The sequence below is a fragment of the Gekko japonicus genome, unplaced genomic scaffold (assembly GCF_001447785.1).
Source record: "Gekko japonicus isolate JY-2015 unplaced genomic scaffold, Gekko_japonicus_V1.1 scaffold800, whole genome shotgun sequence".
In the NCBI taxonomy this organism is placed as follows: Eukaryota; Metazoa; Chordata; class Lepidosauria; order Squamata; family Gekkonidae; genus Gekko; species Gekko japonicus.
This window is the reverse complement of record NW_015164693.1, coordinates 231491-302984: the sequence shown is the minus strand read 5'-3', so window position 1 is coordinate 302984 and position 71494 is coordinate 231491. Positions and strand designations below refer to the sequence as shown.

General features: G+C 46.2%; 1 protein-coding gene across 1 annotated transcript; it reads left to right on the top strand.

Moving 5' to 3' along the window:
- The first annotated feature begins 10923 nt into the window (after positions 1-10923).
- On the top strand, positions 10924-67852 carry ZDHHC18 (zinc finger, DHHC-type containing 18). Its single transcript, XM_015409446.1, has 8 exons — positions 10924-11328; positions 25235-25395; positions 27977-28126; positions 54096-54233; positions 61146-61194; positions 62869-62971; positions 64478-64587; positions 67028-67852. The coding sequence occupies exons 1-8, from the start codon at positions 11069-11071 to the stop codon at positions 67131-67133; spliced, it is 1077 nt and encodes a 358-aa protein (XP_015264932.1). The 5' UTR covers positions 10924-11068; the 3' UTR covers positions 67134-67852.
- Positions 67853-71494: the final 3642 nt, after the last annotated feature.

Here is a 71494-nt window from a genome sequence, read left to right as displayed (position 1 = left end):
CAACATTGGTTCTCCACTCTGCTCCACCTATCCAAGGGCTCCTTCGTTCACCTTCCCCCGACTGCAGACCTCCTCCTCGCAGAGAAGGGTCGGATTCTGCATCACGATGTGAAGCGTCTCAAGCTCACGATCTGAAGGATCCTTTTCGACCGGTCAGAGACAGAATAGATCATGTCCTATTGAACTGTCGCAGGCTGTCTACCCAAGTTTCTTATGCTGGGAAGTGGAAGAAATTCTTGTTTTCCAAGTTCAATTTCACGTAACACCATTTTCCCGAGAAAGCGAACTCTCTGGCCGATGCTTTGTCCCGCCTTCCGCAACACGACAGCAAGCGGGAGGGGGTACTTGACTCCATGTTCACGCCTACACAGTTGGGAGGGGTTGTAGTGACACACAGCTGAGCCTCGGCCCCTCCTGACTCTGACTCTACATCTGGATGGGAGGGGAAATTCACTTCCGCCCTCTCTGAGGCGGACCGTCTGGAACTGAGCAAGGAGGGGGAGACGGTGGAGCATCCAAACGGATGTTGGTACAAGGGTTCCAAATTATTCGTTCCCCTGACGCTGTGGGGGGAAATTATGTCTGTTGTTAATGACAACAAACTGGCCAGCCATTTGGGGTTTGTCAAATCCCTTCATCTCCTCCAACGACAATTTTGGTGGCCTGGAATGAGAAAAGACATCGCTTTTTCTTCAGTTATGCCAGACCTGCATTATGTGCAAAGCTCGGCCGGGTAAACCTCCGACAGATTATCTCCGACGGGGGGTCCCAATTTGTCTCCCAAGTTCTGGGGGGAGCTCATGTCCCTCATGGGGGTAAAAAGAGGCCTCAGTAGTGCCTATCACCCCGAGACTGACGGCCAGACAGAAAGGGTTATTCAAACCTTGGAACACTACCTCCGCTGTTTCACAAACTACCAGCAACACGATTTGGAGGGTCTCCTCCCTTTGACTGAATTTTGTTACAACAATACTTATCACTCATCAACTGGTGTTTCCCAGTTCATGGCTGTATATGGTTATGGGGCACTTCCCCTCCCGTTTCTGTCGGAGGGGTTTCTCCCGGCTGGGGAGGTGGGCGAATGGTGTCAGCATTTAAAAGATGCGTGGCCCCTCCTTTGCAAGACATTGGACTCGGCTAAACTAGCCTAGAAGTCCCAGGCCGATAAGAAACGGTCTGAGGCATGGGATGTGAAGCCTGGCGATTCTGTGTACATTTCCACCAAAAACATCAGGAACCTACTGTCAGGTTCCACAGCCAAACAAAGGAGTACATGCTTAACATAAGGTTCTACTTTAATGTAAGAGCTATAGAGGTAGTAACGTCGTCACTGTTAGGAATGGCTACTTTCCTACAAGCATAATGGGATATAGAGTATTCGTACGCACCCCCCCACACACACACACTCCTCGGCCAATCAGCCTGACTCCCGCACATGGGGGAATGGGGCCCCAAACCGTTAAAGCCAAAGCTGGGAATCGAAACGTATCCCACAGGTAATAGATGGGAAGACACTACACAGGCAGCTAGCTAGCAAGGTCATAGATAAGCAAGGACGAAGGAATGCGGCAGCAGTTGGTACACAGGTCAAGCAGATGCACTCTCGCCCATAAACATCATGGCAACATAGCTGACACCTACGGCCCAGCTGTAAATTGGGATGGAAGTTTATCGGACCTTTTAGGGTCCTCCGCAAGATCAATGACGTTGCTGTGGAGGTGGACTTGCCTAAAAATTTAAGGCACATGCTGTTTTCCATTTCAGCCTCCTCCGTCGTGATCCTGGGACTAATGCTTGGCGACCGCAAAATGCATGCCCACCCCCACCCCCCATTATCGTTGAAGGTGACAAACATCATGCAGTTGCTGATATTTTGGACTCTAAACTTAGGCGCAATAAACTGTACTATTTGATTGAATGGGTGGATTTCGGTTCACAACACAGGGAGTGGGTGTCAGCAGACCATGTTTCCACTCCTCACCTTGTCGAGCATTTCCATTGCCGCTTTCTGGACAAGCCGGGGGGCGGAACTTTGGAGGGGCAGAATGTCAGGTATCCCTGTCATGGTGTTGGAATGTGAGGGGGGTTATTATCTCCCTTCCCGTTCTCAGTGCTTCTCTGCCTAGGGCTCCACTATCTGCACATTGGCCTTGAAGATGCTTTTCTGTAATTCCCCAGGCCTGGGAACTGTAACTGCTTTAGACGCAAAATTGCTTGCTTGCTGGCAGGGCCCGTGCGTGTGAGAAAACTTTATTGGCTTCGCAGGTGGGGAGGGGGCTGTTTGAATATTCTATAAGTTAGTGGCCATCATATTACAAGTCATTCTTAACACAGGCTGTATACATGTACTTTAGTTCTGCGTTACCATAATAAACACCTATCTTCTGAAGAAGCCTGGGTGTGTGGATTACCTGCCTAAAGTTCCTGACAAGTTGTGTAGTGCAAGTATTTGTTAAGAATGAAGGGATTCAGTGGTTCTGCAGCTCTTGAGTCTGAGCTTCTGCCCTTCCCAAATATTTATGAAGCTTCTGCAACACTGAAAGTGTTATATAAATGCTAAAATGGGAGTGTTCTGTAACCACCAACGAATGGATGACTTGCAGTGGAAAGCATGTTCCCCGCAGTTAATCTAATTGGTTGTGATAGCCAGGTGCTTTCTCAGTTTGCCACCCCCCACCCTGTCACACATTCTAGTGCAGTGACTGAGTTTATTTTTGTTATGGTGTGGGTTGCAAGTGGTTAATACAATGTTAATAAATAATTGTGGCTGATTTCATGCTGCTATTATAGAGGAAGACTGGGAAGGTGGAATAGGAACCTGAGGTGATTTCTGCTACTTCCACTCTCCCCTTCTGGAGTGATTCACACCAACACCTCCGTTTCACAACACACATAAAAAGTGTATTGTCTCTTCTTCAGAAGGGCTTAGTGCTTAGTGGCTTGGTGGATAAGATAAAGAATGTAACCAGTTATTGGGATTTCTAGCAAGGGACAGCAGAACTCTGCTTTAAAACAATTTCACACACTGGATTGACAGGGTGTTTCTGTGACAACGAGAAAGAATGATTTCATTTGGAACTCCTCCTTAAACCCAAGAATCTCAGTTTACAGAAATAGGGTTAGCTTGTCTCTTGGGATATTCCCTCACTCCCCCCACAAGTCCCTAACCTACTATTTCTCTTAAGGTAACACAGAATATCCGCTTTATTTCTTTATTTCTGCCTCTCGATTGGCTCCTGAGTCCTCAGCTGAGCTCTGAGCAGGAGCAGGAGACAGAGGGGTGAGTGGTTTTTTTATTTGCTTTCAGCGGAGAGGATCCAGCTGAGGATTTTGGTGGGAGAACTGGTCTGGGAGTGTGGGGAAGCGCTTGGAGTTTTTGCAGATTCCTGGCTGCTTGAGAGAGGGAGAGGAAAGGGCATTGTTTGACTGTGATTGACTGCAATTGAGAGGAAAAGGAAGGGGCATTGTTTTGCATGTGATTGAGTGCCTGGGTGCATTTGAATAGCTGCTGCCAGCACTCTGCTGGGGGAGGCCTCTATTTAAGGAAGCACCTTGCCAGAGGCACGAGCCTCTGGCACGAGCCGAAGGGCGAGCTAAGGGCTCCTTGCCCGTGGCTCTTAGCCCAGGGACTCTTGGACTAGGGGCTCTGTGAGACGCCCAAGAAGAGGCAGAAAGTGAAAACCCTAGGCTCTTTGTTTTCCCCATAAAGTAATTTGACTTTGACAAGAAAAAAACACATAAATACAAAGGGATTTAAAAGGGGGATTACATTTACTTATTTTAAAAGAATTATGAAGCCAGAATGCCAGCAGGGGGTTGGGGGCTATCCAGTGTTTTGCACAGAGTGTCACATGTATGACTATCTGCCCACTGGGCAGAAGTCTTGGGTGTGTGCTCGGTGCAAGGAGCTCCTGGTTCTCAGGGAACGTGTGTGCTCCCTTGAGGCCAAGGTGGCTGACCTGGAGAAGCAGAGACAGTCAGCTAGGCGCACAGAAAAGACTCTCGGGGACTTGTTAGCTACGTCCCACTCTGGATCTGGCAGCCCCGCTGCTGTCAGGGAGCATGAGGGTCTAGGGGAAACAGGGCACCGTGCTGAGGATAAGGGGAATGTGCCCTCAGAAGGGACCTCTTCCCCAGCTGGTGAGCGGTTATCCTTTTGCACCAAGGAACCATCCCTGGGCAGGGTGGGAGGGGGGCTCTTGGTAGTGGGTGATTCGATCCTTAGGCAGGTAGACAGCTGGGTGGCGAACCCGCGTACTGACCGTATGGTGACTTGCCTGCCTGGTGCAAAGGTAGCGGACATTACGCGTGTTTTAGATAGGCTGGTAGATAGTGCTGGGGAGGAGCCAGTGGTCGTGGTGCATGTCGGCACCAACGATGTGGGGAAATGCAGTCGTGAGGTCCTGGAGGAGAAATTTAGGCTGCTGGGCAGGAAACTCAAGGCCAGGACCTCCAAGGTAGCCTTCTCAGAAGTGCTACCTGTTCCACGCGCAGGGCCGGAGAGACAGGCACAGATCAGGAGTCTCAATGCGTGGATGAGACGATGGTGTAGAGGGGAAGGGTTCAGGTTTGTTAGGCACTGGGATTCTTTTTGGAACAAGAGGGAGCTGTACAGGCGAGACGGTCTCCACTTGTCCCGAGAAGGAACCAGGCTGCTGGCGCTTAAAATCAAAAAGGTGGCAGAGCAGTTTTTAAACTGAATATTGGGGGAAAGCCGACAGGAGATGAAAAGTCTCTGGTTCGGGTTGGCTCATCTCAGAGAGATGAGGGGGTACCTGTTGCTTTTCTACAGGGAGGTGGATTGAAATTGTCCACTGAGACCATGGCTAGTGACATGGACTGCCTGACAAGGTCTCGAGATTGCAAGAGGAAGGTGGCAGGCTTAACCAGTATGGGAAATTACAGCTGTTTCTATACAAATGCTCGAAGTGTCCGAGGTAAAATCGGGGAGTTGGAGTGCTTGGTGTCAGAGGGAAAAATAGACATTGTGGGTATTTCAGAAACTTGGTGGGATGAGGAAAATCAGTGGGATACGGTGATTCCCGGTTATATATTATATCGGAAGGATAGGGGGGGAAGGGTTGGAGGTGGGGTGGCTCTGTATGTCAGAGAGGGTATAAAGTCCAGAAAGATCGAGAGGCTAAGAGAATTGGATTCGCTTCTTGAAGTTCTGTGGGTTGAAATAGGGGGGCCAAAAGGAAACTTAACACTGGGAGTTTGTTATCGCCCACCGGATCAAAAGATAGAGGAGGATTATAAAATGATGAATGAATTAAAGATAGCAGCTAGACAAAAACACTGTGTCGTAATAGGTGATTTTAACTACCCACACATTGATTGGGTCAATATGTGTTCTAGTCGAGAGAAAGAGATTGAGTTTCTAGACACTCTAAATGACTGTGCTATGGAGCAGATGGTCATGGAACCTACCAGGGGAGAGGCGATCCTTGATTTGGTCCTAAGTAACACTCAAGACCTGGTGAGAGATGTAAAAGTGATTGCACCGCTTGGGAACAGTGATCATAATGTTGTTGAGTTCAACATTTGTACAAATAGGGAATTGGCCAAAAAGACTCACACAACCACTTTTAACTTTAAAAGGGGTAATTTTTCTGATATGAGGGGACATGTGGGGAGGAAACTGAAGGGAAAAGTAGAAAGGGTCAAAACCATTGGGGAAGCTTGGAAACTGTTTAAAACTACAATTCTAGAAGCTCAAATAAAATATATTCCGCAGGTTAGGAAAGGCACAAACAGGTATAAGAAAAAGCCTACATGGTTAACAAACAAAGTAATGGAAGCTGTAAAAGGTAAAAAGGATTCCTTTAAGCGGTGGAAAGCTAGTCACAGTGAGGCTGATAAAACAGAACACAGGCTATGGCAAATAAAATGCAAGTCTGTGGTCAGGCATGCAAAAAGGGAATATGAGGAGCATATAGCAAAAAATGTAAAGACCAACAATAAAACTTTCTTCAAATACATTAGAAACAGGAAACCAGCCAGGGAGGCAGTGGGGCCCTTGGATGACCAAGGGGTAAAAGGAGTACTGAAGGATGATAGGGAAATGGCTGAGAAGCTAAATGCATTTTTTGCCTCCGTCTTCACTGTGGAAGATGAGAGGTGCTTGCCCACTCCAGAGCCGCTGAGTTCGGGAGGGGTGTTGAAAGACCTGAGTCAGATTGAGGTGACGAGAGAGGAGGTCCTAAAACTGATAAACAACTTAAAAACTGATAAATCACCAGGCCCAGATGGCATACATCCAAGAGTTCTGAAAGAACTCAATTGTGAACTTGTGGATCTCCTGACAAAAATATGTAATCTCTCCTTAAAATCAGCCTCCATTCCTGAGGACTGGAAGGTAGCTAATGTCACTCCCATCTTTAAAAAGGGTTCCAGAGGAGATCCGGGAAATTACAGGCCAGTCAGTCTGACGTCGATACCGGGTAAATTGGTGGAAACCATTATTAAGGAAAGAATTAGTAGGCACATAGATGAACAAAACCTATTGAGGCAGACTCAACATGGGTTCTGTAAGGGAAGATCTTGTCTCACTAACCTGTTAATGTTCTTTGAGGGGGTGAACAAACATGTGGACAAGGGGGATCCAATAGATATTGTTTACCTTGACTTCCAGAAAGCTTTTGATAAAGTTCCTCATCAAAGGCTCCTAAGCAAGCTCAAAAATCATGGGATAAAAGGACAAGTCCTTTTATGGATCAAAAACTGGCTAATTAATAGAAAACAGAGAGTGAGTATAAATGGGCAGTTCTCCCAGTGGAGGGGTGTAAGCAGTGGGGTACCACAGGGATCAGTACTTGGTCCACTGCTTTTTAACTTGTTCATTAATGATTTGGAGTTGGGAGTAAGCAGTGAAGTGGCTAAATTTGCGGATGATACGAAGTTGTTCAGGGTGGTGAAAACCAGTGAGGATTGTGAGGCACTCCAAAGGGATCTGTCAAAGTTGGGCGAGTGGGCGTCAACATGGCAAATGGGGTTCAATGTGGCCAAGTGCAAGGTGATGCACATTGGAGCCAAAAATCCTAACTATAAATACACGTTGATGGGGTCTGAACTGGCAGAGACAGATCAAGAGAGAGATCTTGGAGTTGTAGTAGATAACTCACTGAAAATGTCGAGACAGTGTGTGACTGCAATAAAGAAGGCCAATGCTATGCTGGGGATTATTAGGAAGGGTATTGTAAACAGATCAGCCAATATCATAATGCCGCTATATAAATCAATGGTGCGACCTCATCTGGAATACTGTGTGCAATTCTGGTCACCACACCTTAAAAAGGATATTATAGCTTTGGAAAAAGTGCAGAAAAGGGCAACTCGAATGATAAAAGGGTTGGAACACTTTCCCTATGAGGAACGGTTAAGGCGCTTAGGGCTCTTTAGCTTGGAGAAACGACGACTGAGGGGTGACATGATTGAGGTTTATAAGATTATGCATGGGAAAGAGCAGGTAGAGAAAGAGGTACTTTTCTCCCTTTCTCACAATACAAGAACCCGTGGGCACTCCATGAAATTGCTGAGCGGTCGGGTTAGAACGGATAAAAGGAAGTACTTCTTCACCCAAAGAGTGATTAACACTTGGAATTCAGTGCCACAGGAAGTGGTGGCGGCTACAAGCATGGACGGCTTCAAAAGGGAATTAGATAAGCATATGGAGCAGAGGTCCATCAGTGGCTATTAGCCACAAGGTATAGATAGGGACTCTGGGGCAAGTGATGCTCTGTCATCTTGGTGCTTGGGGGGGGGGTCAACAGTGGGAGGGCTTCTAATGTCCTGGCCCCACTGGTGGACCTCCTGATGGCACTGGTATTTCTGGCCACTGTGGGATACAGAGTGTTGGACTGGATGGGCCTTTGGCCTGATCCAACATTGGCATCTCTTATGTTCTTATGTTCTTACCTATCCTATAGATTCAGGTGGGTCGCTGTGTTGATCTGAAGCAATAGTACAAAGTTTAAGTCCAGTGGCACCATTAAGCTTTTGTGTGCATCTGATGAAGTGTGCCTACACACAAAAGCTTATACCCAGAATTAAAATTTGCTGGTCTTAAAGATGCCACTGGACTCAAACTTTGTTGTATCCTATAGATGTGTGAGTTCTTTTTTCCCACTGGGTGAAGCCTAGCTAATCTGGTAGTTTTTCTGTGTTTCTCTGCTGCTTTCCCCAACTTTCTCTCAAGTAGTGACCTTTCCCAATTTATTTTTATTTATTTTTGTATTTATACCCCACCCTCCACGCAAACAGGCTCAGGGCGGCTTACAAGAGGGCAAGATATGCCCATGCATAAAAACAGGATAAAAACAGTAAAAACCAACGAATATTACAAATAAAGTGCTCAAATTTAAACAAGATGGTCATTCATTAGAGGTAGGTGGTTTTTCATGGAGGTAGGTAGTGTCCAGTAGGTGTTAAACTGTCCAGTTTAGCGGTACCAACACAGCACTGAGGTAGGCAGTGTCCAGTAGGTGTTAAACTGTCCAGTCTAGCGGTACCAACCCAGAGCTTTCCCTCTGCTCAACTCCCCCCCCCCCAGGTTCCCCAGCATTTCATTGGCCAATGCCACTTAGTATCCACCTACTCACCCTGTAGGCAGGGATTTGCTGGGATTCCTGAAGGGCAGAATGGAAGGTTCAGTTCTTACTCAGAATGAGAAGGTCCAGTCTACAAGCAGCTCTGGTCTCCTGGCTGACAGTTGAGTGGACCAGGTTGCCTCTTCTTTCCCATCTCTAGCTGCAGTACTGTAGAGGCAGACTGCATCTCTCCGCATCTGGAGAGTGGAGCCCTTGGGAATATGTCTGCTGCACTGCCTGATTGAGATCTGGTGTGAGTTTCCCACCTTGTTAACAGTTATTTAAGCCCCTGCATGCTTAGAGCCATGAGCCAAAGGACTCTTGGCTCAGCCTGTGGCCCTGAGTGAGCCAGCCAAGTGAATCCAGGACAAGCCCAAGAATTAAAGAGTTGTACATTTTTTCTCTTTGACTCTTTGTATATACATTTTTTTCTCTTTGTCCACCACACTATGTCAGAATTCCAAAGGTGGCCAGAGGCTCAAAAAGTTTGGAGAGCCCTGGATTACAAAATATAAACATTCAAACCAGGGGTCGTTTCGTAGAGAAACAGGTGCAGGAGCTCATTAGCATAACTCATTATCATACCTTATTTGCATATGCCACACCCCCTGACATCACCGGAAGTGTGTCAGAAGGCAACACCCACCGCTCAGGCTCCACTGGACTGTTTTGGATTGCTAGCTATGGGGGGGGGGGAACGTGCAGATCTGCCCTTGCAGAGGAGGGAGAGCTTGTACCTGAATAAAACTTGGTCTTAAAGGTGCCACTGGACTGTTTTGGATTGCTAGCTTGGGGGGGAGGGACGCACAGATGCAGAGAGAGAGAGAGAAGAAGGGAGAGAGGGAAAGAAAGAGGGAGAGATGGAAATGAGGGAAACGGAAAGAAGGAGAGAAGGAAAGAAGGGGGGAAGTAAAAAAGGAGGAAAAGAAAGGAAGAAAAAGAAGGAAAGAGAAGGAAAGGAGGAAAAGAAAGAGGGAGAGAAGGTGCAGGGGATGGGTCTTGTTGCATGTGCCCGCCCCCTGGGCTCTTTACTGCCGGAGCTCCGCTCCTGTGCGCTCCTGCAGGAAATGACCCCTGATTCAAACAAACAACAAGGACTTCCATTAAGCAATTCTGTACTACAAGGATGACGGAATTAGACAAAAATACAAAAAGCTGTCTGAGGCATGACAGTATAAAATAGCTGTTGTCTGCTAGCTGTCAGAAGCTATTGCAAGTGCTGTTAAGTCATAGGTGACTTATGGCAACCCTGTGGGGTTTTTGAGACAAGAGACATTCAAGGTGATTTGTGGTTGGCTGCCTCTGCATAGCAACCCTGGACTTCTTTCGTGGTCCCCCATACAAATACTAACCAGGGCCATCGCTGCTTTGCTGGGGTGAAACGGTGTGAATCCTGTCATAAATCTTTTAAGGGTGAATTCTCTATGCAATTGGCTAAAACAGAATTAGCAGTTAGCGGGACTGAAGAGTCCTGATTTTAAAAGCCGGTGGGGGGTAGGGACGGTAACATCATGTTGGAGTAAAGCAGGGAGAGATTAAGGAATGAAGGGGTAAAAACGGTGTTGTAGCAGACTTGTTTTCATTTTTTTTAAATTTCATTTTCTGTGTTGCTTGACATGTGTCTGATACTTTTTTGCACTTTTCTAGATTTTGTAATCCTAGTCCTATTGCATTGCTTATTAGGTCTCTCATGCTATTCAATTACATTGTTTTATGCCATGTAATCCATTTTGAGACTCAAGTAGGAAACTGGTAAATAAATTATAAAGTGTAAATACATAATGATGGTCTCACCACCACTGCACTCATCCCCCTCAATAAATATTGTCTCGCTTATTGGGCCTGGGTGACCCCTATGAATTAATGACCTCCAAAACGCCCTATCATTGACAGCCTTCCTCAGGTCTTGCCAACTGAGGGCGGTGGCTGCCTTCGTTGAGGCAATCCATCTCAGGTTGGGTCTTCCTCTAGCCTTATTGCCTTTTCCTGTGAGTCTTGGTGGTCTGACGATGTGACCAAAATACGACAGCTGCTTGAACTAACTCTGCCTGCCTTCACTTCAGCAGGGACGGCATAATGAATGGGTTCTTTTCCTCCTCATATGCGTTTCCCCTTCATTCCCCTAACCCTTTGCGAGAAAGGAAAGTGCGGAGTTTAAGGAGCCGCTTTTGGAAGTTCGCGGGAGAAACGTGTTTGGTGCCCACTTTTTCTCCGAGGAGAATTTGGCGGGCGCGGCTGCAATGGGGACTCCCGGCCAGCGAGGCTGAGGGGGGCGCTGCGGTGGGAGGCCTCAGCCGGCGGCGGCGGCCGCGGTGGGAGTCGAGGGCGAGGGGGACGCGTGGCGCCGGTTCCCGTTGGCTGCCTCTCCCTCCGCCGCTGGGCCGGGGCGGGACGACGGAGCCTGGCCTGCCTGCCCGCCCGTCCTCCTCCTTGCCTGCCGGGCGGTCCTGGCGGTGCCGCTCGGTGGGGTCTGCATCGCCATGAAGGACTGCGAGTACCGGCAGATTCCACCGGGCACCCCGGCTGCGCCGCCCTCCTCGGCGGAGCCCCCCGGGGCGGCCTCAGTTGCAGTCGCCGCCGCCGCCGCCCCGGCCGACCGCCAACGCCGCAAATGGGAGGTCTTCCCCGGGCGCAACCGCTTCTATTGCGGCGGTCGCCTCATGCTGGCGCGGCACAGCGGCGTCTTCCTCCTCACGCTCGGCCTCGTCGTGGTTACCAGCGGCCTCTTCTTCGCCTTCGAGTGAGTGAGCCATGGAGCCGCCTGGGGGGCGGAGGGTGGTCTCCCCCCCGCCCCCGCCATTATTTTTTTTTGTTTTATTTTGATATTTTTTATACTCCGCTTAGATTCCCAGTAGCGGAGCTGCGGTGGCTCAAGTGGTTAAGACGCTGAACTGCAGGCTGTGGAAGGTCGGTAGTTCAGCAGTTCGAGACCCGAGTGTGCCGCATGACGGAGTGAGCTCCCGTCTCTAGTTCCAGCTCCTGCCAACCTAGCAGTTCGAAAGCAAGAAATTGCAAGTAGATAAATAGGTACCACTTCGGTGGGAAGGTAACAGCGTTCCGTGCGCCTTGGTGTTTAGTCATGCCGGCCACATGACCACGGAAACGTCTTCGGACAGCGCTGGCTCTTCGGCTTTGAAACGCTAGAGTCGGATTCGACTGGCTTTCGAGCAAGGGAACCTTTACTTTACCTAGATCCCCAGTAGGGACCCAAGATGGCTTACAACAGTCGTCTCCATTTTTATAATACAACAGCCCTGTGAGGTAGGCAAGGGTGAGAGACAAGGTGACCGGCCTCGAGCCACCCAGTGAGTGTCATAGTCAGCTGGGATTATTTATTGTTAATTAGTTAGGTTCTACTTCGACAATCTAGCCAGTGTTTGTATCCCACTTTTTAACCTCAGCGGTTCTCACAGTAATCATAGCAGTGCTGTGGGCACTGGTGCTGCTATATAAATAACGAAATAATCATCAAAAGTTGATTTGATGGTAAGAAATAGAATAAAATAATCACAGAAACAGTAGTAAGGAATTATTATGGAATACCATTAAAATGTAAAATTGATAGTAAGAATTAGAATAAAATATCATTAATGTTTTAACATCAAAGATGTAAGAAAGCAAAGCCACAGAATAATAGTGGTACTGTGGCAAGTTCTAAAATGTTCAGGTTTTGGATCAAACAGGAAAAAACATCAATTGTCATTTGAAGGACTCCGCTGTCCTCCTTTGCTTAACCAGTTGTGCCAGTCACTGTGTGTGACAAAGAATGTTACAGTAAGATTCTGGGGAATGCTAGGTTCAGATTCTAGCTTTACTATGAACCTTGGTTCAGCTATTCTCTCTCAGCCTGCCTTAGAAGGTTACTGGTGGGGAAATGAGGGAGATTGAATCTGGTATGCTTCCCATGTTGTCCTGTGTTTTTATGGGAAGAGCCATGGCTCAGTAGTAGAGCATTTGCTTTGCATCCAAAGAGGGTATCTGGTTCAGTTCCTGGCATTTCTATAGTTTAAAAGGATTGGGAAGTCAGACCCTTGAGAACTGCTGCCAGTCAGAGTAGACAAGATTGTTCTTGATAGACCAAGGGTCTGACTTGGTATAAGGCAGGTTCATGGGCTCATGTGGGTTTCTAGGTTAATTGATTCCTGTGCATGAAGGTTGATTTACAACCAAGTTTCAACTTTCCTGAGTGTTATAATGCAGGGGTGTGTCTTCAGCTTTAGATATAGCTGGAGTGCATTCTTCCAGTGTTTATCCCTGTCTTCCATCTCCCTTTATTGTCTTTTTTGTTTAAAATTTTATATTGTAGGCTCTTTGGGGGCAGGAACTTGTTTTCCTGTACTCTGTAAACTTCCATGGAATTGATGGCAGTGCTGTATAAATAGTACAAACAAAACCAATGGTACAGCATTATAGAAATTTCAAAACTGCCAGGTAAGATCAAAAGAAAAGAATAAACTAAAGAAGTTTCTACTGTCCTCTGAAAAGAAGATAAGATGTGGACCAACTTGATCTCAAAGGGGAAAGAATTCTACAGATTGTCCACCACTGAAAAGGCTCCTGGTCATATCGAGCTCTTTCCCCAGGAATGCCTGGGTTCCCTAATATTTTGTCTTGGTGATGCATCCCCAGTCTCTCAGACCCACCTTCTATTCAAAGAATGGGGAAAGGGGCAAATACTTATGATAGTAGCTGCTCAGAGTATGCTAAATGGGAACCTCCGTGTTCAGAGGCAGTATATGGATTAATAGAACATGTTGGGGTCTAACCAACATGGGAGGGGGCTGCTGTTTTCATGCTGAGCTTGTGGCCCTTGATCCAGCTCTTTGCTAGGGCTTGTCTTGCAAAACTGGACCATCAGAAAGTTAGGTCCATCAGTGGCTATTAGCCACAAGGTATAGATAGGGACTCTGGGGCAAGTGATGCTCTGTCATCTTGGTGCTTGGGGGGGGGGGTCAACAGTGGGAGGGCTTCTAATGTCCTGGCCCCACTGGTGGACCTCCTGATGGCACTGGTATTTCTGGATACTGTGTGACACAGAGTGTTGGACTAGATGGGCCTTTGGCCTGATCCAACATTGGCATCTCTTATGTTCTTATGTTCTTAAAGTTCAGCTTCATTCAGCATCTCACTTCCCCGACTTAGGGGCACATGGTCAGGAAAGATAGGCCAATAATTTCACCTTCTGCCCTCTATCTCATTCCCCCCCCCAATTTATCCTTTATTAGGCACCACTGGAGGGGAGCGTAAGACTTTGGCCACCCTTGAGTCGGTTTCTGCCCGATTAGGGCATCCACAACTAAATACTCTTTAAACGCTGCTGACAGATCAAGAAGTTATTAGCAGTGCCGACCCACCTCGATTCAGATCTCTCCAGAGATCATCCACCAGGGCAACCAACACTGTCTCCATCCCATGAGTAGGGTGAAAGCTGGACTGGAAGGGATATACAGTGGCTGTGCAGAGGTCACTTGGAACTTCCTCTGCTGTGCTAGATGCAAGCAGTGTATAATGTGCCAACTCATGGTGTGCATCAGCCTGTACTACATGGTTTTTTGGCAGCAGTAGAAGGACCAGCCACATGCCAGGCATTTTCCAGCAATCTCCATATGGTTGCCGTAACATGAGACTGTTGATTTCTATCTAGCATACATCTAAGGCTCATTTTAAGCTTTCTATACTAGATGCATTTACAATCAACCAGGTGTCTGGTCTTTTTCCAGAGAAATAAAGTTGAGAATTTTGTTTTGCTACAACAGACTAACATAGTTACGCCTTTGCAATTATCTTGGAAAGCTTTTTCCAGAAATACACCGTATTAACAGTTAAATTTTGCATTTTTGTTGTATGCATACTCTGACCAGTGGGGCTGCAGCTGCCTACTGGGATTAGCACCTCTAGGGAAGGGAACCGAGAGAGGTGATGGGGAGTACAAACTATAAGGGATGAATGTCAGAGGCTTACTGCAGGTCCTTCTCAAAGGAAACTCTGGGGACAGCAGTAGCAGATGACATTGATCTTGGTCTGATGTGGTTTTGTGGCTGGGTTTGAGAGATGCATCAGATTCCTTTAATCCTCTTGTGTGCGGATATCAGGAAATATATGGGCAGCTTGCGTGTGTGTGTGTGTCGGAGTCTTTGTGATTACCGTTGCTTATAATAGTAAAATCCTTTTGCAGAGTGGGGAGGAGGGGGTCAATGTTTGGCATTTTCCTTGTGTTAACAGCTGTTTCCTTGTGTTAACAGCTTGCCTTGTCTTTGGTGGTTTTTTAATCTTGGGCTTGTCATATTGAGGCCCTTGGGTTTAGTTCTTGCAGTTCCTGACAGTAGCTTCCCATGCAGTCATATGTTTCATCTATATTACCAGAGATTCATGGCTTTCATATTGCATGTTTAAGCAATGTATGTGACCTGAGTGGCAGGCAAGTGCAGTTACTGGTGTGGTTATGGTGCTTGTATCTGCACTGTATGTCTGGAGCGGTTCTGACCCCCAGTCACCCCCTACTGTTGATTTGCATAGTGCATGCAGTCATCTTCCTGTGGCAGGTCTGTAGTATCTGCATACACAACCAGGTGTATCACTCTGGTTGCTTGTAATCTGTATCGTTCGCACAGTACACCTCATAAATCCTTTCGGCGTAAACACTGTATTCCTTAAAAAGTTCACTTTGTTTCTGGGGACTTGTTAGCACTATTCTTAAACTGGCTTTGTTTCTGGAATCTCTTCCAGTATTGGGAGGTAGATAAAATGCTGATGCAAGATCAAATTCTTCCTTTCTGGAATAACTGAGGCTCTATCCTTTACCACTCCTGTGTAAGGGGAAGTGATAATGCAGACAGGCTTATGCAGTTGTGAAGGGCACATTGCATTTTAAGAACAGTCACTTTCTCTGCCCTTTGTTTCACAGTTTCTGATAGCGTGGATATGCAGAGCTGAGTCTCTGCATTCTCTTCCTGGTTCGAGGACAGATTGCAGAACAGTAGGCAGGGAAGGTGCTTGTGTGGTCGTTACATTGGACCTTACCTGAAGGTTCTTTCTCTTCAGTGCGGGAGAAGTCATCCAGGAAGGGGTTAGGTCACGCCTCTGCTCGCTCGGATAGGCTATGCAAAATTCTTTTGTTACATGGCTCCTATTGGAGGGACCTAGGCTGACCTCTCCAGTTATGTCCAAACCCTGTCCTGTGTATGCTCTCCTTTTTTTTTTTGTTATTTTCTTTTACTTTCTTTCTGTCTTTTTTCACATTCACTTATTTTAGTATGTGCCACCCTTGGTTTGATCTTGAGTTTCTGGCTGTCCATCATAGGGTGGAATGTGGATGGCTTCGCTCCCACTGAAGAGAAAGAACCTTCAGGTAAGGTCCAATGTAACGTTCTCCTTCAGGGGGTGGGATGTGGATGACTTCGCTCCCACTGAAGAGAAAGAACCTTCAGGTAACGTCCAATCAGAGGTCATTTCGGGGGGGAACGCGGGGGAAGACAGTTTCCCTGGGTGAGGTACAGGGGGCGGGGCACATGACGAAGCCCCGCCCCCTGCTTCCGGCCGCCCCGCTTCCGGCCCTCATTCAGCCAGGAGGAGGCAGGAGAAGAGGGAGGGGGCTCGGCGGTGGAGCTGCAAGGCCGGCACGGGCGGCCGGGACCGTTGGGGGCGGGGTGTGTGGCCTTATGACATATTTCCGGTGATGTCAGGAGGTGTGGCCTTATGACACACTTCCGGTGATGTCAGGGTGTGTGGCATATGCTAATGAGTTATGCTAATGAGTTCCCCTAGCTCTTTTTCTACGAAATGACCCCTGGGTCCAATGTAACATTCTCCTTCGGGGGGGGGTCATCCAGGAAGTGGTTAGCTGTACCCAAGCTGTTTTCTTAGGGGGGGGGTTTTTTTAAATTTTATTGCTCCAGTGCTTGTTGTAATACTCGTCTGCCAAAGGCTGCAGCGGATGCTGCCTGATCTATCCTGTAATGTCGCACAAATGTGCAAAAGGAGGCCCAGGTAACTGCTCTGCAGATTTCTTCCACTGATGCTCGCGTGGAGAAGGCTGCTGTTGTTGCCATTGATTTTGTAGAGTGCGCTGTAACCGGGCCTGACGGTGAAAGTCCTTGCACCTCGTAGGCCTTGGCTATGCATTGCCTAATCCAGTAGGCCACTGTGGTCTTTGAGACCTTCATCCCTCGGTTCTGCACATAGTGTGATATAAACAGCAAGTCTGACTGTTGAAAGGGTGCTGTCCTGTTGAGGTATATATGCTCTCTGTACGTCCAGTTTGTGTCAGGTTTTTTCTTTGGGGTGCTTCAAATTGGGGCGGAACGAAGGTTATAGAATCGGTTGGTTGAGGTGGAAGACGGAGTTCACCTTGGGGATAAAGGACGGATCCATCTTCATGGAGACCTGACTCTTTTTGAAATATGCACAGTTCCTTCCTAGCCAATAGTGCTGCTAGTTCGGAAACTCTCCTGGCTGAGGTCACCACAATGAGAAAGGCCACCTTCCATGATAGAAAACGAAGCTTCGCTGTTTTAAGTGGCTCAAGTGGCAGTTTTGTTAATGCACGTAGTACCTTGGAGAGACTCCATGTCGGGAACCTGTGCCTGACTGGAGGTGCCATTTGCTTAACTCCTAATAGGAACTTCTTCACATACTTGTTTGTGGACACATTCTCATGTCCCTTGTGGCCTAGGCATGCTTGGATGCCAGTTTGGTGTGAGAGCCAGTTTGGTGTAGTGGTTAAGTGTGCGGACTCTAATCTGGGAGAACCGGGTTTGGTTCCCCACTCCTCCACTTGCACCTGCTGGATGACCTTGGGCAAGCCGTAGTTCTGGCACAGCTGTTCTTGAAAAAGAGCAGTTTCTGTTAGAGCTCTCTCACCCCCACCCACTTCACAGGGAAGGAAGGGAAAGGGATTGTAAGCTGCTCTGAGACTCCTTTGGGTAGTGAAGGGCGGGGTATGAATCCAATCTCTTCTTTTTCTTCTTGTTGGATGGCTGCCACTTGTCGTTTTAGTGTATTTGGTCTGAGGCCCATCTTCCATCCCTCGTATAAGAAGAGTACTACCTCCTTGCCTGTGGCTCGTAGTGGTTGTATTTTCTTGGCAGAGGCCCATTTAGACAATGCCACCCACTTATGACTGTAGATGCGTATGGTCGACGACCTCCTTGACTGTAGCATGATGTCCACCACGTCTCTGGGAAAACCCTGGGCCTCTAATCATGCCAGTTCAGTTTCCATACAGTCAGCTGCAACCAAGCTGGGTCTGGGTGGAGGATGGGCCCTTGGTGTAGTAGATCCGGTCACAGTGGGAGTTTCCACGGCCTTGTTGAGGACATTTGTACCAGATCTGAAAACCATGGTCTTCTTGACCAGTGGGGGGCCACAAACACCACTTCTGCCTTGTCCTTCCTGATCCTGTTGAGTGTCCTTCCTATTAGTGCTTTGGGAGGGAAGGCATACAGTAGGCTCTTTGGCCACGGGTGAGATAGTGCGTCAACCCCTTCCGCTGTCGGGTCTTGCTGTCTGGACGGGAACCTCTCGACCTGATGGTTCTTTGAGCTTGCTAGCAGGTCCATTATGGGGCTCCCAGATTTTTTTTGAGATTTGGGTGAAGACTTCTTTTTCAAGATCCATTCCCCTGGATCGAGGTCCTCCGTGCTCAGCCAGTCCGCCTGGAGGTTGGACAGACCCCTCAGGTGTTCTGTTTGAGACATTTTCCTCTGTCGAAGCATACTCCTGGCTTCCATGAAAAAGGACCTTGACCTGGTGCCTCCCTGCTGGTTGATGTGTGCTTTTGTCAGTGTGCTGTTGTCAATGTGCACAAGCATGTGGCGATTCTTTATCTGCTTTTCAAACACCTTCAAAGCCATCTTGACTGCCTGTAGCTCCAGCCAGTTGATGCTGTGAGTTGCCTCTGCTGTAGACCATTTGCCTTGTGCTACCCGGTGCTCACAGTGTGTGCCCCAGCTCCGTTTGCTCACGTCCATTGTGATACCCATTTGCTGAGGATGGAGGACGCTGATACTTTTGTTCAAGTTTGATGGCATTGTCTACCATTCTAGCTCCCTCCTGAGCCCCTCTGTGATATCCACCGGTATGTGTTTTTTTTCTGGGAGATATCTTTTTGGAAGGGGAGGAAAGCCCACTGCAAGGCTCTGGCATGAAGCCATGCCTACGGTATCATGTCTGTTGCAGGCCTTGCAGGGCTGCCAGGTGCATCAGGTCCGATTTTTTCATGGACCTGACTCACTGTACTAAGTCTTGAATTTTTTGCTGCTTTTCCTCTGGCGGGGAGACAGTGGCCTGCTTCGTGTTCAGTCTGTTTCCCAGGTGCACGAGATCCTGTGTAGGGTTGATATGGCTCTTTTCTTTGTTGATGAGGAATCCGTGCGCGCACAGAACTTCTGCCACCCTGTGTGTCGTGCATTGCCCTCTTGTGGTCCCCCGCCTGTATTAGAATGTCATCCTAATATGGGCACATGTGTATCCCTTCCAGGTGTCACGATGCTACCGGTGTAACCATGACCTTGGTAAAGACTCTGGGTACTGAGGAAAGGCCCCTGGAGGCAGAAGCACAGGACCTGCCTGGGGTCCGGGTGCACCGGAATATGCAAATACGCCTCTTTGAGATCCATGGAGGTCAGGAGTCCCCTTGTTGTACCGTCTGCAAGATATGGCCGAGGGACTCGATCCGGAATTTTCTCTTTTTCACCCATCTGTTGAGACATCACAGGTTCAGTACTGCTCTCCTGTCCCCTGACTTCTTTGGAACCATGAAGAGGATGGAGTAGACTCCCTTGAAGCACTGTTCCTTGGGAACCTCTTTTGTGGTGCCTATGTCCTTCAGGTGCAAAATTGCCTTTTGCAGTTGTAGGAGTTTGGCCTTTAGCCTTGGGGCTGGCAAGGATCTGAAGCTGTGAGGTGGCGTGCACATGAGTTCTATTCTGTAACCTTGTGAAATGACGGACAATACCCACTGGTCTTTTGGGGTTAGGCTCCAGACCTTTGTGAAGGCCTATTTGATAGTCATGTGGACTGTTTTTTGATTGGGGCACCTTTGTCATTTCTGAAGGATGATGCCTGTTTGGCGTTGGATCTGGTGCCATACCTGAAGGGTCTGTATGCCTTGTAGTCTCTTCTGTCTCTTCCTCGGCCTGGGGTACGGAACCCACAAAAAGAATGAGTAGACCTGTGCTTGGAGTCTCTCTCCCTGTGATAGGAAGATGATGGCATGGCCTTCTTCTTTTCCCTTGTCTCTACCAGCACCTTGTTGAGGTTTAGTTCTCCAAACAGAAGCCTGCCTGAGAACTTCTCTGTAGCCAAGTTACTCTTTGACAGCGTGTCCACCTTCCAGTGCTTGAGCCATATGTTATGGAGTATTATGATGTTTGCTGCCTGCGCCCTAGCGCAGAACTGGACACTGTCCTGAGATGTATCTGAGGCGAATTCCGCCGCTCTTTTGATCTTTAGTAGAGACCTCTTCAGATCCAAAGGCGAAACCACTGGGTTCTGTAGAAGGTCGTCCGCCCGTATGACAATGACTCTTGTAGAATTTGACAGAATCGCTGCAGAGCGTAGTGCCAGTGACACCTTCATGGGTTTTTTCCAATGCTGCCTCATTCTTCCTGTCCATGGCATCCTTCAAGGCATTCTCCCCATCCTTGGGGAGCACTGCCTCTGAATGCAGTGCCACCACAGGGGCGTCGATCAAAGGAACCTTTAGGTCCCCCATGGGTTCTTCTGGCAAGGAGTACAAATGTTTTGCGATAGACAAAAGGGAGATCCCCCACCCTCAGGAACAGCCCACTCTGCTTTGACGATGTCATCAAAGATGTTGTCAAAGAAATCAGGAAAAGGTGAAAAAGCCTGCACCTTGACTGGCTTCTTAAAGCGTCTGGTGTCCAGCTTTGCCAGAGACTGAAGATCTAGGCTTTTGTGCCACTTCCATCTGATAATTCAGCGTGGAAATGACTTTGTTCAACAGCCTTTGGAAATGTTCAATCTGGAATAGTCTGGATGAGGTGGGCTGGATCTCTGCCTCATCCCCCGACCATTCTCCTTCTTCCTTCTCTGTATTTCCACCCAAGGAAGTGATGGTGGATGCAATTTCAACCTGCTCCGAGCTAAAGGAAGGGGCGCGCACTCCTCTGGGGATTTCACTAGGCCCTGGCTGCCTTACTCCCTTGGACACGCTGACTCCAGAATTCCCCTCCTCGCCCTCAGAGGCTCCTGAGATTTCGCTCTGTATTGACACCTCTGGGACCTTAGGCCTCTTTGCGGTGACTGGGGACCTGGAGCCTGAAGAAGACTGCGAGTCAGAGACAGGATGGGGTCTCTTTCTTCTGGAGCCCCTGGAGGATGGCCTTCCCCTTGGCTCCTGGCTATTCTGACTTGTTGGGGGTTGTACTGGGGCTGCCACCCCACCTCTATTCTCCCAGTGCCCTGCGGCCATTGTGGGGCCTTTGAAGACCCTCCCATGGTGGGCCAAATCCAGGTCAGGCCTGGCTGGAATTGTGGGGGCATGAAGGGGCCCAGCGCTATGCAAAGTGGGGCTGCAGCTGGTGGGGAAATTGTGGTTGCTGGAAGCCCTGTGGTAGGGGGCCTGCCTGCCCCCATCCCCCTGCTGCCCCCATCCCTCCCCAAGAGCCTTGTCCTTGTCCCTGGTTTGGTGCCGGCGTGCCTCCTACAGGGCTATTTCCAACCGGGCCTCCCCCCGCTGCCGGAATGGGCTCACCACGTGGGCTTGCCGGCCCATTGTACTTCCCACGCCGCGCTTTCGTTTCCCAGCTGCTCCGCTGGTCGATTTTTTGGCCGCCTTCTTCGGGCGCAGGTGGGAGCAGAAGCCAACTGGCTCCGACTGCTCAACCCGTCCGACGGCACCCCCGGCTGCCACACTGTCGTCTGTGGCTGTTGACTGACGTGGGGAGCGGGAGCCTGCCTGCTCCGCGCACTCTACCCGCCCCACGCTGCTGCTACCTTCTGCTTCTGCCTGCTCTGATGGTGCGGGTCTCAACTGCTGGGCCTCCTTCTCCCCAGCCCCCGATGCCTCAGGGGTAAGGGGTTGCTGCTCTGGGGAGGCCTCCGCTGTTCTAGCCTTTGCTCCTCCATCCTAAGCCTCAGACGGGGGAGATGGCCTTTTCTTCTTCTTTGTCCCCGTGGTCTCATGGGGCATTTTCTAGGCTGGGTCTTTGTCTGCTTCTCGGTGCTCTTGTCTTCCTTAGTTGGTTGCAAGGGAAGGTTCCTAGGTGATCTTTTCTCTCTCTCTTTTTTTTTGTAAGCTTCCTGGCTTGGAGCTGGAGCTCCAGATGACCTACCGAGTGGAGGGCTATGCAGGAACTGGAGAGGTCAGCCTAGGTCCCTCCAATAGGAGCCACGCAACAAGAGAAATTTGCATAGCCTATCCAAGCGAACAGGGGCGTGACCTAACCACTTCCTGGATGACTTCTCCCCCACTGAAGGAGAAGTGGAATCTGTAATGTGGCCTGGAGTTACAGAATTTTCTCTTCCTCTTTAGTCAATATACTGGGTTTCAAGAGTAGTAACCTCAGTAACCTTGATTTGTATGTATAAATTATATGGATTTGAACCATATTTTAGTTTAGGGGTCATCTCAAATTAGTTTGAGTTAAAAGAGAAAAAGAGAAAGGCAGGATATAATAAACAAAACAGCCATGAGCACCTCTGTATGAACAAGACCGCGCACAGCTGTTTGGAAGTATATTTCATTAAAACCAGTAGGGTTTACTTTCAAGTAGATATGGTTAACACTTGAGCTGCTAGTGTCCTCCATAAACATTTCAGGAGGGAGGAGGTCTGATCTGAATTTCCCCCAGTGCCTTGGTTTGCTTAAGTGTTCAGTCATCCTCACGTTCCTGGGATCCCAGATCACTGCAGACAGTGACAGCAGCCATGAAATTAAAAGACGCCTGCTCCTTGGGAGGAAAGTGATGGCGAACCTAAACAGCATGATAAAAAGTAGAGACATCACCCTGCCAACAAAAGTCCGCATGGTCAAAGCAAATGGTATTCCCAGTAGTCATGTATGGCTGCGAGAGTTGGACTATACGGAAGGCCGAGCGCCGAAGAATAGGTTCTTTTGAACGATGGTGCTGGAGAAGACTCTTGAGAGTCCCTTGGACTGCAAGAAGATCAAATCAGTCAATCCTAAAAGAAATCAACCCTGACTGTTCCCTGGAAGGCCAGATACTGAAACTGAAGCTCAAATACTTTGGCTACCAAATGAGAAGGGAGCACTTACTGGAGAAGACCCTGATGCTGGGAAAGATTGAAGGTCAAAGAAGACGGGGATGGCAAAGGATGAGATGGTTAGACAGTGTCATAGATGCAACAAACATGAAATTGAGCAAACTTCAGAGGACAGCGGAAGACAGGAGGGCCTGGTGTGATCTGGTCACAAAGAGTCGGACTTGACTGTGCGACTGAACAACAACAACAACATCTTCTGTAGTTGTTTTCCTGTAATAATATGATTATACTGGCAGCATATAACATTTAATTCCATGCTGTGAAAAGCTTTCATTTGGTGAGTTCTGTAGGTTAAACTGTTGTTTAAAGGGACAAGAGTGCCTGAGGCCATTTTTTATGGTCAATTTACAATCTTTTTGGCACTTTTGCTGCAAGCTGCATGACCATTCACTTATTCCCCGTCTCTTCCATAGCCTAGTAGCTTTCTACTGAATAAACCCAACCTTTTTGAGCATGTTCTCTCTCCTCGGAACAGGACAGAAATAGTATTAATTTCCATCACGACGCAAAGCTCACTCCCACTTCTCAACTCAGATCAGCTACTCGCCCCCTTCTCCTTTCAGAAATAATTCCATGGTTACCCCGACAGCTCTCAAGATCCAGCAACAGGCTCTCCACAGTTAATTTTCCCTCTATCCTAAATGTGGCTGTCACTGGAACATACGATACTGAACTTTAAGTCGGGAGGATTTAAATATAGTAGCTAACACTGGTCTTGATGGGGAGCGCCTGTTCTTTAAAAAATCTTCTAATTTTGGTTTTGCTTCCTTATTTTGTGTGATTCTCTTGTATACTTTAGAGACTGTTAGCTTTGAGTGGTTGTTTGGGGGAGGGGTGGGTGACTGGATTGCTGAAGATTTTACCCTTGAGTTGCACAGTTTCAGCAGCGAGTGGAAGTGCTGTGTGAAGTTAAACTCTGCTGGAAGGGCAGGGTAGAAATCAAATAAATAAATAAATACACTTTCTCTAATCAATATATTAATTTTATTTCCCCGTGCCCAGTAATTGTGAACTATTGCAGTACAGACCAATAGATAAGATTTCACCGCAGCTATATTGTCACTGGCAAGGGAGGTGTGGCAGGGAAGGAAAGGATGCTTGAAGAACCACTTTCTCCTGTAGTGTCCAGCATACCAGTTTAGATAACTTTTCTCAAGCTGTGCTCCCCTCTGCAGAGGTGAGGTGGGTTGCAAGCAGAGATGGATCTTTTTCATTGGTTGCACCTTTGGGGTGCCGTCCTCCTTGAAAGTTCACCTAGCACCTGTTTTACTTTCCTTTAGAGACCTGTTCGAAAAATTCGTCTTACCAATAGTTTTAGCTGTAGGATTCCATAGTTTTTAAAGTTGTTTTTGTGGTCTGCTTCTAGTCCCAGGACTGACTAGTGAGTATTGCTTTAGGCAGCTCAGTGTTGTTTTATGCTGTTTTTATATCCCAGCTTGGTTTTGATTACTTATTTTTATGCTGTTGACTTTATAGCATTGTTTCCGTTTGTGAGCTGCCTTGAGTCAGTCTCTCAAGAGGCAGCGTATAAAATTTACTAAACATAATAAATAATCTTATCTCCCACTCTTTGTAGAACAGAATCAAGGCTTACTTTACAATGTTATCCTTGGTAAAAATCAGATAAAGAATGTACAGCATTATTTATGTTAGAAAGGGAGTGCATATACTGCTAATAAATTCATTATGATTCTGGCAATCACATGAGTGACAGGCAAAAAAATATTAACTCATCTGCTGTGTGACCCAGGTACCATCACAAATTGTATTGTGGGATGTAACAGTTGGTTGTACTGAGAGGGACTTAAATGAAGGTGAACAGAGGCTCTTGAGGGGAGATGTGAACTTTATCTCCAGCTTGTAGATCACAGAAATCTTTAGAGAATGTAAAATAAAATTAGATTGTAATATCACAGGAGGGGCAAGGAGTATACTGCGGATTGAATCCTGTTGAGAAGTTTTGAAAGGAGCTGGTGGTACAGAACTGTTCCTCCCTTCCTTTCCTCCCCAGCAGTTTGTTGCTTCTCCTAAAAATCTTCTATAAAGGCTCTTGAATAAAATGCAGTCCAGTATGGGGCAGTGCTGAGGAGGGGAAATTGGGAAAAATTGCTCCCTCTTCTTCCTTCTGCTGATAGCTTGCACTGGTGGAGGAGATTACGTTACCAGTAGATACCCCATGGCAGCCCCACAGGATCCAATCCATTGACTACAAGTTGGGCTACAAATGACTATGTCTGCATAGGATAGCTGCTGCTGTCCAAAATTCATTATGTTTTCTCTAAAGATCCATGGAACATGAGAAGGAGAGAACCTTCACAAAGTGGCAGCAAGAAGAAAGTAGCCACTGGATGAAGAACTTGTGCAGGAGACCTTATTAACAAATGTTGTTTTCTTTTCAGCTGCCCCTTCCTGGCTCGTAACTTGACCATGGCCATTCCTATCATTGCTGGCATCCTATTCTTTTTTGTCATCAGCTGTTTACTGCAGACCAGCTTCAGGGACCCTGGTATCCTGCCCAGAGCCACACCCAGTGAAGCTGCAGACCTTGAGAAGTGGATTGGTGAGTGTCTGGTCCTCATGATCTTTACTTATGACAATGTATGTGTTTTTTGTCAAATGCAATAGTTATCCAGTGACGTTTTACATCCTCATTTGTATCTTCATTTCTTAAATAAAGGGTGGCAAAGTAGTAGGATCGTCAGATTTTAGTCCTTTCAAGGCCTCTGATAGTGTAAGTCCTCTGGTGGAAACTGCTTTGGTACTGAGCATCAGCATTATCCTTTGTGATGTTGCTTCTGCTTCCTTTCATCCTGTTTCGTGTGTTTCAGAGCCTGAGCACTGCATGCTAGAGCAGAAGGGGTTAGGGTGAAAGATGTCCAGATTACAGCAGCATTGTGGCAGAGAGTGCTGATCTTTTGTTTGGCACAAGGTGTCTTCCTCACTGTGAAATTCTGAAAGGGTAGCTGAAGTAAAGTTATAGTAATTCTCGTTTGGCATAGGGAGTATAATAGAAAAGCCTTTGGCCTACTTTTCTGTGTTGGGGAGAAGCAGCACTTTAGGACACGAGGATCTTAAAAGTGGTGAATATCAATCTTCAATGTGTTTTCTCTTCAAAGAAACGCAGTAGCTAGTAATTAACTTCCTTTTTTAAAACTTACCTGTCATAGATAGCCTGACCAGTTTCCCAGATGACTCAACTAGATAACATCAGTTCCACTAACACTACTTTGCCACAAAGCTGATGTGTTTTCTTGTGACTTTTGCAAGTAAAGCATGTGTTACTCTCTCAGTCTTGTAATTAAAGCTCAGTGAGTAGTGACCAGCTGCAGAAATGTCAAGGGATAAAAGAAATATTAATGCCCTGTAAAAGCAATTGAAGTGTGTGGGTTCACATATTGTCCTAATCTTTCCAGTTCCATAATGTGGGGTGTAACAAAGTTTGAATTCTTCCTCTGTTGGAAGTATTAACTGTTAATTCTGTGAAGATACAGACAGAAGTTTCATAAAAGAACTAATGTTGGTTTTTCATTTCTCCGGAGGAGTTTGAAGTACTGATTCGATGACATTTGTAGGGCTAGTTAAGCGTTCTCTCTCTTGTTCTGAGCACAGACAAGAGGTGGCCCAGAGTAGCACGTTTTACAATATAGCATTGGATTGGAAATAACTGCTCAGTGTTTGCTTAATAATGACTGAGAACTGCTTTCAGGTGATCAGCTAGAGAAACTTTATAAAGTTGGGTTTTAAGGCTAGTATACATGAACAGGCTGGCATTTTTGTGCGATAGAAACTTTTCCAGGCAGACTTCCTAGGTTGTTGCACGATAAGTTCTTGGGGAGGGGATCTGTTTTTGTGCTTGTGGTTTCTATCAGTGTCTAGGATGTCTTTTGTTAGAAATGTGAATAATGAGGCAAGTTAAAAATTGTGGGTCCAGTAAAGCAGATGTATGGGAATTAAAATCTGGTTTATTTGAAAATTAGCATGATTCAGTTTTGGCTGTTGAGGAATCTCAGAAACCAGTCAAAAGCTACTATCCGTGGCATGCTTACTTGTGGAGTGCGCATTCCAATTGGATTCAGTGGGTCTTGCTTCTCAGAGTGTGTGTGGCCTCTTTCCCATGCCCCCACCCCCAATTTGTGGCTGAAGTTCCATATATCTACTATTCTTAAAGAGCTGGATTTGAGTCCAGTAGCATCTTAGAGACCAAGAGAATGTTCAGTGTATGAGCCTTTGAGAGTCAAAGCTCCCTTTATCAGATACGTGCTACTATTATTAACTTACTGGTTTTGCAAATCCATCATCTGGAGTTTGCAGAGGGTCTGAACAGTTTTCTGGCATATATAAACTTTATTGCTATTGTTGTTCTATATCAAAATCTAAAGCAGCATCTTCTGCATGTAGTTGTCAGTTACAGATTAAAAGGGATAGGACTCCCACTTAAAGGACAAATGAGGACGCTAGTTTAGGAAAGAGATGAAAGGGTAAGGAACAAAATATAAATATGGGATGGAATCTGGCTATCCAGGTGCATTTGAGTTAGGAGTTGTGCATTGGCTTATTCTGATGCAGTTACACTGATTTCCTATTTGGTTCGGGATGCAGATGTAAAATAAATTTTGTAGTAAACAAAAGGAAGTGTATTGTTTCCACAGAAAGTGTCCTGCAGTCACAATATATCAGCATATTTGGGTATTAGACTTTATAAACAGCGAAAACTCTGATATTATCAAATGCATCATAGCATGTTAATTGTTTTCAGAATTATTCAGATTTAAAGAGTAAATATGTCTTTAAAAATGTTGTATATGTCTACAGTGTACATAGTGATAATTCCCATTTAATGGGCTAGATCAGCTTACATAAAAAGCTGCATGCGTTGAGTGAGTGAAACTTTACCTTGAAAAGCATTTTCCCCATTCCTAAGAGAAAATGTTTTATAGGAGGTCTCCCCTATTTTTCCCCTGCCCCATTTTTTTCTAGACCTTCACATCTCCAGTCCAGGTGGCATGCAGTCATCTCAGGGGGGGAGCCAGCTTGTAACATACATTGTGCTGTGGTTATTGCCTTTGAACCAGGGGCTTAACAAGAAGGGACCTGACTGAGAGAAAAACCTAGTGTGTGGATATTTGGTTTTCCCTTTGCAGACAACCTGGGCACCTCCACTTATCGGCCGCCTGCCCGCACTATGGAAGTTGTTATAAACAAATACATGGTGAAGTTGAAATACTGCTACACGTGCAAAATGTTCCGTCCTCCCAGGACCTCCCATTGCAGTGTCTGTGACAACTGTGTAGGTAAGTTCAAGGTGAGACTTCCTGTGGTCCATCAGAGTTGCACATTTTGCTCTGTAAAAAAATCTTTCCACTTCCCTGAGGGTAGGGCTGTGGGTTAGTGGCAGAGCATCTGCTTGGCATGCAGAAAGCCCCAGGTTCAATCCCTGGCATCTCCCATTAGCAGAATCAGGTAGAATCAGGATTAAAGTGAAGAAGAAGAGATTGGATTTATACCCCGCCCTTCACTTGGAGTCTCAGAGCGGTTTACAAACTCCTTTCCCTTCCCTACCTCACAACAGACACCCTGTGAGGTAGGTGGGGCTGAGAGAGCTCTGACAGAAACTGCTCTTTTTCAAGAACAGCTGTGCCAGAACTATGGCTTGCCCAAGGTCATCCAGCAGCTGTGAGTGGAGGAGTGGGGAATCAAACCCGGTTCTCCGAGATTAGAGTCTGCACACTTAACCACTACACCAAACTGACTCTCAGTGCCTGAGACACTGGACATTCACTGGACAATCACTGCTACTCAGTGTAGGCAGAAGTGACTGTGATAGATCAATTGTCTGACTCAGTGTAAGGCATCTTCATATGTGTGTTCAGTTAAAGGAAGAGGTTATTGGACTTCAAAAATGTTCATCCCTTTAAGCAGTCAGTGTTGGTCATTGCTGACTGTGGGTTCTCTAGATATTTTTACTCTGCTTTTCTTTCCAGTGGGTGACCAAAGAGGCTTACACCATCAGTCTCCCTTCTTCCCATTTTATCCTCACAACAACAGCCTTGTGAGGTAGGTTAGGCTGAGAGTGTGATTGGAAGATAGCACAGCTTGGTTTTCCCTCTTAATACCTTCTTGATGCTTGGATGCAAGGCAAGTTGCTTGAAAGAAGTACAGCAAAGTAACAGTAGAAACGTAAGAGCTTGAAAGAAGTTCAGAAACTCTTAAGTAAAGAAACTTAAGAGCTTGAAAGAAGTACAGCAAAGTAACAGTAGAAACTTAAGAGCCCATTGATAGGTTCTTTTCTTTCTGAGCGTTCCCAGCCTTATTTGGGTATGTGTTCACATGGATATACATAATGTGACTCATTGTACTTTGCTTGGTTACATTGGCTGTTTCTTCAGCCACTATGGCTGCAGGAAGATTTCTGCAAGCCATATCAGTATTTGCCAGTTCGCCTGCTGTATTTTTTCATGTAAATTTGGACCTCTGGGTGCAGAAAGGATGTGGGAGAAAGAATTGATGGCAAATGAACTCTGATCTAGGAGAGGCCACTGATTCAGGTTTCTTGGCCACAAACTTCATTAGGTACTGGTCTACCTTACAAGGCTGCTGTAAGGATTACTGTCATAACATTTGTGAAAGGATTTGACCTATATAACTGGATATTAGCAAAGCTTACATGTTCACTCGCACTGCAGCTTGCAAAATGCATTTAAAGGGACAATCTCTTTAAATGTGTTAGGCTTTTCATGCCCCGCTGTTCAAACCATTGGCCAAGAGATGCTGGCACAGGCCGGTAGGTAGGAAATTTTTAGTGGGGGGGGGGGGGCAAAAGCTCCACACATGTGCACTGACACAACAAATAAAAATTAAAAATGCTCATGCTGCTGCCGCCTCCAGCACTGAAATTCACCCCCCCCCCCGTCTCCCTCCATCCCTCCTTCCCTCCCTAATGCCGAGCCGAGGCATGGATAGAGGGTGCCCAGCTTATCTAGCTCTGCATTCAAACGGCCATGTCATGTGGAAACCCGGTAGCGCCGGCCCCCAAACAGGGACTCAGCAGTCAGAAAGAAATTAAGTTGCTTTTAAATGTACAAGACACACAGATCTAGTGGCCTCCTGCTTCTGCAGAAAGATGAGATTCCAGCCCTTGGAATCGGGCTAATACGAAAAATCGGGAGCGAGGGGTGGGGGAGTGGAGAAAACTGACCCGGGAAAGAAAAACAGAAGTGATTATCGGGGAGAGGCAAAGCACAAGCGGCTTGGAGGGGAACAGGGGCTGGGGCTGGACCGACACTCTCAGGCAGGCGATCGATCGGGGTGAGGGGGCCGGGGAGGGGGAGCTGAGGATCGGGGGAGGAGCCCGTAAAAACCATGGGGGCCGGGCCTGTGCTGGCTCCAGGATCTGCATGCAGTGGGAGGTCTCTCCCCACTGCACACAGACCTGGCTGGGGGGCTTCTCCTGCCCCGTGGTTTAAACTGTGTGCCAGGAGAAGCTGCGATTCAGTATTGCTGTGCCAAGCCCAATAAAAGCCAAATAATATTGGCTTATCGTGATTCTTTATACCGGTAGCTGATTACAGATTGAAGTATCCAATTTGTCTTAGGAAATACCAGGAAAATATTGTTGAGGTATTTTTCCGGTATTTATTTGGCTCGGTAAATACCAAATGCACACCCCTAGATTCGACATTGTCTATATCCTATATCCACTAATATGATGACTGGTAACAACTGTAGCAGCTATATTCAAAGTACTAATTAGACAACAGCAATCCATAAACCCATCAGCTAATTAACTGCAACAAGATAAGGGTGAGATTCACTTTGAATATAACTGCCTATGTGTGGATCAAAACTATTCCTAAGTAAACTAATGAAAAAGTCTCTCAAGCAGAGTTCCCTCTAAGCTAAACTAGGGTGCACTATTGAACAGCTTTTCACCCCTCAGCACATGCGTTTTCACCTTCGCGTAGGTGGAGTCACATCCAAGTAGCCCCATTGAGCTGCATAGGGCATCGCTGAAAGCAGCCTGGCTGAAGCTCGTCATGGAACAGAAGGAAACATTTTCCCTTTGTCTGCAGCACTGAAATGGTTAAACCCATGGAGCTGTCTGCTAGAAAGGCCGAGCATGGAGTGGGGAGCAGAAAAGAGGAAAGACTTTTCCTGTGTGTGTGAGCACGCGTGGTGGTGGTGGGGGGGAAGGGTTGCCTTCTGAATTGGGAAAGTGAACAGGAAGGGCTTCAGATTTGCAGCAGCTGGGAAAAGCCTTTCAGCCGCATCCCAGGAAGGTTTACTTAGAAGTAAGGCATTGGGGGGATACATTTTTAAATCCTGGAAGGGAGGAAGGCTGGGATCATTCTCAGCCACAATTGGCATGGGTTTTTAAATAAGTATGGATTTCTGTTGCCCCGTGGAGAGAAAGCACAGGATCTCAAATGCAGGCAGAAAGGGCCCTTCTGGGAGTTTTTAAAAAGAGGGAAGGGATAGAGCCCGGAGTCCAAGACAGGAGAAAGAGTGAAGTCCCTGCCTGGGAAGGAGAAAAGCAGCTGGCAGGGAAAACGGGGGGGAGAGGAGTGGGAGTGAGAAAGGGAGAGCTCTCCTCCCCACACACATCAAGGAATGGAGGGGGGCGGGAACTGTTGCTTTTTGCGTGGAGGGTGCATCTGAAGCTGCAGCCTGCTCTTTGGTGAGGCCAGGACGGGAGATTTGTGCAAGGGAATTGCAAAGCAGTGAAGGAAAGAGTTGCAGTGCTTGAAGGGGTCGCTCAGGGAGGGTTGCCAACCTCCCAGTGGGGCCTGCAGATCTCCCAGAATTAGAACTGATCCCCAGGTGACAGAAAATGGCTACTTGACAGGTTGGGCTCCATGGCAGTATACCCATGGAAGTCCCACTCCTCCCCAAAGCCCTACATGCCTATGCTTTGCCTCCCAAATCTTCAGCTATTTCCCACCCAGGAGTTGGCAACCTTAGGCAGTTGGCCAGAGAACTTGCAAACAAGGGGGGGGGGGCGCTAAAGAAAATGCATTTTCTTTTTTCTACTCAGCTGTCCCATTTTCTGATATGGCTCCAGAGCTGCTCTGACAAGCCGGGGAGAAAGGTTATTTTTCCACCCTCCCTGTTGGTGTTGCTGGCACTTTCCTGACTTCTTGGGAATAAGCCTAGCTGTAAGACTCTGCAGTAACTCTCAGACGTGAGTAGTCCGTTTATGGATTTTATTAGCAATCAGGAAAGTTGCAGGTGAATCAAAGGCTTTGACAGTTGTTGTTGTTCAGTCGCACAGTCGAGTCCGACTCTTCGCGACCCCATGGACCAGATCCCGCCAGGCCCTCCTGTCTTCCGCCGTCCTCTGAAGTTTGCTCAATTTCATGTTCGTTGCATCTATGACACTGTCTAACCATCTCATCCTTTGCCATCCCCGTCTTCTTTGACCTTCAATCTTTCCCAGCATCAGGGTCTTCTCCAGTAAGTGCTCCCTTCTCATTTGGTGGCCAAAGTATTTGAGCTTCAGTTTCATTATCTGGCCTTCCAGGGAACAGTCAGGGTTGATTTCTTTTAGGATTGACTGATTTGATCTTCTTGCAGCCCAAGGGACTCTCAAGAGTCTTCTCCAGCACCATAGACGTTCAAAAGAATCTATTCTTCGGCGCTCGGCCTTCCTTATAGTCCAACTCTCGCAGCCATACATGACTACTGTGAATACCATTGCTTTGACCATGCGGACTTTTGTTGGCAGCGTAATGTCTCTACTTTTTATCATGCTGTGTAGGTTCGCCATTGCTTTCCTCCCAAGGAGCAGGCATCTTTTAATTTCATGGCTGCTGTCACAGTCTGCAGTGATCTGGGATCCCAGGAACGTGAAGTCTGTCACTACTTCCACGACTTCCCCTTCTATTTGCCAAGGAGTGATGGGGCCGGATGCCATGATCTTAGTTTTTTTGATGTTGAGCTTCAAGCCCACTTTTGCGCTCTCCTCTTTTACCCTGAGCAAGAGGCTCTTAAGGTCCTCTTCACTTTCTGCCATCAGAGTGGTATCGTCTGCATATCTGAGGTTGTTGATCTTTTCCCCAGCAATCTTAATTCCCGCTTGTGATTCATCCAGGCCAGCATTTCGCATGATGTACTCTGCATATATATTAAATAAGCAAGGTGACAATATACATCCTTGTTGTACTCCTTTTCCTATGCTGAACCAATCAGTTGTTCCGTATCCGGTTCTAACTGTCGCTTCTTGGCCCTTATACAGGTTTCTCAAGAGACATGTGAGGTGGTCTGGTACTCCCATCTCTTTAAGGACCTGCCATAGTTTGTTGTGATCCACACAGTCAAAGGCTTTAGCATAGTCAATGAAGCAGAAGTAGATGTTTTTCTGGTACTCTCTTGCTTTCTCCATAATCCAGCGAATGTTGGCAATGTGATCTCTAGTTCCTCTACCTCTTTGAAACCCAGCTTGTACTTCTGGCAGTTCTCTATCCACGTACTGTTGAAGCCTAGCTTGTAGGATCTTGAGTGTGATATGAGTGCAATTGTGCAATAGTTTGAACATTCCTTGGCATTGCCCTTCTTTGGGATTGGAATTTATACTGACCTTTTCCAATCCTGTGGCCACTGTTGCGTTTTCCAAATTTGCTTGCAAATGGAGTGCAGCATTTTAACAGCATCAACTTTTAAGATGATATAATCACTGACCTCGAGCCAGACATCTTGGAATGTAAAGTTAAATGGGCCTTAGAAAACATTACTAACAACAAAGCTAGTGGAGGTGATGGTATTCCAGCTGAGCTTTGACAGTAATGGCAGATAATACAAGTTGAGCTCTTATGAGAACTTTGGTGCAGCCTACATTCATACGTCATAGTTACATGTGACAGAGACAGGTTAATAAAGTACAATGAATACTGTGAGAATGTTTATCAAACAGACTTCCTGCCTAGCCAAAAGACATCATGAGAAGCGAACAATCTTCTGGCTATTGAGGAGGAGGATTTCATTGAAGTGTACTAAGCGCACTATCTACAATAGACACCCAAGCCTGTTTCAACTACTCCCCATCCTGGGAATGTCAGAGGAGGACCTTACAGTATAGTTGATTCATGGCTAGCAGGAGTTATAATCAGCTTGGGAACAAGAAGCCAGTGTGAGAATACAAAGGTAAAGCATTTGGGATAATATGCAAGCAAGCAGGGCTTTAAGCTATGTACATCAGAACACCAGTGAGTATCCAGACTGACCCCAAACAATCATAAGTCCGATTCTGACACTAGCAGAGGGATGTTGTGGAGCTAATTGCGCCAGCATGGTTCAGTTCCTTTCATTTTTGATACAACAAGTCCCACCATCATTCTGAAGTGGTGGCCAATTTTTGAGGCTCCTAGCTTTAGTTTCAGATGAGTTCTGCCTGACACAGTTACCCTTGGCTTCTAATGCAAAAAGCTGGAAGGATTTCAAGTGTGTGTTTCTTTAAATGGTTGATAAGTTTCAGAAGAACAAGGGGGTTGAAAGAGGGAGATGAGTGAGTGATTGGCTGGGGACTGAGAATGTATGGGCGGAGCTAAGAATGTGTGTGTATGTAGAGAGGGAAGGCAGTGTGTTCAGTCAGCAGTCAGCAGCTAACTGTCAGTTGTGGTCAGTCTACAGTGTCTGAGAAGCAGTCTTCTAATTAGAATCCCATATTAAGAACATAAGAGATGCCAATGTTGGATCAGGCCAAAGGCCCATCTAGTCCAACACTCTGTATCGCACAGTGGCCAGAAATACCAGTGCCATCAGGAGGTCCACCAGTGGGGCCAGGACATTAGAAGCCCTCCCACTGTTGACCCCCCCAAGCACCAAGATGAAAGAGCATCACTTGCCCCAGAGTCCCTATCTATACCTTGTGGCTAATAGCTACTGATGGACCTCTGCTCCATATGCTTATCTAATTCCCTTTTGAAGCCGTCCATGCTTGTAGCCGCCACCACTTCCTGTGGCAGTGAATTCCAAGTGTTAATCACTCTTTGGGTGAAGAAGTACTTCCTTTTATCCGTTCTAACCCGACCGCTCAGCAATTTCATGGAGTGTCCACGAGTTCTTGTATTGTGAGAAAGGGAGAAATGTACCTCTTTCTCTACCTGCTCTTTCCCATGCATAATCTTATAAACCTCAATCATGTCACTCCTCAGTCGTCGTTTCTCCAAGCTAAAGAGCACCAAGTGTTTTAACCTTTCTTCATAGGGAAAGTGTTCCAACCCTTTTATCATTCGAGTTACCCTTTTCTGCCTTCTTTATTGCAGTCACACACTGTCTCGACATTTTCAGTGAGTTATCTACTACAACTCCAAGATCTCTCTCTTGATCAGTCTCTGCCAGTTCAGACCCCATCAACGTGTATTTATATTTAGGATTTTTGGCTCCAATGTGCATCACCTTGCACTTGGCCACATTGAACCCCATTTGCCATGTTGACGCCCACTCGCCCATCTTTGACAGATCCCTTTGGAGTGCCTCACAATCCTCACTGGTTTTCACCACCCTGAACAACTTCGTATCATCCGCAGATTTAGCCACTTCACTGCTTACTCCCAACTCCAAATCATTAATGAACAAGTTAAAAAGCAGTGGACCAAGTACTGATCCCTGTGGTACCCCACTGCTTACCCCCCTCCACTGGGAGAACTGCCCATTTATACTCACTCTCTGTTTTCTATTAATTAGCCAGTTTTTGATCCATAAAAGGACTTGTCCTTTTATCCCATGATTTTTGAGCTTACTTAGGAGCCTTTGATGAGGAACTTTATCAAAAGGTTTCTGGAAGTCAAGGTAAACAATATCTATTGGATCCCCCTTGTCCACATGTTTGTTCACCCCCTCAAAGGACTATCACCTAGTGCTCTCTCTAAGCTGTGGAGTGTTGTGAGCAAAAATTCTACTTTGTGAGCTACTGGCGTTAAAGTTGTGAGCGAGCAACTTGGCTACTGCATAAACTAGTTTGCTCTGGAGCCATCCTTCCTGAGCTAAGACAAAAATGTGTGAGCCAGAGGCTAAAAAACTGAGCTCACAGTAACTCAGCTTAGAGGGAACACTGCTAGCACTTGTTGTAGGTGGTGGAAAGAGTCAAAGAAAAGTAACTGGTTCCTTCCATTCCTGAGACGTTTGTAATAGTGTAGCTTTCCTTTTGTGCAATACTGGGATGGTAAAAATTTAGAGTCCAGCGGCACCTTTAAGACCAACAAAGGTTTATTCAAGGTATGAGATTACATGTGCAAGGCACATACATACATTAAAATGGCAGGTGAGGTTCAAACTTATAGAGAGGGACTTAACAACAAATTAACATGTAACATGATGATTTTTAAGGTATGCAAAGTCAGAACTAAATAACAAGCTAAGGTTATAAGGTCAACAGCTGTAAAGCAATAAATATGTCAAAATAGCAGATAAATATCTAAAGGTGTCTTTTCTAATAGCAAACGTTCTCTCCTCCCAGGCACTTAACAGCACTTTTTGAGGTGGATGTAGTGTCACGTCAGCAAAACATCTCAATATTCCTTGCATTACATTCAGTATTCTAATATACTATTCTGAAAAAGAAATATACTAAGATACAGAGGATTTGTAGTCTTTCTTGTGAGGACTGAATGAGTTAGCATATGTAATGAGATAAGAAACCAATATTCCTATTGAGTCCTGGGGAGGTTTTTGTTCCAAGTGTTGTAATAACTTGTAATTTAGCAATTTCCCTTTCCATTCTGTTCCTGAAGTTCCTTTGTAATAAAACAGCTACTTTGAGGTAACCTATTAAATGTCCTGGAAGGATGAAGTTTTTGTTTTTGTTTTAATAATTTTTATTTCAAAGTATCAGCATACAATAAAATCTGTAATGCAGTTACAGCAAAAAAGTCACACATGGTTTAGCGCATAACTTTCTAAACAGTACCTTATTAACAAACTGACTTCAGTGTAATTCACAAAGCAATAACTTTATAACAATAGCAGTACTAAACTAACAGTTAACAACAAAGTTCTCAGCTTTCTTAGTACACTTATACAAATAACAACTGTGGCAGCTAGTGAAACATGTATAATGACAGGGCATTTGTCCAAGGATTACTTGGTCTATGCATCATAAACCTGTTTTGTTTACCTAGAAAAACCTTCCATTTGTTCATCAAGTGATAAGGATTTTTTGTTAAACTACGCTGGGCTGACCACTCTGAAATTTTATCATCAATCAGGTATTCCCATAGCTTAGTATACCATTGGTCTATAGAGGGAGCAGCTTGAGTTTTCCATTGCTTTGTGATAATGCACTTGGCTGCGGTTAAAAGTACCGAGATCAGATCTCTTATCGACTTTCGGACATATGTCTTGGGCCACAAATTAAAGAGGAAAAGGGCAGGATCTTTGGGAATCTTGCATGTTGTGAGTGTTTTTATCTCAGCTAGAACCGCATCCCAGAAACTTGATATTACGGGACAGTTCCACCAAGTATGGTAGTATGTGCCCCGGTGACCGCAACCTTTCCATCATGTGGTGGGATGTTCTGAGGATGAGTAAGAAAGTTTGACTGGCGTAAGATACCATCGCAAGAGAATTTTGGCAGACTGCATATGTATTGACATTGATTTGGAAGTGTAGGTTGAGGAACCCCAGATCTGGGACCATTGCTCTTCTGTGAGGGATCTACCTAGATCCTTGTGCCAAGCTAGTTGGTAAGCTTCAACAGAGGGTTTAGTACTCTTCATCATATTTTTATATATTAAAGAAATCAAGCCTTTCTTCCAGAAGTTTTTTTTTGTCAGAATTCTCTCAAAATATGTGGGTGGACTATCGAGTGGGATATCACCCTTCATAGAATAGAAATGATGGGATTCCTGTAAATATTCAAACCAGGGAATCTTGACGTGCCCTGATTTCTCCATTTCCGCTTTCCCTAGAAGATGCCCTTGTTTTGAAATGTCCACAAATCTTGTCAGACCTAGCGATCTCCACCTAGCAACAAACCCCGGGTCACAACCCGGCACGAACCATGCCTGGTTCAAAAAGCTGTTAGCGGAGGACCTTTCCGGGATCAACTTCTTCCTAAACCTATCCCATGTACTGAAGGTGGCCCATAAGAAAGGATGGTCCACATTTTTATCTAACCGCGCTTTGGAGTGTTGCCATATAGCATCTCTAATTGAACCTGAGCTAAGGTAAGTGTCCTCAATCCATTTCCAATCAGCCTCATATGATGAATGATACTGTCTTGCAAGATTTGATAATATGAATGATGAATAATACAGGTGTTTCCAAGTTTTCTGAACCCAGCGAAAAGAGTAATTATGCTTAATATAGTCGGAGTCATCCGGAGAGATTACAATAGGGTACAGCAGAGATTTGTCCTGATTTATTAAGAGGCCCGAAACAGCACCAAAGTGAGAGATTACCTTAAAGAGTTCCGGGAGTGAAGTGCCTGGATCAGTGATGTAAAGGGTTAGGTCATCTGCAAATAAACTCGTTTTTATTTGTTTGTTTTTGATTGTAACTCCTGAAATAAGAGGATTATTGCGAATTGACAAGGCCAAGGGTTCGATTAATAAGGCAAAAAGAAGGGGTGAAAGAGGGTACCACGTTGCAGCCGTAGATTCTCGGAGTAAATATCATTGATGAATAAGTGTGCCACTGGGGAAGTGTTCTCCTACAGGTTTCTCAATCTTGTGATTCCTGATGTCAGATTTGTGTCCATTTATCCTCTGGCGTAGGGTTTGTCCTATTTGTCCTGTGTAGAGAACCAAAGGGCACTGTTGACATTATATACAATGTTAGAAGATGCGCAAGTGAATGAGCCTCTGATGGTGTAGCTGATATTGTTAGGTCCAGTGATTGTGTTGTCTGGTTGTATTTTGGCAGCAAAGTTGGCATCTGGGTTTATTGCAAGCTCTGTGTCAGCTACGCTGCCATATTGTTTATAGCTGCAGGTTCGCATGCATGACCTGTGTACCAGTGGATGCCACATTCCTTTCCCTGCTTCTTCCTTTGTTATCTCTGACCTTGTAGTCTTGCCTATGTAGTGTCTCCCCATTAATTAACCGTGAGACTAGTTTAGTTTCCCAGGCTTGGCTCTAACTGCTCTGGGGTTTCCTTCCCGCCTGCGGGAGTCAGGCCAATTGGCCCACCGGTGGTGGTGGGGGGGCTTGATGCTTGCCATGTATTAGTTATTCCTAACAGTGAACATGTTCCTGCAACCATAGTTCTAACAATAAAGTATAACCTTCTTGGAAGCGTGTGCTCCGTTGTTTGACTGTGGGTCCTGACACTCTGGTCCCAGTGTCCATGTTCAAATTAGATGTTGTATTATTGTGTGTGAGGAGTTGTTTGAGACGGGGGGGCTGTCTGTGCACAAGATAAGGTTTGCTCCCCAGTACTTGTGAAACAGAACTGTCATTATTCAGTAGAAGTTGCAAGTTGTTCATGATGCATTGAACTGCTTTGAGCTGAGAGCTGTTATGTGACCACTAGTGGTGTTCTATTATTGTCTCTTTTGGGCCTGTCTTCTAACATACCTTAAGGGGCTTACCAAAGCTGCAGATACACCCAAGGTGCTAAACTCTAGCCAAAATATGGTGCTTCAGGGCAAGGGAGGCCTTGGTGAGACAATCAACTTCTTGAACTAGATTCCTGGATTTGGAATGTTTCTTTTTCTTTCTTTTTTCTTTAAATTTCTTACTTTCTTTTTTAAAAGGGTTCTGCCTGGGGATATGTTAGTGCAGGATGTTGGAGCCCTTGAAAAGTACTTCTAGTGTGTAAACCTTCAAGAATCCAGCCTGAATACCAATTTTCCTTTCTAGTCAGCCAGTTGCGTGTGTAGTCCTGCAAGCCGCAGAGAGCGAATACAGTAATTGACCCAAGAACTGACTCAAGTGAAGTCACCTGAGCACATAATGTTAAGCTGATATACTGGCACAAAATTGCTGTGTCCAGGGCAAGGCTGGTAATGGATGTGATGCTAATCCCTTGTCTGTGGCTCTTGTGATTGATGTGATTATAATATTGCTTCAGAATGAAGGATATGTAAATGGTAGAAAGTACAGAATACTTACAAGAATTACTCTAAAAAGAGAGCAGTATAACTGAATTTTAGCTGTAATGGTTGTGGAAGGAAGCATAATGACTTTCAGCTTGAAGGGTTAGAAAGCAAACAAGAACTTTTCTCCCTTTCTCACAATACAAGAACTCGTGGGCACTCCATGAAATTGCTGAGCGGTCGGGTTAGAACGGATAAGAGGAAGTACTTCTTCACCCAAAGAGTGATTAACACATGGAATTCACTGCCACAGGAGGTGGCTGTGGCTACAAGCATGGACGGCTTCAAAAGGGAATTAGATAAGCATATGGAGCAGAGGTCCATCAGTGGCTATTAGCCACAAGGTATAGATAGGGACTCTGGGGCAAGTGATGCTCTGTCATCTTGGTGCTTGGGGGGGTCAACAGTGGGAGGGCTTCTAATGTCCTGGCCCCACTGGTGGACCTCCTGATGGCACTGGTATTTCTGGCCACTGTGTGATACAGAGTGTTGGACTGGATGGGCCTTTGGCCTGATCCAACATTGGCATCTCTTATGTTCTTATGTTCTTAACTGATTAATGCTTCAGATACTTAAGGAATGTATCATGTCTACTCCAGATATCTCCTTGTCCTTCTTTCATAAACAGTTAAATAATGCCAGTGTTACAGGGCTGTTTAATTGTTTTCCTTTCTCCGCCAGGAGCCCTGAGTCGGTTTTGGTAGTGGTTAAGACTGCGGTAGCTCAAGTGGTTAAGATGCTGAACTGCAGGCTGTGGAAGGTCAGTAGTTCAGCAGTTTGAGACCCGAGTGCCGCAAGACGGAGTGAGCTCCCGTTTCTAGTTCCAGCTCCTGCCAACCTAGCAGTTCGAAAGCAAGAAATTGCAAGTAGATTAAATAGGTACCACTTTGGTGGGAAGGTAACAGCGTTCCGTGCGCCTTGGTGTTTAGTCATGCTGGCCACATGACCACGGAAACGTCTTCGGACAGCGCTGCCTCTTCGGCTTTGAAACGGAGATGAGCACCGCAACCCTAGAGTCGGATTTGACTGGCTTTCGAGCAAGGGAACCTTTACCTTTACTTTAAGACTGTCAAACCAGGCACATTTTCAAATCCTGACTCTACCATGAAATTTGCTGGGAGATCTCGGGCCAGACTCTGTCTGTGTGTCTGTCTGTGTCTGTCTGTCTGTCTGTCTGTCTCTCTCTCTCTCTCTCTCTCTCTCTCTTTCGCCTCACAAGGTTATTGTGGGGATAAAATGGGGTAAATGTACAGGAGCCATGTGTTAATTTTTGTTTACAGTTTTTAGTACACAGTTGCAGTTTGCATTTGCAGATTTTGGTACACAGTTGCAGTTTGCATTTGCTCTGCCAGCCAGGCTAAGGAAGATGATGTGCCCAAGGCTACTCTGTGAGTTCGATGACTGAGGAAGCTTTCCTACACCCAAGCCAGCACTCTAGCCCAGGACTCAGCGGTGTTGCTCAGGGTGCTGAATATGGCTCTTGAGAGACTGTCTGGTCTCCCACTGATGAGACTGGAGGAACAATAGGAACATGGCACAATCTACAATAATGAAAATGTATGGATGATAAAAAGAAGAAAATTACATAAAAGGAGCAGATTATCAAGCAGCAGCTTTATTACGGCCAAACGAAACAGGACGTTTGAGTATTGTGATTGGAATGTGAGATAAGAACGCAGCCCTTAAAAGCCACACTGAATCTGAATTGAAGCCCTAGCATTGAGGGAGGGGGTTATCTCTTCCCTTTCCTCCTACACTGTTTCCCATTAAAAATCCTCCATAAAGGATATTTGTCTCTTTCTTCCTGGAGCTTAAAGCAGCTTGGGTGGGGGACATTTCTGATCTGGGAAATGACGCTGGCAGGGGAGGAAAGAGAAACCTTTCTTCTTCCATGCTGTAATCGTGATCCTTCCCCAAGGCTGCCTTTTACAGCTAAATTACACATATAGAACTTCAAGTCACAGAACTCCCACGTGACAGGTATCTTGTCTCCAAGATAAAGAAGTTGTTTAATAAAGGGTTGACCTACTGGCTTAAGAAAGACCAAAATCTCTGTGTGGTCACCGGTCAGTCTAGCTGAAGGGTAGCTTGCCTTTTTATTTCACTGCAGAAATAATAGAGCTGATAAATAAGATTGATCAAGTAATCCTGCAACAGACTTGCAAAATGTTTTTGGTGTAAATACTTGCAAGATGAGTGGGTGGCCTGTGCCTTTTGAGAAGAGGTTTTGTTTCTCGCACAGGAGGGAATACCTCTTCTGACAGGGCTCCTGCTTTCCAGGTGCCTCATCTGAATCCCAAGAGAATGCTTTATCCTACAAAAGTATTGTTTCGTTTCTGTGCAGTCTTCCACAGTATGAATTAATCATACCATTCATCTGTTTTTCTTTGGTCTCTTGTCAGCCTTATTAATTAGACCTCCCAAGTCCTTGTTCTTGACTTCATTTTCTCTACATACATTTTCTAAGATCAGGAGGTTTGCTTTTATAAGAAACATGATGTTATGAATGGGAAATTACCAGGGACATCTTTTTCTTCTTCCTGTGTTCTGAAGTACATCTTGAACGTGTGCAGAAATGTTGGCATAAGAAGTTGCCCTTGGTGTCATAGAAAATCCATCTCTTAGTTTTCCTGGAAAAGGCTGTTCAAAGACTGATTTACTTAACATTTTATTTCCCCCCCCCCCCCAAGTTAACCTTTTTAGACCGTTCAGGTTGAACAGGCAGCTTCCTGTGTCTTGGCAGCAGTTCAGTGTGACTCACAAAAGTTCATGTTGAAGTAGAAGTTGTTAGCCTTGTGAGGGGCATGGCCAATCCCAGTTGTGCAGTTGCCAGTTTAGTGTAGTGGTTAAGAGCGCGGACTCTAATCTGGGAGAACCAGGTTTGATTCCCCACTCCTCTACTTGCAGCTGCTCAGGGGTGGAAAACGGTCAGTAAAAGCCAGATTTTTAAAAATCTTGGTCAGTAATTTGTCAGTTTTTAAAAAAATTTGTCAGTCTTTTAAAAAATTGGTCAGTAAAGTCAGTATTTCTTTGATTTTTGTGAATGCAGTTTGTGTTTTTCCATTTTTATTACTAGATTTTTGGGGAAACATGATGACTTCCCAGTGAGAAGACAGATTGTTTTCAGTTTAGTTATGAAGTACTTTAAGGACTTTGTTCCTAAGAGTAAAAGTGATTTAGTGAAATCTTTCACAAAGTATGGAAACATAATCTCTTAAAACATGAGACAATGAAAGTAGAGGTGATGGATATTGTAGGATTCAACGTGGCACAGCTCATTTATTTATTTATTTATTACAGTCAGGGTTGATTTCTTTGAGGATTGACTGATTTGTTCTTCTTGCAGTCCAAGGGACTCTCAAGAGTCTTCTCCAGCACCATAGTTCAAAAGAATCTATTCTTCGGCGCTCGGCCTTCCTTATAGTCCAACTCTCGCAGCCATACATGACTACTGGGAATACCATTGCTTTGACCATGCGGACTTTTGTTGGCAGGGTGATGTCTCTACTTTTTATCATGCTGTTTAGGTTCGCCATCGCTTTCCTCCCAAGGAGCAGGCGTCTTTTAATTTCATGGCTGCAGTCACAGTCTGCGGTGATCTGGGATCCCAGGAACGTGAAGTCTGTCACTACTTCCACGACTTCCCCTTCTATTTGCCAAGGAGTGATGGGGCCGGATGCCATGATCTTAGTTTTTTTGATGTTGAGCTTCAAGCCCACTTTTGCGCTCTCCTCTTTTACTCTGAGCAAGAGGCTCTTTAGATCCTTTTCACTTTCAGCCATTAGAGTGGTATCATCTGCATATCTGAGGTTGTTGATCTTTTCCCCAGCAATCTTAATTCCCGCTTGTGATTCATCCAGGCCAGCATTTCGCATGATGTACTCTGCATATATATTAAATAAGCAAGGTGACAGTATACATCCTTGTCGTACTCCTTTTCCTATGCTGAACCAATCAGTTGTTCCGTATCCGGTTCTAACTGTCGCTTCTTGGCCCTTATACAGGTTTCTCAAGAGACATGTGAGGTGGTCTGGTACTCCCATCTCTTTAAGGACCTGCCATAGTTTGTTGTGATCCACACAGTCAAAGGCTTTAGCATAGTCAATGAAGCAGAAGTAGATGTTTTTCTGGTACTCTCTTGCTTTCTCCATAATCCAGCGAATGTTGGCAATATGATCTCTCGTTCCTCTACCTCTTCGAAACCCAGCTTGTACTTCTGGCAGTTCTCTATCCACGTACTGTTGAAGCCTAGCTTGTAGGATCTTGAGCATGACCTTGCTAGCGTGTGATATGAGTGCAATTGTGCGATAGTTTGAACATTCCTTGGCATTGCCCTTCTTTGGGATTGGAATGTATACTGACCTTTTCCAATCCTGTGGCCACTGTTGCATTTTCCAAATTTGCTGGCAAATGGATCGCAGCACTTTAACAGCATCATCTTTTAAGACTTTGAATAGCTCAGCTGGAATACCATCACCTCCACTAGCTTTGTTGTTAGTAATGCTTTCTAAGGCCCATTTCACTTCACATTCCAGGATGTCTGGCTCGAGGTCAGTGATTATACCGTCGTGGTTGTCAAGGACATCGAGGTCTTTCTTGTATAGTTCTTCTGTGTATTCTTGCCATCTTTTCCTAATCTCTTCTGCTTCTGTTAGGTCCCTACCGTTTTTGTCCTTTATCATGGCCAGCTTGGCATGGAACGCTCCCTTGATTTCTCCAATTTTCTTGAAGAGCTCTCTAGTCCTTCCCATTCTATTGTTTTCCTCTATTACTTTGCACTGTTCATTCAGGAAGGCCTCCTTATCTCTCCTTGCTGTTCTCTGGAAATCTGCATTCAGTTGGGTAAATCTTTCCTTTTCACCTTTGCCTTTCGCTTTCCTTCTTTCCTCTGCTATTTGTAAAGCCTCATCAGACAGCCACTTTGCTTTCTTGCATTTCTTTTTCTTTGGGATGGTGGTGATTGCTGCCTCCTGTACAATGTCACGAACCTCCGTCCATAGTTCTTCAGGCACTGTATCTATCAAATCTAGACCCTTGAATCTATTCTTCACCTCTAGTGTATATTCATCAGGGATATGATCTAGGTCAAACCTGAATGGCTCGCAGTACTGATCTCCATTTATTATACAACGATGACAAAAGAGCTGCAGAACCATTCAGTCTGGAGCCTGAGATGACCCATGAAGCCACCCTCGGTCCCTTGAGCACTATTCCGCATTGCTTCCTCTGCCTGGCAGTGGCCATTTGTGGGCCTCCAGCCTTCCCCCTCCCCTGCTGCTTCCCGAGGCCCTATCTGAGCCACAGCCCCCCCCCCCCCACTCCTGGATACCTGGCAATGACAGCCCTCTGTAGGGCTTTGTTTGGTGCTGGAGCCATCCTGGCAGCCGGCCTCCCTTTGTCGTGCAGGCAAGGACTGTGGACCATCTTCTGTGTACGTCCCGTTTGTGTCTGATGACCTTTCAGTTCTGTTTAGTGTTTCACATCTGTGCCAAATGGGAGTTCCTCTCGCAGAGCCAAATGTCTTCTTCTTCTGCCTCCTACTCTTGTTTTCTGCCTTCTCATTTGCAGCTGGTCAGGTGTAAAAGCCACCTGTAGGGAATCCTAGTTTATGGAAGTTTCCAGGTTGTATAATGCCACATATCCAGTAAACATTTTCAAAACTGAAGTCACTTTGAGTTTCTCATCTCTCTGGCAATGCTGCCACCATTAGCAGCCCATACACCCGGGGGGGGGGGGACCCGGGGGACCACGCGTAGAACTTTGGACCCTCCTGGAAGGAAGATGTCTGGAGCCGTCCGCCGTTTCTTTGGACCAAGTCTGGAAGCCAAAGTGGTTCTGAGGTCTCATCTTCTGCAGAGCAGAGGTTTCCTTGCTCCGTTTTAACATTTAGAGAGAACCTAACTGAAGGGACAAGACTTCCAAATTCAAAGTCAGCAACTGGTCACAGATGTATTCCCTCTCTTATTGCCTGTAGGGGACTACCTGGGGACCAGCAGATACTCGTTAATTTTTTCCCTCTACCTTGGAGACATTTACCGAGGATGTCCTGCAAAAAGCAGTGATTTTGTATTTCTCAGATAACTTTTGTGAATAGAAGTTAATCTCACCCCCCATCCTCTGGAGGAAACTCAACCATCAATTCTGTCTCATTTTCAGAGAGGAAATTTGCTTTAAAAAGCAGAACAGGCTGCTTTGACCAAGAAACCTATAGGCAACGCTGCATTATTTAGCTCAATTATATGGGCCCCTCTGAGGGAATTGGAATGATTCCCCCCCCCGCCGCCCCGGGTTTCTTTTGTCTGTTCCTCAGTGGAAAGCGGAGGAAGTATCTTTAAAGCATCTGGGCACCTCTGCTCTTTGACCAGTGCATCCTTTAAGCTATAAATCCTGACATCAGTTTACACCACATTAAAACTTTATTTTACTTCTCTAGAGGCACTTTCCCTTTCCTGCTGGACCCGTTTCCTCCGTGTGAAGCAGCCGGCATCTTTCCTTGAGGCAAAGTAATGGCCAATGTTTCTCAAGCACTTTCTTCACAAGGTACCCGCCTCCAGCATCTGAGCGCCGGCCCCCGTGTCTGTGCACGTCCATGTAACCGACTGTCGGGCAGTGCCTTTTCTCCTCGGCCAAAGCATCCCAAGGCCCAGCCTAGCTGAATCTTTTCCTTCCCCAGGAAAACCTGGAGGAGGCTTGCATTTCTTTGCCTGGACGGCTGCTGCAGGTCTTGGGAACAGGTGAGTTCAGCCAGTGCCTGCCTCGTCCTAAAGGGACCTGGGGCTGAGCTCCGTCTTGAGACGCACAGGAGGAAGCGACTGCAGCTACAACTCGGGTGTTGAGGCCTTGGGTGGCTGTTAGAATTGGCACCTGCCAAGGAAGATTCTTGCTTTGCGTTTTCTAGTTTTACGGCTTTTGCCATATTCTTCTAGAGTGAGGGACCATGCCAAGTCAGTCTGGAACTGTGAGTCACCGTTCCCAGAAGTTTGGGAATCACTGCTTTAGACCCCAGGGTGCCAGAAGTAGAGGGGAGCACCAGCTACAGCAGCAGAGAAACGCAAGATCTGGCCACTGGACGCCAGCCCTGGTGACGCTACCCTTCGCGGCAGATCAAAGACCGGTCCTTCTGCTGGCCTGTTAACACCAAAACAACATCAAGGCAGGGCATTCTTTTAGGGTCTTCACTCAAAAGTTCACCTTCTGCATTACGGAGAGAAGGGTAGGGGTAGTTTTGATGGTGGTATTTTCACTTGTTCTAAGAAAAGTTGGCTTCCGGTCGGCTCTCCTCCATTTCTCAGTCCTTTTCACTGAAGGAATCATTCTGTGAGTGATGTCGTCCCAAGTGGATGGCCATTCTGTTTCTGAGTAGTCTTCCTCTGCCAAAGCTCAAAAGCCCATAAAATTCAAGTAGGGGAAAGTCCACAACATAAAGGAGGACCCCCAAAAACATTTCCTGCTGGAGGGGGGAATAAAGAGGGGAGGGGTTGTGGCTCAGTGGTAGAGCCTCTGCTGGGTGTGCCGAAGGTCCCAGGCTCAGTTCCGTGCCCCCCCCCCCGCAGCATCTCTAGTTAAAGGGACCAGGCAGGAGGTGATTGGAAGGACCTGGGAGTGTGATCCTGGAGGACTGGCTGCCTGTGTGGGTAGGTGCGGGGTCCCCAGCCTTTTGGAGCCTCTGGGCGCTTTAGGAATTCTGACCGTGTGGTGGCCACAGTCACAGAATGGCTGATACAAAACGGCACCTGTGGCTTCGAGAAGATCCTTGGGCTGCGGTGGCAAAAGCAATGGTTCAACAAAATCTGCGCAGCCACTCAAACCTCCAGTGGTCAATCAGAAGCCTTGCTTGGTTAAGCCCCACCCACTTTCCAAAACAGTCAGTGTCAGCAGGGAAGGTGTCGGGGAGGGCCATGGTGCCCCGGGCCCCGTGTTGGGGATGCCTGCCAGAGACAGTCCCGATCTCGATGGACCCAAAGGCGTGTGAGTGAGCGCCAGGCAGCTCCCTGCATGTTCAAAGAGGGCTCTGATGGGTGGGAGGCGGTTCTGAAAGAGAACAGGTGGGGGACTGAGTAGGCAAAGCTGCTACAAATCAAGGAAGGCGCATCCACACGGGCAGCCCAATCCGAAGGCCCCAATCCTGGCACACTGCTGACCCTACCAGTGTCATCAACGGAGGAGAGGTGGCGGGCGCCCACCAGTTGGCTTCCCTGCTGCAATTTGGTAATGTTATACTGCCGTGAATAAGATCTTTAGGGTTTTGGCTGCAGCACAGTCGCTGCTCCCAGCTGAACGTGTAATCTGTTGCAATGCCTGCCTTTTGGCTGTTTTAACTGTTTTCATTGTTCTGGTATTTATTTCTTTAACTGTTTTAACGATCATAATTTATTCTTGTGACCCACCCTGAGCCCACTTGCGGGAAGGGCAGGATATAAACCGAAAGAAATAAATTGAAAGAAATAAAAGTAAGCAGAAGCGCTGCATGCCGAGAGAGCGCAGCAACGGCAGCAGAGTCTGTCGCAAGCCTGCTGCAGCCCTGCAGCCCGGTCACAGTGTGCCACTGATGCACCCGTGAGGGGCAGACGTGGTAGCGGTCAGCGTGGCCACACACCCTGGAGGCCAGGTTGCCACTCTCCATTCGTGGTACTCAGTAAAGGAAGGGGGCACAGGAGACACGAAGACGGTGATGGTGGCGTGTGGAAGGCACACCCATCCCAGAGGTCCACCAGTGGGTGTCTCAGTCGCCCATCACCACCCCCAGTTCTCTCCTGGCTGGGAACTGCCATAAAGTTGAATCCTGGGGTGGAGGGAATCCTTATCAGCCTGACAGGTGGCACCAAACTGGGAGGGCCTGCAAAATTGGGGTGGGGGAGGGTGGCAGAAATGACATTCAAAATGTAAACACAGTGAGATACAGGAGAGATAAATGCAAAGTTCTGCCTTTGGGCCAAAAGACTCGAACGCACAAGGGTGTGGAAAGGGTGTTGGGAATACCTGGCTGGGCAGTAGCACACCCGAAAAGGATCTCGGGGTGGCAGTCAGTCACCTGAGCCAGCAGTGTGATGCGGCTGCAAGAACAGTGAATATGATTGAGGGCTGCATCCCAGTGCTCTGGAGTGTGGCATCCAGTTCTGGGGCACTGAGCGCTTCAAGACAGGCCTGTAGTCAGGATTTCTTAAGTCAGGGGGCACTGAAATAAAAATTAAATTAAAAAACTCACGTGGGGTGGCTGGAGGGGAAGGGCGCGCCAGGCTCCAGTGGGACAAAGCAGTGCTCGCCCTTCTTCCTCCCCCCCCTCATGACTGCTGCCCCCCCCCCCCCCGCTAAAGCAAGGGACCATGTCACGCACCCCGTAAGAGTCTGGCAGCACACCTTAAAGACTAACAAACTTTGCCAAGTCAGCCTGAGCATCCACTTGCAACCCCTAAGCCAACAACCTGGCAGCATCAATGTCCCCAGGGCACACACCACCTCCTTTGCCGGTGCTCAGCACTCCAAAGAGGTGCCCAAGCCTGGATCATGCAGTAAACCTGCCCCAGCCCTGCCAGAAATTCCTGCAGTGCACTGGACTTGGGGAAGGGACACACTGGTTGAGGCCCGTGGGCCCCACCTTGCCTGCCAGCCTCTTGGTTGGCCCACCTACCTTGTGGCACGCCGCCACCAGTTTGGGATGGAGCTGGCAGTGGAAAGTCCTCCGGGTGACCCAGAGAGTCAGCGGACCTGGGGGTTGGATGAAAGTTGTGGGGCCTTGGTAGGAAGGGGGGGCGGCCCCTGAAATGCCCCATTCCCTGTAGCAATAGGCCTGCTTCAAGACAAAATGGGGGGGGGGGGGGGGAAGGAATAGGGCACAGCTCTGGGGAAGAGCCAGTCCTGAAAGAAAAGGTTGAAGGAAGCCGGTGTGTGTGTGTGAGCTGGGGGTGCTGTTCCACTCCCTCAAGGAAAAGAGCACCCCCTCCCCGCTTACTCCGGACGGCAGGAGCCATTCCTGTGGCCTGAAACGGCGTGGGGGGGGGAGCTTCGGGTTGGACCTTGTCCGAGTTGGACGCGAAGGGCGACAGCGCCGGTTGGGGAAGGGGTCTCCCCCCTCCCTGGCTGGGTAGCCATCTGTCGGCAGCCGCTTCAACTGGGGGGGCGGGGGGGAGGTGGTGGTTTTCCGAGGCTTCCACTGATCATAGATCGGCTCTCTTGGTCCAGCTGCCTCCTCGGCGGGTAATCTGCTCATGCTAGAGGGAGTTGAGAAAGCAATGGAAGAAGAGGACAAGGGAAAAACTGCTTGTGGATACAGGGCAGAAAACTGTTGGGAAACAAGAGTTCGTGAATAACTATTTATTTATTTAATACCCCGCCCTCCCTACCGGAGCGGGCTCAGGGTGGCTTACAAAGAGATTAAACATATAGGTAACAGATTATATACAATCTTAAAATAATAAAACTCTACATTATCATAAAGTGCTAGTAAGTGATCAGGTACTTATAACAATGCTTACAGAAGGCGGAACCAATACTAGTAATCAGATGATCTATATCGGTGGTTGGCTCGCCTTGGTCTCTATATTTAGGCATGAGCACAGGCTGTTGGTGGTAAGCCAAGGACCAGGGCACTGTCACTTCTCAGTTATTTGATGTTATTTGGTGCAGCTCCTTAGTCGAAGGTCTGGTGGAAGAGCTCCGTTTTGCAGGCCCTGCGGAACTGTAAAAGGTCCCGAGGCCCCTGATCTCTTCTGGGAGCTCATTCCACCAGTACGGAGCCACCACTGAGAAGGCCCTGGCCCTGGTTGTGGCCAGCCTGGCATCTTTAGGACCTGGGAGGCCAATCGATTTTGTGACCCTGAGCACAGTGCTCTCTGGGGAATGTGTGGGGAAAGGTGTTCCCTCAGGTTTGTGGGCCCCTGACTTCAAAGGTAAGTACCAGCACCTTGAAGCAAATTCGGTATGCTATCGACAGCCAGTGCAGTCTGGATGTGCTTCTGCATAGGGAGGCCAATCAGAAGCCTGGCTGCAGCATTTTGTGCTAGCTGTAGCTTCTGGATTTGGGTCACGGGCAGCCCCATGTAGAAAGCATTACAGTAGTCCAATCTCAAGGTGACCATCACATGGATCACTGTCGCCAAGTTGTTGCATTTGAGGAAGGGAACCAACTGCCTAATCAGCTGGAGGTGGTAAAAGGCTGATTTGGTAGTGGCTGCTACCTGGGCATTGTTAGTGAGGCATCCAGGAACACTCCCAAGCTCCTAACCTCCAGTGCTGGCACCAATGGCGCCCTATTAAAGGTTGGGAGTAGGATCCCTACCCTTGGGCTGCCCCGGCTCAGGCACAGGACCTCCGTCTTCGTCAGATTCAATTTCAGTTGGCTCACTCTGAGTCAACCAGCCACGGCTTGCAACGCCTGGTCTAGATTTTCTGATGTAGAGTCAGACTGGCTGCCCAACAACAGACAGAGCTGGGTGTCATCCCCATACTGGTAACATCCCAGCCCATGCCTCCAGGCAATCTGGGCAAGGGGGCACATGTAGATGTTAGATAACATTGGGGACAGCACCTCCCCTTGGGGCGCTCCACAAATCAGTGGGTGCCTTTGGGATAGCTGCTCCCTTTTGTCCCCGACCCTGAAGAAAGGAAGCCGGCCGTTGCAAGGCAGGCCCCTGGACTCCAGTGTTGGTGAGGCAGTGGATCAGTAACTGATGGTCGACCGTGTTGAACGCTGCTGACAGGTCCAACAGCAACATCACTGCCAATCCGCCACGATCCAGATGCCTCTGGAGGTCATCCGTGAGGACGACCAGTGCCATCTCTGTCCCGTGGCCTGGGTGGAAATCAGACTGGAAAGGATCTAGAATGGAAGTGTCATCCAAAAAGCTCTGTAGCTGAATTGCCACTGCCCTCTCAATTATTTTGCCCAAATAGGGCAGATTGGAGACCGACCGGTAATTAACCAATTTGGTCAGATCCAGAGATGGCTTTTCCAGGAGGGGGCGAACCACAGCTTCCTTGAGTGCCCTAGGGAACTGTCCGTCTGAGAGGGACTTGTTGATAATCTCCCTTAGGGCATCTCGAAACCCATCACAGCCAGCTTTAATTAGCCATGATGGGCACGGGTCAAGGCAGCACGTGGTAGGGCGTACAGTTAAGAGCACTTTGTCAGCTTCCTCCAGGCTGAGCAGACTGAAATAATCCATAACCTGATTAGAAGATGTGCATGGAGCCTCAAGTTCACTTACTGTCTCAACTGTGGTGGGGAAGTCACGGCGGAGCGACAGGACTTTATCTGCAAAGTAGCTCACAAAGGCCTCATAGCTAATGTCCAATTCCCTAACATTTGGTCTGCCTTGTGGCGAAACAGTCATAGACCGAATTATTCTAAATAATTGGGCTGGGCATGAGCTCACAAACACAATTGTGGCTGCATAATACTCTCAGTGGCTTTGACTGCCATCTCATAGGATCTCATAAACGTCCTATAAGATGTTCTTGTGACTTTGTTGCAGGCGCACCGCTACTGTCTCTCTCTCTTACCCTTCGCTTCATCAGCCGCAACTCCTGGGTAAACCAAGGAGCCAGCCTAGCATGAGGGCGCAGAGGGCGTCGGGGAGTGATCTCATTGATGGCTGCAGAGAGTCAGCTGTGCCAATCCTCCACCAGCTCATCTAACAAGCCGCCAGGGGGCATCGGATCCCGCAGGGCCATTTGAAGCTCCATAGGGTCCATTTGGCTCCGTAGGCGAGCTGAAATCTGCTCGTCACCCAAACAGGGTTGGGGTGAAACATTCAGATGGGCCTTCAGAGCATGATGGTATGACCATGGCACTGCTGAGGCAGTGACCTGGTCCACTGTGACTCCTGCCACGAAGATCAGATCGAGCGTGTGTCTGGCCTGGTAATTGGGAGTTGTTACATATTGGGAGAGTCCCAGCGCCACCACGGATGACACTAGGTCCATCGCCTGAGTGGAGGCCACATCGTCCGCATGGACATTGAAATCATGCAGGATAATCAGTCTAGGGTGTTCCAGTGCCCAGCCCGACTCAGCCTCCACCAGGGATGGCAGGCTGCTGGCTGGTTCTTTTTTCATCAAAAAACTAAAGATAAAGTAAAGGCAACAACAAGTCTTACCTAACAGTAATTATGTTTTGTTGTCATAATTATACTTTATGCTTGGTTTTTAATATGTTTTTGCTGTTTTGCTGTTTTATTATTTGCAGTATGTGATTATTTTTAAAAGGGAATGTTTTTTGCCTTACATTTTGTACAATAATGAAAACATTGTCCTCTATTCATTAAAAAAATAGAAAGGTGTTCAATCCTTTTATCTGGGTCACATCTAACCATGGGGCTGGCTATGGGGATGATGGAGGCCAGATAATAATAATTTTTAATGAAGTCCTAGTTTTAAATTTAAAATGCTAGCTTATCAGTAGGCTGACATTAAATTGTTCAGTAATTTGTCAGTTTTTTTGTCAGTATTAGGTCAGGGTTTTTGGAATTTTGGTCAGTAAAATCAGTATTTTTGACCCTCTGACTAGTTTCCACCCCTACTGCTGGATGACCTTGGGCAAGCCATAGTTCTGTCAGAGCTGCTCTTGAAAAGAGCAGTTTCTGTCAGAGCTGTCTCAGCCCCACCTACCTCACAGGGTGTCTGTTGTGGGGAGGGGAAGGGAAAGGAGTTTGTAAGCCACTCTGAGACTCTGAGTGAAGGGCGGGGTATAAATCCAATCTCTTCTTCTTCTTCTTCTTCTTTAAGGTGCCATCAGACTTTTATTTTGCTACAACAGACTAATATGGCCACCCCTTTGCAGTCGTCCAGGTTACAGGCCAATCAGATGTCCTAATTAGTTAGCTGGAAAGGTTAGAGAGCCAGTTATGAGATTAATTTTTTTGTCCATCACATTCAGTGTTGCTCCTCAAAATTTGTGACCATTACCAAATGCTCCAATGAGGCTCCTGACAGCCATTTATGTACTCCAAGTATATACTGATATTTCGCTCAAACTAGTATGGCCACATCCTCCATTCTAGTGTGCTGCAGTTGGAGGGACCAAGGAGTTTTCAGGCCAAAGTGAGTTAAAATAGTTGGCATCTCCCTCTGCCTTTTATTTTCTTTTTTACTCTTGTTCTTTGTGTATTAACAGAAAGATTACCTAGGATTGGCATCTGCTTCAGTGACTCCTCAGTTTTGCAGAGCTTCTTCTGTTGGACTGTCCAGTACTGAAGTCATTTTAACATCATCATGTTTACCTTTTACTTTTTCAGAGCGGTTTGATCACCACTGCCCTTGGGTGGGTAACTGTGTGGGGAAGCGCAACTACCGATACTTCTATGCCTTCATCCTCTCTCTCTCCTTCCTGACAGCGTTCATCTTTGCCTGTGTTATCACCCATCTTACCCTACGTGAGTAGTGCTTTTCTGGAAAAGCTTTCTGGACCAAAAACCTCAGTAGAAATCTGGATAAGCACATTGCAAAAACCATGTTGTCTTGGAAAACCATGGATAATTTCAAGAGGAGACCTGGACAGCAGTGATAGGTGTTCTCCCTCTGAGGCGGAGGACATCTTGGTGAGTGGTTCCCACCCTCCATTCAGGGAGGCAGGAAGTCTTTTCCGCTTCCTGTCTCCTTGGTGGAGTCACCTGCCTCAGTTCTCTTCCTGCCTAGACAGGAAGAGCAGTACAGAATAGGCTGTAGCTTACCTATTCCTATCATTTCCTTTCTACTTTTTTCTAATCCTGGCTCTTTATCTTGTCTGTTAACTTTCGTTTCCCTCTAATATCTCTGTCTTTTCTCTTTATCTCTTATGCTCCCACGAAGAGCGTTCAAGTAAAGAATCTACAGTTGGGATAGCTACTTCAGCCATGGTGGCCCTTTTCTTTGCCTTCTTGACTTGTCCGTTTCTCAGACCTCATCCTTTAACTGCTCCACAAAACGGATCACAGTGAGGGCAGCGATGGCTTTCTCTCCAAAGGAGAGCTAGAAGCCCCTCTCACTGCCAATCCCGGTGTAACACTAGCAAGATCAGCACAGGCTGGCCAGGAACCTCTCTGACAGCTGTTCCTGAGAAGAAGAAGAGGAGACTGGAGAGTCAGAAGTGCACCAAAAAGTGGTGCCGTTCCTACCTGCCCAGAGAAGTCGTGACCACCATTTCTGAGCCTGCCGCTATGGGCAATCTTGCCAACAGGTCAGGAGTAAGCTGCGGAGTGGTTTTCTCCACTTCCACAAGCCATTCAGACGATGCAGGTCCCAGTGAAAGCCATGCTAGCCACCTTATAGAATGACAAGCAGCAGTGGTATCTGGTTTTGACAGTGGTGCAACAGGTCTACCTGTGAGCAGTGCACACAGATTGGGACCCTCTATGTTTTCTTCTGAATTTCTGACCTTACTTAGACAAACAATGTTTGGAGGAGGTCACCCTGGCAAAAGTTGGCTATGGAAGACACAGGGTCCACTCCAGTTCCTCCTCCTGTCCTTCCCCCCTTTCCAGACATGGGAATGCGGAAGGAGCACTTTCTTCCAAATGGTGACCTAGCTGGCCTACTAAGGCAGCTAGAAAGGAAACTTTCAGCAGAAAAAGAGAGATAACACTCAGCGGGTCCCTGATATATATATTTAGATAGTGAAGTGGAAGAAAGGGAAGAGGGGGAGTTCCTCTCGGACTAGGAAGAGGAAACGATAGAAATCCCAGAATAGTCCATAAGGTTCTTTAAATTTGAGGACTACCACTATCTTTTATCTAAGACCATGACAGCCTTAGGGCTACAGGAGAATCCCCCAGGAGAGGAACCAGGTCCTTCTGCAGCAAAACCCAAGGGCAGGTCCAAAAGGCACCAAGAATTCTTCCCTAGGTCTAGTGTAGCAGAGAAGGTATTCCCCTTCCCTAAATTATTTGAGAAGCAGTTAAAGGCAGAATGGACAAAACCTGTGGCCAACAGGCAGTTTCCAAGTGTCATCGAGAAACTATATGCTTTACCATCTTTCACTAACCAGTTTTTTCAGATCCCACTAGTGGATGCTCCTGTAGCAGCACTACAGTCATCTGGACTTCTCTCAGAAGATGGCAAAGGAACATTTCGAGATAGCATGGACAAAAGGGCCTACTTCGCCATAAGAAAAGCCTGTGAAGCCACTACAATGGCCATTAAAGCTTCCACCGCAGCCTCTGTAGTCTCAAGAGCAGCAAATGTCTAGACCAGAAAACTTCTCTGACTCATCCCGGCCAGCAGCTGGTGACTGGCAGAGGAAACCAACAGAGTTCTCAAAGCCACTTCACTCACAGCATGCGCAACTTTAGACTCTTTAATCTTCTCATCCAGGGATATGGCATCTGCGACAGCTGCCAGAAGAACCTTATGGCTCCAGGCCTAACAGGCCGAATCCATTCGAAGTCAATCATTATGGCCTACTCATATCAAGGCAACATTAAGACAAAATTCTTGTTGAAACCAAAGACAAGAAGGTGATACCCAGAACACTAACTTGCACTGACAAGAGACCTTTTGGGTATTATTCCTTTTGATCCCAATGTGTCCTTCCAAGATCCAACAAGGATAACAGAAGACCAAATTGGGGATATTCTAGGCAATCTTTCAAAAGAGGTTTATTCAGCAGTCGCTTCAACAAACAATTCACAGGTAGACCTGACAGACCGGCACACAACAACAAGCAAGCCAAAGCATGACTACAAAACTCTTGGGGGGGGGGCCGAGGTGTCTTCTACATTTTCAAGACATGTGGATCAACTCCTGGGCAGACAGCTGGCCCCTGGAGGTAGTCACCAGAGGATGCTCTATAGAGTTCATCAGAACCCCACTGGAATGTTTTCTTCCGTCTCCTTTACACACAGGGACCCCGAAAAACTTCAAAGAACTCAGACTGCTATTCAGCCTCTTCTCAACATTCAAGCCATAGAATTGTTCCCTCTTACAGAAAGGGGACAAGGAGTCTACTCCATATTTTTCACAGTGCCAAGAACAACAGAGATTAGAGGGCAATCGTAGACTTGAAATATCTTAACACATTCATCAAACTGTGGGATTTCAGAATGGAGATCCATCACAGAATCATTGCAGCCAGAAGAGCACCTTGCTTTGACAGATCTAATGGAAGTGTATCTCCACATTTCGATCTTTTCTTGCCACAGAAGGTTCCTTCAGTTCTGCGTCGGAGAGTCCCATGTACAATTCAGGGCTCTTCTGTTCAGCCTCTCTACAGCACCGAGAGTCTTCACAAAGATCTTGATCAACTCAGTTGTAAAGTTAAGGGAGCAAGGGATTCACATCCACCCCTACTGGATGACTCGTTGATCAGGTCAAGCTCCGCGACCAAGTCACGCCCCGCGACCAAACACCAAGACACAGAAATAACTATTCGATGTCTACAGGCTTACGGATTCCTGATCAATCTACAGAAAATCTCTCTACAACCCACACAGAGACTAGAAGAGCTGGGTGTCATATTGGACACAACACGCAATTGCCTTTTTCTAACCAAAACAATGGCAAAGAAAATGAAAGCTATCATCAAGAGGCGGTCTTCATCACTGATGACACTCACAAAGCTGATGGGCCTACTGATCTCAAGCATCAATGTCATCCAGTGGGGTCTACTACACATAAGACCCTTACAACAACTTCTGAGACCTCTCCAACTACAGATCATGAACAAAGAGGATATTTCCATTCAGGTCCCACTGTTAGTGAAAACCAGTCTGACCTGATGGGTCTTCTACAAGGGAAGAAATACTGTGTTACAGAGGTTAAACAAATCTTTACAGATGCCAGCCTGTTTGGATGGGGAGCAATGCTGGAAGACTGTCCAATACAGGGTCAATGGTTCAAAAGTGAGACGAGACTCCCCATCAGCCTCCTAGAGCTTCAGGCGATTTACCTAGCCTTACTCCACGTCAATCCACGACTGGTTTGTCAACACATTCTAATCCGAACAGACAATGTGTGTGCCAAAGCTTACCTCGCAAGCAAGGAGGATCAAGATCCTCAGCACTCCACAAGGAGGCACTCAAGATTCTGGGCAAAGAAGAACCTGGCATCGATCATGTCAGAACACATAAAGGGACTGATGAACATCCAGGTGGATTGGCTGAGCAGACAGACCATTCAGGAGGGGGAAGGTCTCTGAAAAAAGATCTGTTCCAGCTAATCACATTCCATTTTGGCCTTTCACTGGTGGATCTTTGCCTCACCAAACAACCATCAAGTGAACAGGTACTTCACCAGGTATTTCCATCCTAAGGCCAAAGCACATGATGCTTGACGTCCCAGTGGCCAAGCGGTCTTCTGTTTGCCTATCCATCTGTTCTATTTCTTCCCAAATTGATCCGGAAGATCAAGGAACAGAAGGCAGAAATTATCATAGTAGCACCATATTGGCCTCAGCATCCATGGTTCTAGGCCCTTCAGGAACTGGCGACCCAACCACCGCTAACACTTCCAGTAACACTGGACATGCTTCAACGAGGCCCAGGTTGCCCTGACCCGGATAGCCCAGGGAATCCCGATCTCATCAGATCTCAAAAGCTAAGTAGGGCTGACCCTGGCAAGTACATGGAAGGGCGACCTCTAAGGAATACCAAGGAGTTACTGAGGGAGTTCAATCCAGAACAGTCACCAAAGCCTTCCACTTTGGCCCCATTTCACTCCTGCGTACAAGACCAGCCCATGACATCCTGATCACTCTCCTTGATGTAAGGTACAGAAAGCAAATCTTGTCTGAAGCCAGAAAGAGAGGCTACCTATCCTACCAATGCTCCAAGATAGAAGTGTACCCTGATTTGCCGAGGGAAGCTATGCTGAAAAGGAAAGAAATGAAACAGATCACAAGCAGCTTGCTGGAAGCGGACATACGATACACTTGGATAACATCATTAGTTTTGCAAGTGACCCATTGAGGAAAACAACACAAGATTTCTACTCCAGAAGACGGCTTCAAGTTGCTAATATCGTTAAGTTTAGAAATCTCAATGGACTACTCCAGGCAAACTAATAAACGCCGCCATTCTTCTTCAGCGTCTCCACCACCAGAATCACAAGCAGCAGGAACCTCTTCATCGGAAGGATAAGTAGATGCACTTGAAGGGAGATAGGACTTTAACAGGGTTGCTCTAGTCTTATTAAAATGTTAACGAGTACTAGTTGAGGGCCACTTTGATTAGGCTTAACAACTCCAGTTCCAAACGACTCGCTCAGACGTCAGTGATTATTAGAATGTTATGTGTTGCTAAACTATAATTGTTCATCTATACAATATCTTAAGTTTTTCACTTAACAGGTTATAAAAGAGGAGATTGAGTCAAATTTAATCTACGAAGGAAAGAGCACCTACAGTTAATATTCCGAACAAATCTAAACACAGGTATAATCCAGAATGTGTCTGTCTAAGAAATAGCACCAGTTTTCTATATTGTTGTAAAGTGAGTTATAATACCAAATGAAACTGAAAATGAAAGGGAGAATCAGAAATGATGTTAGAAGTTAGAAGTTGAAAGTTACATTTTATTGTTTATTCTACAAACGTATCTTGATACTTAAATATTGAATTAAACGTGTGCTTCTTAATCTATGTTCAGTGGAAGCAATCCACTTCATTAGAGACTGGATTATCCATGTATAATGCTGTATGTCGATAGTGTTGTTTGTTTTTACACTTTAATAAAACTTTAAATAATAATTAAAAAAAAGAAAAGAATCCACTAATAAAATCTGCAATACATCTTGGAAGGCGTTCTTCAGGTAAAGCAGAAGAAAAGGTGTCGACTCTTTGAAACCAAAGATAAAATCCATTCTGTCCTTTTTGCAAGATGGTCACACCAGTGGATCAAAGCCTTCCACACTAGGACATCAGGTCCACAGCCCTGACAACAGTACTGCCACATTTCCAGGGATTCATCTTATCCAGACACCTGCACGTATGTCGCTTCCTCAAGGGCTCTTCCTTAAAAGATCCTCCACAACTACATGGATTTCCAACATGGAAATTACACACTGTACTATCAGCTCTTACTAGACACCCCTTCGAGCCTATTAAAGAAATTCTTCTTAAATGGCTGAGGATGAAAACCCTATTTCTTATAGCAGTCACATCAGCAAGGAGAGTATCTGAACTAGGCATGCTGGTGGTCAACCCTGAGCTGTGTATTTTCCATAAGGACAAAGTAGTCATGAAAACAGACCTTACTTTTAAACCGAAGGTGAATTCATCCACAGATCTCAGGAAATCTGTCTTCCGTTGTTTTGCCTGAATCCCACTTGTCCTAAGGAAAGGCTGTAGCATACACTCAAAACCTTCATTTGCAGAACAGAAGATATTAGGAAATCTGAGTCCTTGCTCATTTCAATCTCCCTGCCAAATAAAGGACCGAAGATGTCAAAATCGGCCATCAGCAGTACTCTAAATGTGTACATTATTGAAGCTTACAAAGCTGAAAAAATAGCCATACTGGGATTACTGCTCATTCAGTTTGAAGTGCTGCAACCAACGCAGCCTTTACCAGACACACTACTGTTGAAGAAGTCTACCAAGCAGCCACCTGGTTCACAGTATCCACCTTTGTAAGGCATTACAAGATGAACATCTACAACTCAGCTGATGCAGCATTTGGCAGAAGAATATTACAATATATTGATGCTACAAGCAGAAGATGATGACCCACCCAGAAAATGAGAACACTGCTTTGGGAGGCCCCACCAAGATGTTCTCTACCTCAGAGGGAGGACCACCTGATACTTACCATGAAGGGTCCTTCTCCTCTGAGGAAAGGAGGACATCTTACCCCTCCTGAAGTCATTGTCATTCATCTCTCTTCTGTCCAGCAGGACCACTGCCTGTCCTGTTGTTCCTTACCTTTTTCTTTTTTTCCCTCCTTGTTATGCTTTAATTGTGTTGATTCTTTCATAGTTTAGGAGGTTTATTAACTGCTTTCGGAGTTGCTAGAACTGAGGAGATGGGTGACTTCCACCAAAGATACGGGAAGTGGAAAAGACTTTGTTCCTGCCTTCCTGAATGGAGGGTGGGAATCACCCACCAAGATATCCTCCTTTCCTCAGAGGAGAATGACCCTTCACGGTAAGTATCAAGTGGTTCATTTAGGAGGCTGTAACAACAATTGAGGCAACCTTGGCTAGAGCTAGTGCAAATTTGTTGTTGATTCTGTCGTCTTGAGTTTCTGGATAGGAGGGAGGGATCCTGGATGCTTGTGTTGTCACTGTGCCATCACTGTTGTTTTGTCTTTATATTTTTGTCCAGGTAGAGAGAGGAACATGGTCTACAAAAGTTTATTTTGTTCTTTGCTTTGCAGGTTCCCAGGGAAGTGACTTTATCACTGCTTTGAAGCCAACACCAGCCAGATATCCTTTCAGAATCTTTTGTCATTTCTTTTGTTTCTCTGGTCCCCCACATTTTTATTTTTATTTTTTTGCTGGGAAAAAAAGTAATAGATTTGAAAGTGCCCCTGAGAGGTGCCCCATAGCAAGGAATAGCCATTTTTTTATAGCCACTTAGGCAGAGAAAGTCAATAACTGTCCTTGCAGGAACCACAGAAGACCCCTGCCTTGGGTCATGAATTTCCCCCCCACAGTTTCGTTTCCATGGGTAAAAACCTCAACCTGCCTAAGGCTTATGACTGATACAAAGAATTGCCCTGCATGGAAACCTGCACTAGGCCATCTTGCTGAGCATCCTCAGATTTATCTAGTCCCAAAAGCGAGTCTAACGGAAGATAGTCTTCACCCCTGCCATCCCGCATCTTTTAAATGGAGATCCCAGAGATTAAACCCTGGTTTATCATATGTGTAGAACATGGCTTATTCCAGTGAACTGAGCATATCAGTTTCTGCAGTACGGAAGACATGCGCCCCCTTACCCAGATTATACGGAGGTATGGGCTCAGTTGTCACCAATATGCGGACGACACCCAGCTCTATCTACTGATGGCCACCCGGACTCTGCCCCAGGAAATCTGGACAGGGCACTACAAGCCGTGGTTGGTTGGTTACAACAGAGCAGACTGAAATTGAATCCATCGAAGACAGAGGTCCTGTACCTGGGTCACGGGGGACTGGGATTGGGCTTCCAGCCATTGACGGGACCTTATTGGTGCCAGTGCCGAAGGTGAAGAGCCTGGGAGTATTCCTGGATGCCTCGCTAACTGTGGAGGCCCAGGTTGCTGCTACTGCCAGGTCTGCCTTCTTCCATCTGAGACAGATCAGGCAGTTAGCCCCATTTCTCACTCCCTGGAATCTGGCCACAGTGACCCATGCAATGGTCACTTCCAGATTAGATTACTGGAATTCTCTCTACGTGGGGCTGCCCTTGATTCTGCTCCAGAACGCAGGAGCATGGGTACTGATGTCGCTGCCTAGTGCTGCGTGAACTGCACTGGCTGCCTATTGAGTACAGGATCCATTTCAAGGTGTTGGTGCTTACCTTTAAAGCCCTATAAGGCCAGGGGCCCGCATATCTGCAAGACCGCTTCTCCCTCTATGAGCCCCTAAGGGCTTTACAATCTGCCAATCAGCATCTTCTCGTGTCCCTGGCCCCAGGGACGTCCGTCTCACCTCGACTAGGTCCAGGGCCTTTTCAGCCCAGGCCCCTGCCTGGTGGAATGAGCTCCCACACAAGATTAGGGCCCTGCGGGACCTTTTACAGTTCTGCAGGGCCTGCCAGATGGAGCTCTTCCACCAGGCTTTTAACTAGGGCAACGGACGTCCCTCCCTCTTTACTGAGCCTCCCCTCAGTGGGTCAGAACCGCATACCAGGGATGGCATCTGAGAGGTTTTAATGTCAATGACAACGGTACCAGATGAAGGTTATTGTGGTATTTTACTAGTGTTTTAATTGTGTTAATTGTGTATATTGTATTTTTATCCAATCTGATGTAACCCGCCCTGAGCCTGCCATGTGGGGAAGGTGGGATATAGGGGGAGAGCAAGAGAGAGAGAGCAAGGTTTGTTTCTGGGAATACAGGAAAAATGAGTTTCCCCCAATATCACATCTCGGTCCTTCCTTGACTCTCCTCTCACTGTGCTGGAACTGGTGATCTGCTTTTTTTCAGTCTGGTCTATTTTTGGCCTCTCAGGGTTTCACACTTACTTAGTTGCCTCCAACTTGACAACCAATGAAGATGTGAGTATGGATTTTTGCCTCTCCTTCCATAGGTCCAAGCAACCATTTTTAGTGCTTTAAATAAATACTTCATGCAAAAACTACACAGCTGTAGCATTTTGGTAATCGTATTTGATTTCTGGAGTAATGGACATTCTTAGGCTCCCATGTAGGTAACAAAGGAAAGACAAGTTTCCGTAGTGAAATGGATAGTTAGATCTTGGCAGTACCTTCATGAACAAATAAGTATACCTGTAACCAATGCTCCCTCTAAGCGGTGGAGTCTTGTGAGCAAAAATTCTACTCTGTGAGCTGCTGGCATTAAAGGTGTGGGTGAGCGATTTGGCTACTGCATACATTAATCTGCTCTGGAGCTGTCCTCCCTGAGCTAAGACAAAAGTGTGTGAGCCGGAGGCTAAAAAACTGCGAGCTAGCTCACACCAACTCAGCTTAGAGGGAACACTGCCTGTAACCAAAATATTCTTACCTCAAGTTGGTGACTCCCAACCAATAAGTTTTCAGCAGCATTCAGCAGGATGAAACCTGACCAAATAAATCTTAGCTGATTAATTATATAGCTTTTACTTAGTAAATCAGACTGAATGTGTGTATGAATAAATAGTTCAGAAAGAACAGAATCCTTATTTGTGTTTACATATTTACCAGGGTTATGCCATTTCATCTTGTAAGGGAGAGAAGAGGTGGCACCTGTAATTAACAGTTTTTGCACATTAAAAAATACTTCTCCTTTTCAAAAGATTGCTGCCAGGCTGTCTGGGAGCAGTTTTTCCAAGATTTTAAAACAATGTTTTAATTTTAAAGATTTTAAAACAGTTAACATCTGAATGTTACGATTCACCGTGACTTTATAAGAGTAAAACCTCCTTACATGCTTGTGAAGACTTAGTTTTATTTTTATATATTAATTTTAGTGACCTTTCTATTGAAAACACTCAAAACAGTTTAAAATCAAGGGACTAAAACCAATGAACAGTAAAACAATGTATAAAAAGTTTTAAAGAATGTTAAAATAACTACACTAGCTAGTGGATGAACCATTGTCAGTAACCACAGAAGAGTCTTAGAAAAAGGGATTTTTTCATCCGTTGGTACAAGTTGTATGTTGTGGTAACCTTGTGGTTCTTCTGGGCAGTTTCACAATAGAGACGGCTACCACATTCATTTAAGTCACCATATATAGCTAGTAATTCCTTCCAGGTTTTTTCCCCCCTAATATTGAATTATGATGCTTGTCCAAATGAGTGTGTACATCTGTCTCAACAGATAAAGCAGACCAAAATGGAAAAAAACAGCAAGGCACTCATCACTGATTCTTGACTTGGTTACTGGCTTACAATTACATTCAGTTAACGGTTCACAACTATCCATATCTAAAAGTCCTTGTAAGCCAGAGTTATATACATATGTTAGAGATTATTCCAAAAAGTTCATCTAAGCCAGCTCAGCAAAGGATTCTCATTGACTTTTCCCTCCCATGGCATTTTCTAACCAGTTTCTTTCTTGTAGCTCAAAGGGGCATGGTCAAATAAGGGAGGCGCTGAATTTTCCAATCCCTACAGCCATAAAAGCGTCATCACCAACTGCTGTGCAGTGCTCTGCGGCCCATTCTATCCCAGGTAAAGTCATCTGGATGCACTTTACAGCTGGATGTTTGAAGTATAATTTTGAATCATGTTTTTAACTCTCCTGTCAGGGAAAACTACGTCTGTCTTCTGATACAGGACAACTATTGCAGAAGCTGAAAAAATACATTGCTACCAAAATCTGCCTGATTCACAAGGAGAGTGGTGGTGAATCTTGAGGCTGAGATGGATGTTGCCTTTCTTCTGCAACAACCGCCTCCTGCTGTTGCTCTGTGCTTCTGCTGATGCAGAGCAAGCAAGAGGAGCTGCTCTTAGGTAGTAAGCCCACCATGCAGAATGAGGGAGAGCTGTGCACATTCTCCTAAAAGTTGGTGTTGTAGAAAATGTCCTTGTGGCTTAAGACCAGTGCTGGCTTCCTCTTCTCTGCTTGGGAGATGCTGGAAAACATATTGGTAGTTCGGTATCTGGAAAGACGGGGGCAATGGGAAATGAAAGGGAAGAGAGCTAAGCTGTGGGGTGGGGTGGGGTGGGGTGGGGAAGCATAACCAGAAATGAAATCTTGAAAAATTCAGAACTGACATGGGATTGATTGGTGCCTACTGCAAAAAAATCCATATCATTTTTTTACTGATTATTTTATTTTTTTCAAAACGAGTAGTAACAATCTATTGCCAATAACAAAGATACATTAACATAAAAATGTGTCTCATTAAAACTTGAAAACTAAGTCAAAATTATTGTAAAACTTAACATTTCAACAGAAAGATCTTCTATTATACATAAGGTTATTGTTCTACAGATTTAGAGAAGTAAGGATTACGTATACTGTCCTTTTCCCAACAAAATTTCATAGTAATGTTTCACAACGTTAACCATTTATGATATTGTGAACTTGCAGGTGTATATCACTAAATGGCATCTGTCCTTTTTAATAGTGAGCAAAATCTGCAAGGATAAAGAAAAACTGGGCTGCACCCAGCAATGTGCCAACAGAACAAAAAGAAAAAAATGCCAGGTTGACAGATAACTGATTTATCAGACAGAGTCCCTACGTGTTTTACTCTGCAGGCTTCATCGGGGGAATCAGAACATTTGCTTAGACTAGGTGAATGTTCTGATTCCCCCTGATGAGGCCTGCACAGTGAAACACATAGGGACTTTGTATGTACATTAAATCAGTTCTCTATCACTTGGCATTTCCCCCTTTTTGTTCTCTGAGCAAAATCTGCGGCCTGAAACTGCCACTTTACTCTGCATAGTGTAGCAGAGCTGGTCTTGGAAAGCTGTCTGGCTTTGATTGAGCCAGCAGTAGCCTGAAGTGGGGATGCGGTTGTAGACATTGACATGGAGAGTCCTGCAAGTCTGGCTAGCATATGGACCTTGTATATTTTCAGAGCTAAGTTTGAACTACCTGCTGCCTTAAATATAAACTTTTCATACTTCATGTAGTCACAAGAGGGCAGACTTGGACAAAACTAGGGCTAATTTCAAGGTTAGCACTTGGCATTGTATAAGATGACTTCTGGAAGGAATCCCTCCAATTACACATACAGAAAAGTTGCTGGTAGGGGTATCCATCTAATGTTTCTAGGGATGATCTTTAGGCAAGCTTCAGGATACTCGAGAAGGTTACTCAGAAATCTCTTTTAGCTGTAATTTTGTTACCATTGCAGGAGTGCCAAATGTGTGTCTGAATTGGACTTGAGCCCCAGTGTCAAAGAGCGCTTGCCTCTGAGGAGTATAAAGGCCAAGCTACGCTGTAATTCTGTGACTGAATCTGTAATGAAGAATATGCTGCCATTATCTGTTGGGAATTTGGACCATATACAGTTTAGAGTGTGGTTTAGAAGTTGCTGTAGTGAGAACTTCATACCTACTAACAAAAGTGACAACTGAACCATGTTTACCTAGGAACTAGACTATTGTCCCTGTAGTTAAAAGATGGAGAAATTTACCTACTGGTGTTGCCATTGCTGGCTTGCACTGTGACATGCAGTGAGTGGTGGAACCCACTTTATGTTAGAATTCTAGCCATGGAAATTGCCTTGAATACATGAAGCTGCCTTCTGCGAACTCAGACCCTTGTTCTTTCAAGGTCAGTCTTGTCTACTCTGACAGGTAGCAGCTCTCCAAGGTCTCAGGTCAAGGTCTTTCACTTCATTTGCTGCCTGATCTTTCGAAGTGGAGATGTTGGGGGTTGAATTTGGGGCTTCCTGCAAAGCAGAGGCTCTGCCACTGAGCCCGAGCCCCTTGTAAACATTCATACCAGTTTTATTCCATATTAATTATCTTAATGCATGACTGCAAAACAAAGAATGCCCCAGGTGTGTGTTTGTCAACATAATTATGTCAACATAATGCTCCTCATCTGTCACCAGGATGAAAAAGATAGTCTGGTGTTGCTTTAGCTGTTCCTTTGGCTTGTTAATTACCAGTCTAACCCGCCACCTTATTTTCTCTCCCACCTTGCTAGTTTAATAGACAGAAGAGGATTTATCGAGGCAGATGCTGGGACCCCATCCACTCCTAAGAGCGAAATCCCTTCCTTCGGAACAAAATCTGATGCCAGCATGGTATGATCCATCCCTTAGCAGTGATGCCACCTAGTCCTGTGCCTATGCCTACCTCCAGCTGGTGCCTCTCTTCCATTTACCATCTCCTGAGTTCCACGCAAGGCAGCTTTGTGGGGTGGAGCTTCCAGTTGCCCCTTCTCAAACCATATGCCACCATCTCTTGCACTGAGATGGAGAGATTAAAATTTGGGGTTTTTGAAAAGAAATCCAATGGGACTTACCTGGACATTGTGGACTGCTGCAGTTAAGCCTCTAAACAGACATTACTGATCACTTATAGGCAAAGGGGGTTGATGATGCTCAGAGAAGAGAGAGCCATGTGGTGGGTGAAGCCAGCTTCTTGAGAACAGTCCATTCTCTTGAAAGCCTGCTTCAGTAACCTGCTGGGCTATCTGCACAGATTGGTTGAGTGGAACACAGTCACTTGTATATGGAGCTGGTACGGAGGAGTAGAGGAGCAATCGTACCACCTCCTGAACCGCACTTCAGGTTATTTTTTTTATGATTTCTCATCCATGGAGGGTGGATGTTTTAAAGTTAATATGCCTTTCCCTGCAGTCCTGAGTGAGCGCTGCAAAGGTTACTTGGTGCTTGTTTGAGCCATAAAGAAGAGTGGGGCACTGTTTAAGGATGTGGCACTTCCTGCCCTAGCTGCAAATGTGGCTGGCAGTTCTCCTGCCTCTGCTAGTGGAGGGAAGAAAGAGTAGAGGATTTCTAAGAATGATCATGTGAAGAGAAGTGGGTCTGCTGCAGATCATGTTTATGCACTCTGAGAATGGATCCAGACTAGGCCTTGTTTGTTTCACCTGAATCTGGCCTCTGGCAAGAGAGGGAACACAGGCCAGTCAGAGTCCCTGGTTAATAGTTCAAAGAAAATTAAGCAATGCAATTTCCAATTCTTAAATTATGTGAATGGAGATCGGAGATCATTGTACATATGGATAGGAAAGAAACCATCTTTTGTAGGGGAGAACTGTTGACCCAAGGGTTTGTTTGAAGAGGAATCCAAGGAGACTCTGTCCTGATCCAGATAGGCTATCCAAAAAAATGAATTTATTCTCTCTAAGAAGAGAATATATTAAGAAGCCTGTAGCTTGGCTTCTTACTATATTGCCTGAAGAGGCAGGGATTGGGTTTCTTAGTGTTGGAACGCCTCTTGTCATGCCTCACATCCTCTTGTGTGAGCCCTTATGTATATTGGACGGTTGTTAAGAAATACTTGAACTATATCTATTAAAGCTGCTGGGTATTTTTTGCACATATTTTGTAAACTTTTCTAGAATTTGTAAAAATATTTTGCTGTAGATAAACATGTGGTCACAAATTTCTTAGGATAGATTTTTTTAAAAAACAACAACACAGCATTAGAATTTTGAGTATCAAGTTATTGCATGCACAAAGACCAGTAAGCCAGCATTCTCTGGCCTTTGGTATCCCATAAGAAAATATGAGATTCTTCTGGGGAAAGAGGGGGAAAGCTTTTCCTTTGCTGTGTCCCTGTTAGCTAAAAGAAACTATGAGGTTGTAGGCAAACAGAATAGGATCTTGATCTTACTGGGACAGGTCAAACAGACATGCGTATGCCATTCGCTGTCCAGAGAATCAGTAATGTCCGAGTTAGTGGGTCACATAAAAAAGAACAAAACCTTGATGATTTGAGGTCATATTGCAGGGAGCTGCTTTTCCTTCTTAGTCTTTGCCCCTGTTCTTCTGGCTATGTGATGCATTCGTCATCAGCTTTCAGTAGCCCCAACCTCCTTCAGGAGGATATTCTAGAAAAGTCATCAGTTACCATAAGTTTGGTCACACCATGCTGCCTTTGATCACACCATGCTGGTCTTCATTTCCCATAGGGCCAGCCGTGGGGTGATGAGCAGCTGGTTTCTCAACCCTGTTAAAAGGGGGCCATCACATTTCCCTGCTTCTGTTTTGGAAAGGGGAAGGTTTACTGTTTTTAGTCTTGTACACCTTAGTAAGCATCAACTAACCTGTGGGTTTCCCCCGCTCTTAAGGAACAGCGAGTGATGTTAACGGAAAGAGTTTGAAATCTGTGTTGACTCTAGGCCCTGAGCTAGATTTGTTCCTGCAGGAGATCAGAGGCTCACCACTACCATGTCATTTCCATGATCATTTTATTTGGTTTTAAAATTCGTGTTATTGTTATTGGCATTTCCTCCCCGCACTGTCTGTTTGCCTGGCAAATCAGGATTGTTCTGCTGAGGCTGCCAGTCAACCATCCCTTTTCTAGAATTTAGATCTGCACTTAAATGTGTATGAGCAAAAGATTTTAATGAAATTTTGATGGGGTCTCAAAACTGGCACAGCACAGAACACAGCAGCTTTTAGCAGCTGGACTTTGTACAGCCATAACTGTGATGCGGAATTGCTTGAGTTTCGTGTTTTTCCTGATTGGCAGAATTTGTCTTATTTGTAGAGCAGAACTGTAGGCTTGGGTAATTTTTAAAAAGTTCAATTTTACACCACCACCCCCCATGTGTATTCTCATTGCTGTACTTGAGGGAAACTGCCAGTCTTATGTTTCATTATAACTGTACAACCCCCCCCCCCGGACAGGCTTTGTGGGTGCCCTAGGTAGCTCTCTCTGACGCATGGGACAGTGTTGCAAAGGCAGCCTGAATGTGTGTGGGCCAGGTACTTGTATTCTGTGCCTTTTAAGCAAATTCCAAAACGATGGGTGGAGTCAGGACATCCCTCAGTGATAGGCTTAGGCTGCAGGAACACTCCCCCCCCCCAAAAAAAAGCTACAGAAGCAGGTATAGGAAATAAGTCACCACCGTCTTTCTGTGCTGGCAGCTGTGGCTCAATTCCGGCATCCCACTTTGTGCCCTTGAATCTATGACCAAGCTGGCAGTTTGTTCAAGGGGAGCAGGAAACCGCTTTAAGCTCATGTGCCTCTAGTAGCAAAGTGGCATTTTGGAAATCTTGCCTGCACAACAGAGAATATCTTCTCTACCTCCACTTCTGTCCTGCACATGTCCTGACCAGCTGCTGTTTCCAGAACATCCCTGTTAACCACCTCATTAGTGATGGTGCCTTTCTAAAGGTATCCTTGCCAGAAAAATAGTTTTCACCTGGTGACTGGCAAATGAAGTTTCAGTGGCCATTGGAACTACCTGCTGAAAAGACTGCAGCTTTACTTTCAGATGGATGCTCAGTTTGGTTTAGAGCAGGGGATATAATAGTCTTTTCCCTCTCCCCAGTACAGTTTTCTGGGAACAGAATCAGGAAGGGAGTGTATGTGTGTGCAGAGTTCTTGGTGTCTGAGTAACTAGTAGTTCTATTCAAGATCACCTTCTTATTTCCTAGGGGTTAGACTTGTACGCTTACGAGGCAAGAATATGGCTCTGGTTGAGAGTGCTCAGACCATTCTCCAGCACACTAACTTGTCATTCATAAAAAAACTTGGGTGGGTGGGGCAGCACAGAAGACTGTACCAGTGTTACATTTGTGAAAGGAAATACTCTTATGATGCTTAACCCAGCCCTTTGTTGTTTACTTTATAATAAAGATGTTTATTTTTTAAAGAGTGGATTGCTTTGGGTTTTATGTTTTACATTTCCCTATGCTAGTTTTAAGTGGTTGGTTATTTTTTGTGGGGGGGGGGGCCTGCAGTTAGACGATTGGAGGGGCACCTGTCTGTCTATTCAGACTGTTGCCTGGGTGCTTCTGTTTGGAACTTGCTCTAGGCTTGGGAGTATGAAGTGGGGGGTGGGCGTGCTCTCTGGTTTGACAAGTGGATTTATTTACAAGTCAGGAGTTTTAAAATGACCATAACTTTTAAAGCTGATGTCTCCCTGCTGTTACAAATGCATTTGCTGCTGGTGGAGGGCCCCCTTCCCTCCTCTGATTCTGCTCCCCTGCCCTGACACTGCCACAGAGCATAATCTCTGGTGTCTTCTCTAGGAGGATGCCTGCCAGGACTTTGCCATATCTTGCACAGCCTGACGGGATAAGCCCCTCCCCACAGGATGGGTTAGCACTGCTCTCTGAGGGTTAGCTGGTAAGAACATGCTCTTTTCTTCTCACCCCCATCCACTGAACCATCTCATTCTCACCACCACGTAGTTGCTTCCAGTCTGTGTGGCTGTTGTCCTTTGTTGTGTGCCTAACCAACCTGGTTTTTGACTGGCTCTTTGACAGGAAGCTTGCTTGCTGCCTTGAGGGCCCGCTGAGCTGGTGGTGGGTGGGTTTTCCCTCACCTGGGTCATAAGCAGAGAAGTCTGTGTCCTTACTTATGGCATTTCCCCCAGCATAATGGAATCACTGTTGCATTTCATCCTACTCCACACACACCGCCTTTTGATTCTTCCCACACACTGGACGGTGAGTGCTAGTCTAGCCAGAAG

Coding starts and splice junctions, on each gene's coding strand:
- ZDHHC18 (XM_015409446.1), top strand. CDS start 11,069: ATGAAGGACTGCGAGTACCGGCAGATTCCACCGGGCACCCCGGCTGCG. Junction 61,195..62,868: donor TTGAAGCCAACACCAGCCAG/ATATCCTTTCAG, acceptor CTCTCCTCTCAC/TGTGCTGGAACTGGTGATCT. Junction 62,972..64,477: donor ACTTGACAACCAATGAAGAT/GTGAGTATGGAT, acceptor TCTTTCTTGTAG/CTCAAAGGGGCATGGTCAAA.